Source organism: Adiantum capillus-veneris, chromosome 4, assembly GCF_014529385.1.
Source record: "Adiantum capillus-veneris isolate H3 chromosome 4, ASM1452938v2, whole genome shotgun sequence".
Lineage (NCBI taxonomy): Eukaryota > Viridiplantae > Streptophyta > Polypodiopsida > Polypodiales > Pteridaceae > Adiantum > Adiantum capillus-veneris.
Genome location: NC_140934.1, coordinates 63,854,114 through 63,926,202, shown reverse-complemented (window position 1 = coordinate 63,926,202; position 72,089 = coordinate 63,854,114).

The following is a 72,089-nucleotide window of genomic DNA, read 5'->3' as shown; positions in this document are numbered from 1 at the left end:
ACCAAAGTCAAATGTCCTTCTAGTGGGGTCTAAGTCTCCCATCTAGATAGGCTCACAAAGTACTATACCTCCCCTAGAGGTATAGTACCAGTAGGGTGTAGGTGGGTCAAATATCCTCCTTGCAGAATTATCAACCAGGTTGAGGACGTCAAAGTTTCCTCCCCTTGAGAATAGTGGTCAACAAGGTGGTAGGAAAAAGCAAAGCTTATTTGGTGGATAAAAATACAAAAGTCAAAATGTGGTGTTTGGAGAACATCTTTAGTAGAAAATGCTAGTGTATTTGTGCTTTATGCTGTTGTTTTCTCTCCATCTTCAAAGTGGTCTTCATGCTTGTAGCTTTATGGTCTCTCAGATTCTCTCTGCTCACTCAAGAAAATTATGTCCAATGCATAGGGTGGTCTTACCTACCCCTTCTAAACTACATGAATATTTACATCCTAAGGAAAAACCACAAAGGGAAAAAAAACCTTAGGTTTATTTATGCATGATAAAGAAGCAATCAAGGGATAAGTCTTGAAGGCAGTGTGCCTTCGTCTTCACCATCTTTGAATGAAGTTGGGTGGTGTGTCACTTTCCTCTAGGGCTTCATCATGGAGCTTGGATGCCCAAAAAATCTGGTATGCATGTTGAGCTTGTTCCGGGTTGAGCTTGTGATTGCTACATCTTGTTGATACAGTTGAGTTTTTTTATGAAGCCATGCTTGAAGGGTTACCTGTGAGTAGCCTCTTTGACACAAAGTTGGAAAACATCAATCAATGGTTTGAAGAAAGTGGCAACGAGGATATGCTGCAAAATGTCATGCACTTTCTACGTTGTACGTAGGTCGGCACTTTCAACGCCATCGAAAAACCGGGTAGTGGCAAGATCTTGAGGCTGGATGACCAAACCTTCAAAATAACCTACCCAAAATTTCCTATCAGTTGTGGAGTATTGCAGTTGGCTATGAGAAAGAAGGGCCAGTAGCACAGAGGTGAGTGGTTGAGCAGCACAGTGGTGTGAGCTTGATGGTGGGGGAGTGGAGTATGTGGTTTCAGTCCGGCTCTCTTGACTATAGTGCACACGAGGGAAGCATCTGAATCAAACACATCAGCAATAGTGACATTCTATAAGCTGAGGGAGAACGCCAACATAGAGTCATGGAGATTATATAGGCTCGTGAACTTACTCACTACCAAGAGGTGGCATGCTACAAATTGAACCTTGTAGCCAAGTGTTGGCTTGGCAGATCTTGAGAACACTAACAAGCAGGAGATGGCAAGTAGATGACAATGTCTTCAGCATAGCAATGCATGGCTTGCAATTAATTTGGTGTTGTTGATGCTACTTGAGGGCGAGATGCTTTCCACATACACACACTTATTATTGTCCACCCACCCACACACACACACACACAAAGACTTGATTTGAAAATCAAAGCAATTGCAATCAACTATTAATGCAATTTAGGCTAATTAAGTGCAAGATGCAAGAGAATACTAAATAGAACAATCTAATGCTAATTGAGCTATTAGTGATGTTTAAATCAGTGGATTGATAGGGCTGAGAGTGAACCATCGGCTTTGATACCACATTTTGAGTAAGTGAAAATAATGATTAAGGTGGAAAAATTGACGAGGCAATGATAAATGCAATTAGCAACACACTATTCAAGACAATGAGCACTCAATGGACAAGAAGATGATTGTAATACATAAATGATAGAATGCATTATAGAGCTTGTACATTTGAGCTCTTATATAGCCTTGTGGTAGAGTGTTCTATTGACCTCATCAATGATGTATCTAGTGTGTAGGCATCTTCCAAATATGGCAAATCATACTAGTCACTAGGTTCAATGTACCTAGCTAAACTATGTGTAAGAGATGACTCCCATGAGGAGGTGTGATCAAGGCACAAATCTTAATAGCAGCAAAAGAAGAAAAATGGTGTGCTCACATTTCACACTAAAAATTATAGGGTCATCGGATCCAATGCTTGCATCTAGGGATCTGTTCATGAGTGTGATTATGACTTTCTCAATCTTCAATTCTTTTAAAAGCTTGCACTAATCTAGCATTATGAAAACCTTTAAGACATTGTTGCACTCTTTGAGAATAAAATCAACCAACTACACAATGTATGTTTGTAGGGTGATCAAATCATAAAATTATAGTTATACTTGTCATATTCCGCTTCCTCTGGTTTTGGCAATTCATATGGTGATTATATTGTAAAAGGGACTTCCCCATGTTTGAAGAACCTCCTTGTTCACTTCCCGTATTGTTTTTTGAACAAAAAAAGTTTTGGAAGTAGACTATGATTGATGTGAGTCTTTCTTACTTTTTTGCATAGACTTGAGTAGGAGGAGTTAGAAATCCAAACCCTTTCCTAGTGTGAAATAGCACTACAAATGAGATTACATACTTGTAAATGGAAGCATATCCTTTTTTGATATTGAGCTTTGTAGAGGTTCACCCTCTACATGTTTACACAAAGATGAGGAGGAAGAAGGTTGTGAGAGAGAAAGATAGAGATACACATAATGATTCTATTGATCATTCCATTATTGAGTTAGAAGCATCTGGAAACAATTCAAGCCCAAACTGTCTGAGTGAATGGCAAGAATGCATCAAGAAAGTCCAAGGTCTCAATTTATTTGCCTTCCTTTTACCATTCTCATTCCCATACAAAAAAATTTCAAAGTTTGAGGCTCTTTCCATGACGATACAATTAGTTTTTCCATGCAGGTCTAGACCCAAAATCCAAGATCCTTGTCTTAACATATGAATACTTTATAAACAAATTTGAAAACCGATTTTCATCCTTCAAGACTCCAAAGCCAACCCGGCCCTTGTCATCATAAACACCCTCATGAATACTCTTAGTGACATAATCTTCATCAAGATACATAAAAAACTGATCAACTACATTCTTTGCATTATCAGCATAGAACATGTCTTTTTTATCATGCTCCAAAAGAAAACTTATTTGTTGAAAAACAAGCATCACTTAAAAAAGATTCATTAGAACAAAAGAACCTATCTCCTTGGTTTCTTGAAGAATGTTGGCTATTTGCAAAGTTGTGAGTCTCTTCGATGTGCGATTTAGGGATAGTTGGCAATCCTCTTAGCTCTCTTCGCTCTTGAGTTTCTCCTAGCTTCCTTCTTCTTCCATCATGGATGGATGCATTCAAGTTGATCTCCATCTTCAAAAACATGAAAATCAGCTTCAAAAATTTAAAGTGCTAAAAAATCAGGTTTAGGCTTTGAAATTTAAGGTTTTGAAAGGGCAAGTGCCTAAAAAGCTGTTGGTAGTTGAAAATTGACAAGTTGTGATTGTTTCGAGTTGAAAACAACATTGAGAATCATCATCATTGAGGTAATCATAAAACTCATTTTTCATATTGCTTTGAATTACCTTTCATTGCTTCTTGAAACCTTGACGTTCATTGTGTTGTAGAGCATGAATTACTCTTCTTACTCACTTGACTATTATGAAACTTGTGTGCAATCATCAAGAACATTGGAGTTCCAATCTATATCCTCTTGAGAATCACACATGTCTTGATGACATGATGCATCATAAAAACATAGTATATCCAATACAACTCATTGGACAACTTTGGCATGCAATACCTGACACAAACCTCCTCTTTTTAGAAAGGGACAAAGCATGTATTGGTGGTCCAAAAAGCAAGTGTCTTGGACACCATGTTTTTTATGACAAAACACATGATACAATGTATGTCCATCATTTTTTGCTTCTTCATGATAGTTGGCTTTAGGATTAGGGATACCAACTCAAATTCCATTGGGTATGGTCAGATGGTTGTGTAGCTCAGTCCAAGGCATGGCACCCTTTGTGGATATATTTTGAAGCATTAATGGGCCCAAAATTCTTTGATTTTTTCCATGTTTGTGGCACAAAAATGGAGAACATAGGTGTGGTGATACAATGAGACCTAGTGCATGAGCAGTTAAAGCCAAATAGGTACACCTGTAAATGTGTACCTGATTGTGTTATTGTCGTGAGGGGTAGGTCCTCTTTGAATGATGTGTAGAGAGTTTTATGGGAGATCAAGGAAGGGGAATGTTCAAAGACAACCCATGGAACTAGGAGAAAATACTCAAGTAACAGGCAATGCATTAGATAATGGTTACTCTACCAGCGACACGCTTGCCATACGATGTTGCTCATTTTTGTGCTTTTGTCCTAAATGCATTAGTGGGGAGATGGAAAAGATGTAATACTAAGCTAGGAGTATTGCAATATTGTTTCTTTGGCTGAAGTTGCAAAATCTAGATGTCCTAAGTGATGTGTTGTCTGTGGGAGAGAATATTGCTGTCAATGGAGAAGAAGATGCATACTTCTACATCATCAAATGTAGTGTAATTGGAAGGGTACAATATAATAATTCGGGTGATGTTTTGGCTACTTATGCAATGTTTGTTGCTAGATACTTCTATGAGAGAGTGCAGGATAATTTTTGGTGGTTGTTGGTTGTTGGGCTACTTGTATTGATATATTGGCACCTTCTACAGGCCATCAAGCTTGATCTAGATCCAATACCAAGTCAAGACAATGTGTACATGATAGATGAGGAGGTCCAAGATAATATTTATGTCTACATGCCTTTTGATATGTAGCAACTTAGACAAAAAATAAAGTGTGTTCATTTTTACATATCTTGGCTATGTATCCATAAGTAGTTTGTTGAGTCATTACTGAAGTGGACAATGTCCACAAACACATAAATACATGTCGTGTTGAAAAAATCGGGAAGCAAAAGAATCTTGTACAAGGTAATACAACCAATAGCTGACTGACAAAAGATTAAAAGTGGAATACAACACCTAGAATTTTCTCCTAGTATAATATTTAATTATTTATTGTTGCTGTTTGTAGTTAGGTTGCTTGTAGTTATTCTAGTTTGTTATGCCACTCTCTCCAACTAAGTTCTCTCCCATTGGTTGTTAATCATTGCCTCTAATAACCACATGTTTCACAACTACCCTAGATCATTCTAAATTTTCTATTTGTTAATTTGCATACACTCTCTAGGCTTTATGTAATTTAGCCATTTAAAAAACAAAATGTCAAAATCCCCAAACAAGAACATTTTCAATTGGTCCTCATCAGCTCTATCATAGAAGGAACTATAATAAAGGTTCCCGTATGATTTCTTGATATCTTTCACAAGAGGTTATCCACAAGAAATGATTTATCTACATTGAACTAGGCTTGTAGCTCCCAAAAGTGCCTCAAATTCTTGAAGAAAATGGGCTTTCCTGATTAGAAGGGCCCGATTGGAAATAATACACCTCTCCTGCCTAATACAGCCCTTCATCCACCAGTACTTGGCTAAGGGAAATGCAACATTAATACACTATCGGATGTCCTCTAGCAAATTTCTTGACCCAATAGACACATATGCATACATAGCAACCATCAACAAGAACTATTATATGTCTTTTTTGATGTAGGGCACTCTTTCTGTATCTTGCTTCTTGGTAATAGATCCAAGTGAAAATATATAGAGATGCCCTATCCATCACGCCACATGACCAATAACACCTCATTCAAAAAAAATATAATAGTAGTCTAGCCTACAAGAGAGTCCTCATTGAACACGGGTGTCCAGGTGTCATCTTACACACTAGTGGTTTTTGTTCTATCTCCTTCACTTTGATCTCTTCATCATTCTTAGTCCCTATACAAGGCATTATGGGTCAAATCATTAAAGATAATCTTATAGAATAAAAATTCATTGTAGTAAAAAGGTAGCTTCAAGAGCTTGAACATTAGTACAAATAGAAGACAAATATATTTAGAAAGAGACACGCTACAAGAGCATGCAACACAAGGATTTAAAAAGGAAACTCTTGCATTGTTAGTGTAAAAATAAAATATAAGACAACACTAAATTTTACTCTTTTTTTACATGCCCTTGCTTTGGGTAGGGCCTTCCTTTCCTTTCTTTGTAGGGGTCTTGATGCCATTTTTTTTCCACCTTGTCACCAACTCATGAAGAATTTTGTGGATTATATCATCCTCGCCAAACACTATGTGGCTTAGCTTCACTTCATTAATAATGGTTTGCTCCCCCCGTTGGTGTTTGCCTTTTTTGGCTATTCTATCGACACTTGCAGAGTTCTCTCCTCCACCAACACTAATGTGTCCCTAGCTAAAATTTGTTGGCCTTCTTGTATCACATGTGGAGTATCAAGCTTCAACCCCCCGATAGCTTGCAACATTCCTAGATATCTTCTCATTCTCTAAGCCTTGCTTTGTAGTCTACCCTTGGCACATTTTGGTCTCTTGCTTGAAATGGGAAGACTTGGCTCGTATAAGCCAAAAAGAAGACTATCACTAAGAACAAACAAATGTACATGCCTAGCTTGTAGGATCAAGTACACAATTAAAGTTACATTTTCTCTCTGCATGTCCCATGTCCACTTAGGACTTTGCAAGATCATGCATCAGTTGTTTCCCCCTCTGTTTCATGCATGTCTTCCTCATAGCGTACATAGACACAAATCAATAGGGATGGTAATGATGAGATCAAGCCAGTTGCACGTACATACAACTACTCTTTGTACCTCCAAGGGCAAGCCACAATTGGCACATTGGTCGCTAATATCAATTGCATTAAGCAACACTACTGGAATATATGATTTTGGGATAATGGTGTGCACAAGCCCCTTTTGAGGTCCTCAATAAGGCTTTCTATAAAAGAAACAATGCATGATTTCCTCCTTCCCTTCTACCAAAGAGATCTCATGGTGATTCTACAAACAAAATCATGGAAGGAGTTAGACACCAAAAAATTCTTGTTATAAGCTTAGAGTGTTCTCTAGTCACCCATAAGTAATCTATGGTTAAACAAAGTGGTTTTTGACCATAGAAAAGTGTTATAGTAGTGCATAAAAAACATATAAATTGTCTCAAATAAAGATCTTCTGGCTTAGATCAAGGCTTCTTGTAATGATTTATTTGGTATGAATTACTTTAGACCTAGACAAAGTGTTATGGCTAAGTTCAACTTATTTGTGTTGTGGACAAAGCGCTAATGTCCCAATGCAAGTACATTTTGCACACCAAAATGTATTTTTTGTCTGGAGAAAATGGTTTTCCTTTGCAAAAAGTGTGTCTCAAAACTTGAAAAGCTTCCAAACTGTAGAGATTTTCTTTTTTGAACAATACAAAAATCTTCTGGCCTAGTATAAGCTCTTGGGAGTCTAGAAAGTTCTTTCCTTCCTAGAGAAAAGACTATGCTCAATACAAAGTGCTTCTTGCCATGAAAATACCTTGAAAATATATAAAAAGTACTTTCTTTGTGCAAATATCTTTGTGAACCAAAGGAATAATTATGGCCATAAATATATTCCTTCATGCTAAGTTGCATTATACGTTAGATGTTAAATGTATTATATGCGTTTAATACGTTTCACCAAATAAAATGGTTTTATTATACAATGACACATCACTAATGGCCCTCCATATTATTTCTCTACACTTTGATCGAAGATTTCTTCAATTGAAGTGCAGAATTTATATATGTGACCACTTCTGCCTCTCAGTAGCATTTCACACAATCAAATATCGAATCGTTAGAAAAAGTTATCCTCTTTCTCCAAAAAAAAGGAGAAAATTTGTAAAAATGAAAATGGGAAAGATTTTAAATATTTATTAAATTTAATTTTAATGATATAATTAAATTTTAATTATTATAATTTGTTTTTTTATTTTTGAATTAAATATTTTTGAATAAATTTAAAAATTAGAATTGCGCTTTTTCTATGTTGGAGTTTATTCACACTTAAAAAGGAGAAGATTAGGTTTTGAAACCATATATCATTGTGTTGGAGTATATACTCGTTGAAATTCCTGCTTTTCTACCAAAGAGAAAAAGCTAAGAAATGGAGATTTGCAGTAGTTATCAAGTAAAGAAGGTAACCAAATGAGTGCTTCTTTGAAAGGCTAAGATAAAGTTGGCATTAAGATCCCAAATATCTTTTGAAAGAGATCAAACATTGTTAAACAATGGATGTCTATGAGTACATGTTGTTGAATATAATTTTTGTTCGTGGAGGTTTATGGATGAGAAACTGCATGCATGTTCAGGTTAATCTTTCTTACACTACTAGAGGTTCTTCATATTAGCAACGCTAACACTGCGCCACGATGCTCAACTGTGAAAATCCACGGCTTCACTATACTATTTGTTGCATAGCAACATGCATAACGACGCCGACAGGGTTAAAAAATAAACTGAGAGCGCCAAAAGCTCAGATCTCATATCTGAGTTTCGACGCTCTAGCAAAAAAGGTATCTCTCTCTCTCTCTCTCTCTCTCTCTCTCTCTCTCTCTCTCTCTCCCCCCCCCCCCCCCCCCCCCCACACACACACACACACACACACGAGGAGAGGAAGGAGAGCCAGGTATGCCTCCTCCCCTCTCCTCCCCCTCATGTTCCCTTCCCCTCTTTCTCTCTCTCTCCCTCTCTTTCTCTCTCTCTCTCACACATTGTGTGTGTGTGTGTGTGTGTGAGAGAGAGAGAGAGAGAGAGAGAGAGAGAAAGGAGAGACAGAGTGTACACACATGCATAAACAAAACACACACACACACACACACACACATTGAATGTACAAAGAATGTACACACCCATGCATAAACAAGGAACGCATATACATACACATTGAGAGAGAGAGAGAGAGAGAGAGAGAGAGAGAGAGAGAGAGAGAGAGAGTCGACATAGGTTTAAGATTCAATTTTTATATTTAAGTTAGATTTGAGATTAGGCTAGATTTAAGATAAGATTAGATTTAGGTTTAGGTTAGATTTAAGATTAGGTTAAGATTAAGATTAGGTTAAAGTTAAGATTAGGTTAGAGTTAAGATTAGATTAGATTTAGGTTTATGTTAGATTTAAGATTAGGTTAAGATTAAGATTAGATTAGAGTTAAGATTAGATCAGAATTAGATTTATGTTAGACTTAAGATTAGGTTAGACTTAATATTATGTTAGAATTAAGATTAGGTTAAGATTAGATTATGTTAGACTTAAGATTATGTTAGATTTAAGATTAGGTTAGACTTAAGATTAGGGTAGATTTAAGATTAGACTAGATTTAGATTTAGGTTAGATCTAAGATTAGGTTAGATTTAAGAATAGATTTTGGAATTGGTTTTTATATTAAAGTTTACCTTCAGGATTACGGTTTAGAGTTAGAGTTAGGTTTTCCTCTCCATGGATGCAGCATTAAGTTGGAAAGCTCTCAACGGCATGATACTCATAATGGAGGCAGATATGTAATGTGCACAATAGTCCCTCGAACAAGGAGCTACTCTGAAGAGATGTTAAGCTGTTGTGAATTGCTATAACTAAACAAGAGGCAAAGGGGTTTTGTCCACTACATGCATTGTCATGTAGACGTAGGTGTGTAGATTTCTCATACCCATAAATATAGGCATTGACCAATAAAGAAGAGATTATAACCCAGTGGTTCTGATCTCACGGTGCACCTCTAGACCAAGTTGTGCAGAGATCGGACATGGCTAGAGAATTTGAGATAGTTTCCAGTATGATCTATGGTTTCTTAATTGTGAGGGAGATTAAGAGAGAGAGATAGAAATAAGAGACAAGAGATGCCAATAGAAGATTAAACTTATGTTCAGGTTATAAGGTTTTTACTTTATTATGAGTAGTGACAACGATGTGGGGCCGTCCAACCGAGACGCCTATCTCTCAACAAGGATCTTATGTCCTTGTAATCAATGCAAACGTGTTGTGCGACGAACAAGACGAGTTTCTTTGCAGCATGTTGTCGTGCGATGGCATGTTCATAATGTGAAATTAAAGTATCTACCTCACTCTTAATGTTTACGATGTGTGGGACCAAATGCTACAATGTACATAGTGTGATATATGCTACAATGTACATAGTGTGATATATACGAAAATGAATGCCATAGTTGTAGTCGTGTACATACCTTGCTGGGCGGGCGAGGCCCTACACGTGGCACCATGGAATGCTTTTACACATAAATATATGCCTAATTTTCTTTGGTAATGTACAAATGTCAAGTGTTTCGAAGTGGCACACTCGTTTTGCCTAGAAAGTTCAATGCGGGCAATCTCGGCCAAATAGCAGGTTCGTGCGCTGGCGTGAAAGACGTGTCCAAAGTGCTTACCAAGTTGGAAAATGAGGTTCAACATGAAATTTGAGCCCAATGGGATTTTCCCACAATATTAGGGATTTTTCCTAGCTCGTTTGGGCTTTTTACGGACAAAAAGTGACATTTTTGGGCTTTAAAAAATGGCCTAAAAATGGTCAACAATAGCCTAAAATATGCTCAAAATGCCACATCAACGATGCTGGCGTTGTTTCTCAAGTTGAGTGGGAATTTTTAGAGCCAAGAATGAGCTCATTTTGGTATATGAGCAAGGAGATACAGCCATTCCTCTACAGGGTGCTAGTGAAGTCTTGTGCTGCTTCGACTACATGGTTGAGGCTGTCACGCCTCCAATTAGGGTTTCCCCTCCTCAAATAAATACTTGGGCTTCTCCAATGAAGTACTGAAGCTTCCATGAAATGGTCACGACGAAGAATCGAAGCGTAAATTTAGGGTTTTTAACAAGTCGAATGAGCACTGCATCTATGCAATTGGGAGCGAGGCTACACCTAATCTTCACACACACAAGAGTTTTGAGTTAGTATTGGTTCTTTTTCAAAGTGTATCTTTCATGGCTGGAGTTTGTTTCTTTTTTAGTGTGTTTTTGTCTTCAAATAGTCTACGCCTTGCTTAATTTTGCTACGAATCCTCACAGTCAGACGCCCCTAGTCGCACTGCGCACTTCTTGACACGTTTTTGGTGAACCCGACACGAAGTAGGCTAGGATGAGGGTTCAAAAGCTTCATTGAAGGTCTCAAAAAAAAAAAATTAAAGCTATGGAGCAACAAGAGCAACAGGGGGTTCGGTTTGATCCAATCACAATACAAATGTTTCAAGCTTTTGCACTGTTTATGCAGCAGCAGCAAGCTGCAAAAAGGAGGGAGCTCTCCTCAACCAATTTAAAGGTAAACATGTAACAAAGTATCTTTGTGGATATGTAAAGGAGATGGAGCTTCATTGAGTGCCCAAAGCAGAGATGGTGCAAAGTTTTGAACTTGCTGTGGTTCCCAAGATTAGAGAGCATGTAAGGGGAATTAGAAATGAGCATGGGGCAACTTGGGAAGCATTCAAATTAGCCTTGAAAGAAGAGTATTTCATGGAGGACTCCGAAAGGGTAACAAAGAGGACTTTCTTAGAGTGGGTAGTTCGGCCAAAAGAGAGGCTCTCGCCTACCGAACTGCTAAGGGAATCCGAACACCGTTATGATCAACTTTCAAGAACTGAAAAGTACACCCTAAACTCGAAGAAGACAGAGCTCTTTTTGCAAGCCGCAGGTAAAGAGATTCAAGAGAAGTTAGAGCTTCTACTTGAGGATAAGGATGCGGAACAGGGTTTGAAGACTGATTGGAATGAGGTCGAAGACGCCATTTCACTGCTACCTAAGCGACAACGACGAAGAGACAAGATGATAGTCAACCCTACTCAATCCCCAAGTGTTTCCGAGAGTCCTATAAAGCTTGTGATTGTGGTTCCAAAGAGTGACAAATCCATCCTAGATGATATTGTCAAAGGAATGCAAGAGCTCAAGTTAAAGCTTACAAGGCTAGAAGAAAAGAGGCAACCATGAGGTCAATCTATAGGGCAACGACCGCATAACAGAGAAGGCGTTGTCAACAGATGCATATGGTGTGATAGCCATGGAAGGAGGGATTGTGAAATTTTTAAAGACGCTTTGACAAAGGAGCTTGTTTTCTTTAAAGATGGAAAAATTCACTTAAGTGAACTAGGTAAGCTCTTGGGAACAAACTTTGGCAAAGGTGGGATGAAGAAGCTAGTTGAGGACATGGCTACTAGCCATGCCATCTCAATGGTTGAGGCAGCCGCCTATGGGTTGAAGGTGGATCCTATTAGAATAAAAGGATCAATCAAGGTTGGAGAAGAGGAATCTAATGGTATTGGAGAGCTATGGCCATGCGCTATAGAGTCTGCTATGAAGGGTAAAATGACTACAGAGGTTTTACATGAAGAGGGAGATTGCATTCGGCTTGAAACAGGTTGGAATGACCCTGTGGACTCTTTGTCAGTGCATGCATATATTGCCAAATGTCAAGCAAATGAGGCCATTGTTGAAGAGAAACGTAGGCGCGAGAATGGGGATGAAGGGCCTTCAAAGCGGGCAACGAGGAGTGGAGGTAGAAATGACACAGTGCCTCCTAGATCACCTTCCCCACAAAAAATGCATGTCCCTGAAGTGCCTATGCAAGAAGCCTCTAAAGACAAGAAGAAGGATGCAACAAAATCCAAAGCAAAGGGTCCAGCCTACAAACTCCAATCCGATATAGAGGCAGCAACGGATCTCAAAAAGGTTTTGGAAGAGAGGATTCTAAACAGTAAGGTGGAATTTACCTTGGGTGAGGTCCTTGGTATAGCAAAGCGGGAATTCTACGAAGAAATAATTGATATCATAAAGAGGAAGCGGCAGTCTCTTACTGAATCTATCCATGTACAGGGTGAAGAAGAGACTTTAAAAGCACTGGGTGTACACGTCTATGGCAAACAAGGTGATGAAACTATTGTTGGATGTTACAACTCTAGGGGAGGAGTAAAACACGTTCGCTGCTTGGATGATGAAGATGAAGTGGAGACCACTCACAAGAGCTACTACTTGAATAGTCACTGGGAAAGAGCAACTACTGAGATGCTGGTAAAAGTGGCAGACTTGGAAGATCCATACATTGCGTTGATAGATCATGAGTCAGAAATTAACCTCATGTCAAAGAGTCTTTATGAAAAAGGAAAATGGCCAATTGATATAAATCATGGATGGATGATTCGTGCAGCAAACAACTCATCAAGGGAGCTGTACAGAGCTTGTCCAAATGTAAAGGTAACTATTGGGGATGTGAAAGATGACCAGAATTTCTTTGTACAGGAGATGTCTACATATCCTCTCATCCTTGGGCAGCCATGCATCACTGCTACTCGCATGGAAACCAAGGTGATGGATGATGGGTCAGCTTATGCAAGAATAAGGAGTAGGGATGGGAAGCGTGCAGTACAATTCCTTATTGTTTGTGTGGACCATGAAAGGAACCGTGAAAGTCTTAGAGAGCAACCCTTGCCAAAAACAAATAAAGAATTCAAGGACTACAGGGATATGAGGGGTTCTGGCCATGTATCATTGTAGAGCGGGATTACAGTGGTGGAAGAAGAGAAAGGTTCTCGCATGATGTATATGCAAAGGATACATTTTCTACAGGTTTTCTAGGATTATGAGACTATGGATCTATTGCTTTTACAGAGTGTGAGGACTTAAAGCGGGGTGAACGACAACATGTAAATAGTGTACAAAGACGTTTGAAGATAAATGGTTTGCTAGAAGATGAAGAATGCATTGTAGGTGTGTTTGATGAGTGTTCTTTTGTGGATACTATGCAAGATTTGGAGTCTTTAATAGATTCTAATTTGCATATGGGAAGTGAGGTTGTGAAAGTATGCTCAATAGAAATGTATAAGGCCATTGAGGATTTGAAAAATACTCAAAGTACAGATGTACGAGTGGAGACTAAGTATAAGTCCATGGCAAAGAAAGTGAAACCAGTGGCATTACCTCTACCAAAAAACTGCACAAATAAGATGGAGCAAGCTGCTTTGCAACCTAGCCTTCGTAACCCAAGAAATATTGGACACATGTTCACAAAGTATTCTTTGAAAGAGTAAGGTTGGTTGCAAGGACAGTTTGACAAAAGCTGAAAAGATATGCTTTGAAGACATGCTTGCCAAACACGGAAAAGCTTTTGCATTTGAGCCTTATGAGATAAGGTGTGTTGATCCATCCATTGTTGCTCCTATGGTGATCTTCACTATCCCTCATGTACCTTGGAACTTGAGACCTATTCCTGTTCCAAAGGCTCATTTGCCAAAACTCATTGAGTTGCTTAATGAAAAGATCAAGATGGGTATCTTGGAGCCTTCTTGTGCTCCATATTCAAACAGGTGGTTCACTGTTCCGAAGAAAAATGGTTCTTTATGCTTTATTCAGGATATGCAACCTGTAAATAAGGTGGCAATAATAAATGTGGGTATAGGGCCAATTGTCGATGAATTTGTAGAGGCATTTGCAGGAAGGGCAAGATATTCTACGGGAGATTTTTACTCAGGGTATGATCAGTTCCAACTAGCAATGGAAATCAGGGACTTGACTACCATGAGGACACCCTTGGGTTTAGTAAGGATGTGCACCTTACCTCAGGGGGGCAACGAATTTAGTTGCACACATGATGAATGGTATGAACAAAGTCCTACGTGACTTCATACCGCAAACTACAATGCCTTTCCTTGATGATGTGCCAATCAAAGGATGTGATGTAAGTGATAAAGATGTAGCTCTAGAGTCGAGGGGGTGCTGAAAGTATGTGGCAAACCATATCAATGATTGTGATAATATCTTGTCAAGGTTGGAAGAGGTGAAACTTACCTTGTCTGGCCAAAAGTCAGTGTTGGTGTGAATGAAGTTCTTATCGTGGGACATATGTATGGGCCATATGGTAGAAGGCCTTGTCGTGCAAAGATTGATGTAATCCAGAGAATGAAAGAGAAATGTATAAATGTCACTGAGGTTCGAAGGTTCTTGGGTGCATGCGTGTTTTATGTTATCTGGATTCCACATTATGCACATGTAGTAGAGCCTTTGTATCAACTTTTGAGAAAGAACCAAAAGTTTCAATGGGAAGAAGTGCATACACATGCCATGAGGAAATTAAAGAAGTTACTACCTATGTCTCCAACTTTGAGGAAAGCAAACTATGAATGTAGAAGGTATGTAATTGTGACAGTGGATACTAGCCCCACAGGAATTGGATGGGCGATTGGGCAAGATGATAATGATGGCATGCGATATGTGGTGAGGTTTGGAGAAAAAGTCCTAAGTGCTCGTCAACGTAACTATCCATAGGTAAAAAGAGAGTTATGGGGAGTAGTCACGGCTTTGAAATGTGACAAAGAGTATTTGATAGGAGCAAATGTAATAGTGGAGACTTATTGTCTACCCCTTCTTGGAATGATAACAAGTTGCTCAACTCCCGACATTGCTATGTTGAGATGGATTGCCTACATAAAGTACTTGAACCTAGAATTTAAGCATATTGCAGGGAAAGATAATCCAGTTGCAAATATGCTTTCAAGAGCAAGGTATGAAAAAGAAAAAGACATGGTTGTCAAGGGCGATGATGTAGGCACACAATTCTATAGTATCTCTCATGCCAAGGGTGATCATGTTTGTCTGTCAAATGCACTTGAGTCATTTACATAGGACCTATATCAAGGTGACTGGTTGCTCATTGGACGCTATCTGAGCACTTTGACAAGGCAAGAAGGGGTGACTGATCAAGAGTTCAAAAGAATACGAAGAAATTCCTATGGATACTTTTTGAAAGATGGGTACTTATGGAAGCGTCCAAAACAAAGAAATGGAATGCCTATGAGAGTCGTGAATGATCGATAAGGACGCTCAAAATGAGCTTATGAAAAAGTTTCATGAGAGTCTTTATGCTGGACATAGAGGTGTATGGGCCACCTTTACTAAAATGAAAGAGAGGTATTGGTGGAAAGGTATGTATAAAGATGTATCTCACTTTGTGGAGTCCTGTGAAACCTGTCAAATGTACGTCAATGTGATGGGTTGCACCCTACTTACCCATTGGCTGTGCATTACAAGTGGGTGGTAGATCTGGTTATGATGCCATTGGGCTTATGGAAAATGAGATACATAGTGCTTGCACGAGAAGACTTAACCAATCAAGTTGAAGGTCGTGCTCTAAGAACAAAAAGCACAGAAATGGTATGTAAGTTCCTCTTGGATGATGTAATTAGCCGTTATGGTTGTGTTGGGAAAATAACAATGGATAGGGGTGAGTTGGATGCTGACGAAGCAAGGGAGTTTTTCTCTAGGTTGGGCATTAAACTTGCTCTCACTACTGCATATAATCCTGAGGGAAATGGTAAATCGGAGCGTGGGCATCCTCCTATCATTAAAGCTTTAGCTAAGGCCTGCAAAGGTAAAATGGGAGAGTGGCCTAGGTTGTTGCCTTATGCTTTATGGGCTGATCGTACAACTCATAGCTCGGTTACTGGTTATATGCCTTTTGAATTGATGTATGGTCAGAAACCTATAATGCCAATTGAGGATGTAATTCCCACATGGAATGTATTACCTTGGGAAGATGGAATGAGTAGGGAAGACCTTCTTGCTTTGCACATACAATAGTTAGAAAGAAGGCCCCAAGATATTGAGATTGCAGTAGCACGATTAAAAGATGCAAGGTTAAAGAATAAGGACAGATTTGACAAGAGGCATAGGCTCAGACCTAAAGCTATTGAGGAAGGTGATTGGGTGTTGGTTTATGACAGTAGTCTTGAAAACCAACATTCAACAATAAGAAAGCTTTCAAAGAGATGGTTTGTTCCTTATGTGGTTCAACATGTACATGGGAATGTGACTTATACCTTACATGAATTAGATGGGACAAAAATGAAGATTCCCATTGCAGGGAAAAGAATCAAGTTATTCAAAAGAAGAGGTGATACAGAACCCTTTGATTCATAGGAAGGTCAAAATGAAGGCTCTGATGAAAATGCTATGGATGTGGATGAAGAAAAAGAGTATGATGCATTAGATTTCGTTGCAAGTGATGATGAAATTGATATGTATGTTGACTTAAATGAAGACTGAACCTGCAAAAGATATGTGTGGCACATGCCGGAGGATGTGTAGGTTTAGAGGGGGTGGATGTCGTGCGATAGCATGTTCATAATGTGAAATTATAGTATCTACCTCACTTTTAATGTTTATGATGTGTGGGACCAAATGCTACAATGTACATAGTGTGATATATGCGAAAATGAATGTCACGGTTGCAGTCGTGTACATACCTTGCTGGGCGGGCGAGGCCCTACACGTGGCACCATGGAATGCTTTTACACATAAATATATGCCTAATTTGCTTTGGGAATGTACAAATGTCAAGTATTTCGAAGTGGCACGCTCGTTTTGCCTAGAAAGTTCAATGCGGGCAATCTCGGCCAAAAATAGCAAGTTTCGTGCGCTGGCGTGAAAAACGTGTCCAAAGTGCTTACCAAGTGTTAAACTGAGGTTCAACATGAAATTTGAGCCCAATGGGATTTTTCCACAATTTTAGGGATTTTTCCCAGCTCGTTTGGGCGTTTTACGGACAAAAGGTGACATTTTTGGGCTAAAAATGGTCAACAATAGCCTAAAAAATGCTCAAAATAGCTCAAAATACCACATCAACGATGCTGGCATTGTTTCTCAAGTTGTGTGGGACTTTTAGAGCCAATAATGAGCTCATTTGGGTACATGAGCAAGGAGATACAACCATTCCTCTACATGGTGCTAGTGCAGTCCCCTACTGCTTCCACTACATGGTTGAGGCTGTGAGGGCTCCAATTAGGGTTTCCCCTCCTCAAATAACTACTTGGGCTTCTCCAATGAAGTACTGAAGCTTCCATGAAATGGTCACGACGAAGAATCGAAGCGTAAATTTAGGGTTTTTAACAGGTCTAATGAGCACGGCATCTGTGCAATTGGGAGCGAGGCTACACCTAATCTTCACACACACAAGAGTTTTGAGTTAGTATTGGTTAATTTTCAAAGTGGAGCTTTCATGGCTGGAGTTTGTTTCTTTTTCAGTGTGTTTTTGGCTTCAAATCGTCTACGCCTTGCTTAATTTTTCTACGAATCCTCACAGTCAGAGGCCCGACGATTTCCTAGTCGCACTGCGCACTTCTTGACAACGTTCGTGAATTTGACGAGTTTGATCCATCTATTATAGATCGAGTTGTTGCCAATTACATTTGTCCGACTCTGATACTAGCGAACAGACAACAATCTTGCAACCCAATAGACGTGTTCGTAGGCACTTCGATCAAGCAGCATACGTGAGGCCACACGCAGATGTAGCTTCTGACATCTCGGAGGGTGATCATGCAAACCACATCCCCACCGAGGCTATGTTTGAGCCCGATATCGAGGAAATGTTTGAGACGATCATAGATTCAAAAAGGCTTATCTATGATGACATGAAAAGTGAAGCCGATACGCAATTGTATGGTGGAGTACGTGTGTCTAGATTGAAGGCGCTCCTCTCAACACACATGAAAAGTTTGGATGGAGTGACACTACCGTCACAACACTTTTCACGTGATCTATTTCAATGTGTCTACTTCAATAAAAAACTCTAAATGTATAATGATCAGATAGATTACTTACACATGTACCACATTTTTTTTGTTGTGTAGATTGCTGAAAGAGCACATACTGCCAATTGATAATGTGATGCTAGATTATAGAGAGGAAGCAAGAAAATATTGCAAAACTTGGGGATGGATTACAATTTTATTCACGCTTACCATAACGACTGCATTCTTTTCAGAGGGGAATACATAAACATGGAGAAGTGTCCAAAATGTGATTCCGAGAGATTGAGTAGATCTCCACGACACAAAATATTACAGAAAGTTTTGCGACACTTTCCTATGCTGCGTCGCCTCAAACATTTCTTCGAATGTAAGTCCATGGCCGCCCTATCATCATGGCATGAGGAGAATAGATCTTCAGCTGGTGTTCTACGGATTCCTACAGATTCTGCGGCTTGGAAGCATATAGACAACACATGGCCGGATTTTGCCAAGGAAGTTTGAAATTTGCACCTCGGCCTAGCTATGGATGGCTTAAATCCATTTGCTTAGAGGTCAACATCTTACAGTGTATGGCCAGTTATCATCGTCAACTACAACATTCCCCCGTGGTTGACTACCAAGAAGGGGCCCCTGTTTCTAAGCTTGATTGTGCCGGGGTGGTATAAAGTGAAGAATATGGATGTGTATCTTTGTCCACTATTGAAAGATCTATAACAAATGTGGATAGGCATAGAAGTGGTAGCTATGAGCTGACACATAGGTCGACGCAATGCTTTGATCAGAGGCATTCTAATGTGGAGCATGCATGACTATCCCGAACTAACAGAATGCTCAGGTGATATCTACTCAAACTCAAACACTATAAACCTTGGTTTTTCTCAAGCTTATCTATTGTCATGTGTATACATGCACGGATTCAAACAAGCGGATATAGAGCATGTGTCACATGTGGACCTAGACTTAATGCACGACGGGTGCCCTCACTGAAGAAGCAAATCTATGAAGGTCATCAAGTGCATCTTCCAGAGAATCACGAGTTACGTGATAATTTTTTGGGAAGAGAGCCACCGAGGATTTTTGTTTGAGCATGGTTAGAGCAAAAGGAGATGTGTGATGACGGTTTGCCCTTAGGGATGAAGAGACTCTCTCTATAATATGAGTTACCATATTGGCCCAGACTCATTATCAATCACTTGCTCAATCCAATGCACATATTAAGGAATGTGGGTAATTTGTTGTGGGACCATATCATCGGCAAGAAAGATACTTTGGGGGCCAGAATTGACCTTAGAAATGTGGATCGTATGGAGCAATATTGGCCACAGACAGTACCCGATGGATTGATAAACTCCCTAAAGCGCCATGGATTTTGACAGGAGACCAAGAATGCAAAGTAAAAGAGATCATTTAATCTGTGCGGGCGCCCACTAGCGTAATGCACTCGCTCCAAACATGTTTCCCTAAAGAAGGGAAGCTTATCGGATTGAAGTGACACAGTTGGCATAAAATGTGTCAGGTATGTTTGAAGTGGAATATATCAAAGTGGGAATGTGTAACATATCCGTGTGTGTACTTTAATATCATTGCTAGACGTGTTTTGCAGTTTATATTACGAGTGGCCATTCAGGGATGTTTGTCTCCTGATGCCCGTACCACAATCTACAAACTTGCAAAGTTTGTGGAATGGATCTCACAAAAGGAGATCCATTTAGATTCCATACCATTCGCCAAACTAAACGCTGTGGAGGTTGTATTCATGTTCGAGAAACACTTTCCTACTAACATGCTAACCATTCAAGTGCATCTTCTTGTTCACATAATTGATGAGGTGGAAATAGCTGGCACAATGCATTCCAGATAGACGTTCTTTTTAGAACGTTTCATGAAAATTCTCAAGGGATATATGCATCAGAAGGCACGTCCGGAGGATAGAATGGAAGAAGGTTGGCTTATTTCAAAGCCCTAGTTTACATTGGAGAGTGACAAGACGGATTTCATAAAGCCCGAGACACGCTATGGTGAACCATAGATGATGAGCATATATCTGGGATTGTCATGTGCAAGCTCGGTATTGAGAAAAAAATTGATGAAGATCTAGACGCTAAAATCAATTGATTTTGCATACTTTACGATCCAGTGATGCAAAAGTGGATTTCACAATACAAGGATGCAAAGAAAGAGCGACAAAGGGTACGAATCGAGTGGAGATGGGAAAGACAACCACCGATGCATTATCCAGTGGGTCTTGAGAGACTAACAACATTCATGAGCTTAAAATGGTTGCACAACCAATTGAAAAGCGCACAACAGTGCGGCGAAAAAGTGACTGAGGAGGATTGGGGGTACTCTCAGAGTTGCGAGACAAGGGTAAGTTTGCAATGTACGACTCATGGCTTTCGAGATGTTTGGACGGCCCCTCATAATCTTTGTTTGTTGTAGTATAAGTCATACACAGCAACATGGTGTAAAGGTCAACATTTTAGGGTGGAGCGAATCGATGAAAAGCATTTTACACAAGATTGTGGAATCATGGCAAAATTTGAACGGTCTAATCGACGATGGTCCTCTGATGCAGATCCTGTGGTGGCGGAACTCACTTACTTCGGCACGCTACAAGAGATTTTGAGGATCGATTATAAAGGATTTTTTGTGGATTTGTTCAAGGTGCAATGGTTCAAGGTAAACATGGAGGGTCGCAACGCTACGGTGCGCAGAGGAGAGTCAGGTTTCCTTGTGGTGGATTCAACTAAAAAATGGACCGACCTAAGAGACACTATTATACTGCCCAAGCATTGTGAACAAGTAAGTCTGAAAATATGTGACATCCAATTTTAGAGGACTGGTGGTCTTCAAGCACTCATGTACTAGTTATGTGGCTCTTGCAGGTGGTATTTGATACTACAAAGTCTACATCAAACTAATGGTATGTCATAGAGGTAGCCCCTTGTAGTGCAAGGACGTATGAGGGCTACCATGTGCCAACCACAGTGGCATCAGTGAAGGAGATCCGAGAGGATACTGAGTCGAAAGCCGCTGAGGTGGTGTCAGAAGATGAGTGTGGCACTGCTACTCTCTATGGGATGCATGCAAAGGATCTACAAAATAAAACGGAGGATATCTGCCTAAACGGAGAACTCTATATAGACATAGGGAGCTATGTTGAGTTATGCGAGGATGAGACAGAGACCTCTTAAAGCCATAAACATTGTATTTGAGCAATTTTTCTCCTTTTTATAATATATATTGTATTCATGTGGAGTTTTGTCCATTCTTGTGTATATGCTATACTTGAGAAATTTAAATTCTGTTTAATCCTACTATAACTTGTTCAGATTTTCTTCTCTATTCATCATTAAGATTTAATGTTCGTGTGTTTAATGTAGGTATGGATGATGATGAGTTTATTTCTTCATTGTCACCCGAGCAAAGGAGGTAGTACGAGGAGCGTCATCGCTCTAGAGCACCGTCGCGTCATTCCACTCTTTCAACGTCTCCCTTTGTGATGGAATGATCAATGCACTCCAAGATTTCGGTGTCGACTAACGATATACACACTCTTCTAGGCATCAACTCTCTAGTGGTGGTGGTGGCGGTTACTGTGGAGGTGGCGACGACGATCCGCTGATGCTTCTATGTCACCTCGTAGTCAACGAGGCTCCTTACCTTGCCCTTCTTTGCCTGCCCCCACACCAGCCACGGCATTGCCATCTACTCTAGGTTTTGTGCAACTATCATCCGTTCCTGGCTACACACCACTTGCTACTCCTCCGAGAGTCACCCCAGTTGACACTCCTCACTTCAGGGCCTAGACTCAAGTGGAGACACCTCTCGTCCGTATCCCCCGGGGAGGTCACCTAATAAAAATGTAACCTATCATGTGAGTTCAACAGAAGGGTATTTAAAGTTCTTGAAACTTATTGAAATATATATACAGAACGGAATTATTTTCTCAAATTTGAAAAAAACTTACAGATTTTAAAAGAGAAGGGTATATTATATTCCTAACAAAGTACACAGATACGGGGTTTTACAAACATGTTTTGAACGCACGTGATATGGTAGTTTTACACATAGTGAACCCCCCAAGCCGTATCCCCATCGAGATGCCACTTGAGACGCCACTTGAGACCCCTTTGGAGACACCCAGGTTCACGCATCACAGGCGAGAGGGCTTATCGTACTCGGTCGACATCAGCGGCGACATCATCTTGGATGCATGACGACGGCAAGAAGGTGATCTCGTGCATGTGCGGCCTTTGCTCTCAGGTGTTTCGGCACTACATAATAAACACCTGGAGTGAAGTGCCAAATGAATTAAAAGACAGATTCATTAGCATGCTCCATGAAGAGTTTCATGTGTCAAGTCGGGATGAGCACTTCCACTATAAGACGAGTTGTCTATAACCGCTAGCATTGCCGTGGAAAAACAAAGAAAAAAAGAGGGGGGAAAAAATGCAGGAGCGGCAATAACCGCGGCTATGGACACGGTAGTGGTTTCTCAACAATAAGCACAGTAATAGTTATGGCAACATACCTGATGCTATTACCACGACAGTTGCCGCTCCTATTACCGCACTTATTACCGCTACACGCCCATTCAAAAATAAAGGTCGTCATTTGGGCCACCCAAAATTGGGTGGTCCAAATGAGCACCTTTATTTTTTACCTGCATAAAACAATGAAACATCAAATTTTTTTTGGAAGAGTATAAAAAACACCAAAGAATTGAAATTGAATTTACTTTACCTTGACAATTTAATATGCAGAAGATCAACTATTTAAAAAAGTTACAATAAAAAGTAAATAGCTGTATATACATTGTGTCACATTGGGACTTTATGAAAGTTTGGATAAAATATTATTCTATCTAATCCTCCTCTATCTCGTCGTCGTCCATAGGCACGTACGTTTGATCCGCTTGAATCTAAATAAACCCAAACCAAATTAAACAGTTATCAATAGTTTAAAACAATTGATACAAAATTACTTGTTAAAATTACCACTTGTAGTGATCCAACCGTTGAGTAGAACTACTCGCAAGAGATGTGGTTGTTTTCGAACAACCATCACTAAGTATCAAATTTTGTATGTCGCTCCTTATACTTGACTATCTCTCTAGTTGGTCGAGAAAGAGTGATATTTTTCCAAGTCAGCAATAACAAAAACAAATCATCAACTAAAATCCTAATAATCACCGATTGACGTTATAATTTAATCAATCTTACATATTTTTCCTTCCAAGCTCCCTTGCCTCCTTAGCCATAGTGCATGGAAGTTTGTCTGGCGTGAGCCTCGTGTTGTTGTCTGTATGATGAGCCCGTCGCAGCTTGATCGCTCTTTTCTTGAATTTCCCACTCCCACTCCGTGTCTTCCATGTTACCACTGAGGTAGCTCCTGACTAGATCTCTGACCTGGTTGGTTGTTGCGTGCCGCACACTGGACTGCTTGTTTTTCAAAAATGTCTTTATGTAGCCCTCCAAGCACTGTTGTGAAAAACGTTGATCGGGGACATTTGGAAGTCTAGCTAATAGCACGTTCTCAATGTACCATGCATTCAAGGGCACTTGGTCTCTAGTCTTTATAAAATAGTTCTTGTACGTTGAATGTATAAGAATCTGTAGATGGCGTCGAAATGCACTGCCCTCTCCTATGCCAAAGTCCACCTCTCCGCCATATTTAACCCTGTAGTAGCGCCCATGTGTGTATGGCACAGGTGCGTCAGTATCCTCCTCCTCTGTGTCAGGGATGGTACGCTCTAAAAGTGGGGACTCTGCTCCCCCGTCACTACCAAAAAAGGTGAAACCGCTAGATCTGTCGTCGCTTCGTCTCTGATGACACTCGCTGCCCTGAGATGAGCGTCGACGGGCGCTGCTAGAGGAAGTTCGTCGACGGTGTTCTGGCAAAGCAGGAGTGGGATGGAGTGGCATAGGACCCTGTGATGTGATGGGAGTGGGACCCTACGATGGAAGGGGAGTAGGACGATAAGAGGTGTCGTAGACTGAGGTGACGTCGGTGCGAGGCTATGTACGTAAGGAGTCCGTCCCTGACTCCCCCATGGTGTAGTCTGCGGAGAAAGACCGTAGGTCGCAAGCTGTTGCGGAGTGTAGCGACCAAATAATTCCTCTATCAAACGGAGGTACTGGTCTCATAAAGAGAGAGCCCGCTGTAGGTGTGAATCTACAACCGGTGGAGAAACCTGAGAAGGGTAGCTATAGGATGGCCATGCCTGCAAATAACACTCACGATTTAGGATTAACTAGCCAAAAAAAATCTTTTTTTCTTTACTTTTTCTCACCATCTCAAGACTTGGGTCCACTAGAGGCGATGTCCACCCCGAGTGGGAGCCCACGTGGGATGTGAACCAACCAAAAGAAGAGCCAACTCGCTGCTCCCCATTAGGTGGTCTCTCATCTGACATCTACATTACAAAGACCAATATAAGATTTAGCTAGCTTTCCCCCTTACTCACTCTTCTATAAATACGTACACAAGTATATTAGCACACAAACACGTAGATACATATACATACTAGTAGACCTAAGTAGAGGCTAGTAGTACCAAAGGTCAAGTGGCACCTCTTTAGATATCATCACTGTTTCAATAGTGGAAAAACCAAAGGTATGTTGCGGTAACCCATGCAGGAGTGGACCAATGACCACAATGCCATGATTAAAAAGGGACTATACACAAGAGGAAGTGTCTAACCTTCCGGTGCTATGCTCCCTTACTTAGTACCTATATACATGCATAAATAAATATATATGTACACACAAATATATTTACATATATAATGTAGCCATAGTTTTGAGTGGAGATAAAGAGTTATGGTTGTAAATGTAGCCATCATTTTGTGTTTTGTGGAGTACGAGAGTGCTCGCTGCTCTGTAGAGTGCTATGAAGAAGAGCTTCTTTTTATTGTGCTTCTTATGCAACATCTCTTCACAACACCTGCTTATTCGAGGGATTACTTTGCCTCCATTCTGCACGCATGTCTGCCTCCATTCTGAGGTACGGTATCGTTAAAAGCTGTCCAACCTAATGCGTATTCAGTGGGGAGAAAAAGATAGAAAGAGAGATAGAGAGAAATATAGAGAAGTAGAGTAGAAAGTAATTTTTGAGGGCCTGTCGACATCACGTAAAGAAGGTCTTTTTCATAGCACTCTAAGAAGTAGGAGCATACCCGCACTCCACATACCACAAAATGGTTGCTCCGCCTACAACTATTGCTCTTTATCTCCCTATCTCTTTATCTTCCTCTCTCTACCTACAACGATTTCTCTTTATCTTCCTCTCTCTACCTATCTCTTTCTATCGGTGTATATCTTTATTTCTCTCTCTCCCTCTTTCTCCCTCTTTCCCTATCTCTCTCTCTCTCTCTCTCTCTCTCTCTCTCACATACACACACACACTATATATATATAGTGTGTGTGTGTGTGTATATGTATATATATATCTTTCTCCTCTCTCTGTCTCTCTCTCTCTCTCTCTCTCTCTCTCTCTCTCTCTCTCTCTCTCTCTCTCTCTCTCTCTGTGTGTGTTTCTTTCTCTTTCTCTATCCCTATCTCTTTATCTCTGTCTTCTCTCTCCCTCTCCCTCTCTCTCTATTTTTTTATGGAAATCCTTTTGTTACATATTTACATTTTCTGTAGTATCATGAGAAAGAGGGATAGATAGAGAGAGAGAGAGAGAGAGGGAGAGAGTCTGCTATTGATTCCTCTCTCTCTCTCTCTCTCTCTCTATATATATATATATATATATATATATATATATATATATATCTTTCTCTCCCTCTCTATCTATTTCCCTTCCCCTCTCCATTTATCTCTCTCTCTACTTATCCCTCTCTCTCTCTCTCTCTCTCTCTCTCTCTTTCTCTCCCTCTCCCTCTCTATCTATTTCCCTTCCCCTCTCCATTTATCTCTCTCTCTCTCTCTCTCTCTCTCTCTCTCTCTCTCTCTCTCTCTCTCTCTCTCTCTCTCTCTCTCTCTCTCTCTATTTCTCCTTTTCCCTCTCTATTTCTATGTACCATTTCTATCTAGCAAACTTAACATTTCTATCTAACATTCACTATCTCTATCTCTATCTAGCATTCAATATCTTTAACAAACCTAACATTTTTAACATTTGCAAATCTAACAAGCCGAGAAACGCAACCATTTCCAAACAAGCGTCTCTTCTCTACCACGCACTAAGAGACATTTCATCAATGCAACCATTTGGGAAATGAAAGAGGTATGGATTTGGATTTGGACAAGGATTGATGCTTGTAAGAGACTGTGTGGTGTCCATGCTCTTGGATTTGGATTTGGACAAGGATTGATGCTTGTAAGATACTGTGTGGTGTTTTTTGGGCTCCAAAAGTGTATCTTGAAGGTGTTGGGGGTCAAAAATGATTAGAATGGCTTCAAAATTGATATATGATCTCTTGATGATGATGGGATTGGATCTGGACTGAACAGCCATCCTCTGCAAGCCAAAAAAGTCAAATAGACATCCTACGCGTAGGATGTCTACTTCACCAATTTTTGCTTCTGACCATACAGATTGGTTGTTGATGTGTTGGTGAATGTGTTGTGCAAGTTTCATTGTATTTGGACAAGATTTGGTAGGTCTATGGTCCATTATTGCCTCTATGCCCTAACTTTGCGTTTTTTCATGCATATGAGGTCAATTTCTGTCCAAATGTGATGAGACTTGGTGGATAGCTTGTAATTGTCATTCAGAAAATGTGCATGATGAAATTTTTTGGAGATTGTGTCCAGAATTGCCCCTGAGACATCCTACGCTGTCGTGCTGTGACACGTACATAGTGGGAACGCATGCTACAAGATTTATCTTGTAACTTTTTAGATACATAATTATCTTTCCTATAACGTACATATGCATATTTAAGTATAATAATAAGCCTTCTATCTCATCCTATTATTTTTCTCAAGGGTAACCTATCCTTTTTTTACCATCAAAAAATACTATGGGAAAAGCATCAATAGCTCTGCCTCTTTAACTTGGGACAAAAAGCATTGATTCTTTATTTCTACTATTTCATTATCATCTCACACCCTAGCTAGATCCTATATCTAGGGTAAACTCCAATATATATATATTCTATGTATTTTTTATACTTTTCTTATATTTCTTTTTAAATAGCTACTAGGAGGGAATCAAATCCTAGTGGGACACTAGGTGGCATGATTTCAAAGATACACTTATTTTAATGCATTATTGCAAGCATGATTACAAAACTTTGTCAAGGATCAATGTCATGCTTTCATATGGCATGAGGTGTCCTTTGGAATTAAATGAAAGTCTAGGCTAAGGGGACCACGGTAAGACTTTTGCTGCTAGAAATGGACCCTATTTTGATGAATTTTTTACACAAGGTTCCAATCCGAATTCGAAAATGATTTTAAAATGAAAATCGTAGCTAATGAGCTGAAGTTTTTGTCCATATTTTTACTTTTTTATTTGGAGCCACGGTTGAGGAGATATGATCAAAATACTGGACTCCAGTCTGCCCACATCATGCAGGGACAGCTCATTTCCAACTTTTCCAATTCCTATTCACATTGGCTCCTCTCTACTTGTGTAAACCCTTGGGGGTTCCCTTCACCTATAAAAGGGGACCTCTTCTTCCTTGAAAAGGAACTCAAGAATTCAAGCCATTGATGAGAGGAATTCTTGAGGGAGTGAGTAGTAATGCCTAATTGTACTTAGCCCCATTAACATAAGCCCAAGCCTACACTTTCTCCTAGAGGAAGACTAGCCATTCTTGTACGCTATCCTTGGAAGATCAAATCTAATCAAAGAAGGTGTTGTACTTGGCGTATCAATCAACGTTGAATTCTCCCCTCTTCTTCTCTCTCCCATCAATAATGGTGCCGAGGGGTTTCAAGTAAGATGTGTTCTACATTGATGTTTTCTTGATTTCTTGTTGTTATCATTTTCATCTCTAATCCAACATATATATATGTATCTAATCTCATCTCCTTAACCAAACCTATCTCTCTCATTCTTAGTAATTCATCCTCTAGGTTCTCTTTGCTACAGGTACATCTCTCCCCGCAGTATCCTTATTGCCTACGGGCAAGAATAGGGCTTGGGAGGGAAACTTCTCATCTCTTCACTTCTCTCATATCTACATTTCTCACATACTATCCTAGATGAATAACCCACATGATGATCATTTCTATCGCTTTCACTCTGTACGATCTAGTAGAATTAACGTATGGATTAGCCGAAAAATACACTTTCAACAACGTATAGTGTTTCTCTTTGGCCCAGAAAGGCTTAATGAAATACTTCTATCACCGGATCCCATCATACTACCTCTCATAGACGATAACTTTTCTTTTGACGTAAGCGTAGTTATCTTGCTATGAACCAAGAGAATTTGTACACACAATTAATCCCAATCACTAGACAAAATATATATACATTATGGTAAGCACAAAACTACGATTCCAAAGAACAATTCGTAGCTTATTTGGTCAGCCAAGATTGAATGCCATTAATTCATCTATTAACACTTTCATATTACCTATGATACGATATGACCATAGCCTTGATGTTTTCATTTTCGTATTGTTTTGACATTCTCTTTTGTGTTCTTTCTTTGTGTGTGTGTGTGAGTGCAAGAGAGAAAGGGTGAGTCTTCTTTGATTGCACTTCTTTCCAAACCCTAATCTTCATGGCATCTATGGTTTAACTCCTTCATATAGTTTTTGTTGAGTTCTCTCACAAACTCTCACAGCCATAAGCCCGGTGCTTTCCTGGCAAGACCGAAAATTTCTCGACAACGTACGTGTGTGTTTGTGTGTGTGTATGTGTTGATGTTGTGCTTGAGATGCAGAAGGGAGAGAAGGTGTAGGGAGAGGGGGGGGGGGTAGGTGGCGGGGAAGCTTGGAGAGGGACTGATGGCAAAGAGGAAGGAGAGTAGAGTATGCAGCAAAAAAGCGGCATACTCTGCCTCCTTGCCTATTTTAGATGCCAAGCATTGCTGAGGATATTGTCGGGCTTATTACCGCACATGTTATCGCTCCTATTATCGTGACTTGTCATTTCAAACGGATACATACAAATCTGAAATTGCAATAGGGGGGGGCGGGGAGGGGTACAGACCACCCCCTCTACCCTTAGCTATCCATTATTCCATTTTTTTGCCTTTTGAGTTTTTTAATGAAGATATTTAATTTTTTATGGATACTTTATTTTGTAGTACTTTTAAATGTTTATTAATTGCATATTTTAAGTTCTCTTTTAGTTAAAAATAAATTTAGCATTCATTGTCATTTATTCTCTTTGAACTTAACTTCATGTAATTTTTTTAATGGAATTTAGGGCTTTTCTGATTATTTATTTTTTAGGACACATGACTAAATAAACAACATTTCGGGTGTGCACGACATCGACTGGGATGATCGTGGTCCCCCTGGAAGCCCTGAGCGCTATCGCTGGCTCAAGAAAAAACTCCCTTGTCCTTGCGTCAAGTGCAAAAGGGCAATCCCTCGCTTGAGGCGCATTGCCTTGGAGCACGTGGAGAACGAAGGGCTTTGGCATCCTCAAAAAAGCGCTCAGAGAGATGAGAGCACGACTCACCCGTCGTTTGAGGAGGTGTCCCATTGGTTTGTGTTCAGTGGTGGTGCGTCGATGCGCAAGGCCGAACGGCAGAGAACAGCGACTGGGCGATTTGAATGCACCACATGGTGATCCTCCCATTGGCATTACTTCGGCAGCACCTATGGCATCTCCGTTGCACTTTGAGGCAGAGGATGGGCACATGTTCGACATGTGTGATGAGTTACTAGCTCATGAGCACGGCGTGTGCGAGAAGGATTGTCAGCCCTGCACTAAACGGGCTGCCGAAATGGAGAATGGATAGATGGAGAGTGACCGAACACATCTTTACGATGGTGCACAGTACTCAGTGCTCCGAGCATCATTGGAAGTCCTCAACTTGCATGCAAAATTTGGTTGGAGTAATGCAAGTATGGAATGTGGCTTTTATATACTCTCCACTCGCTTTATGGTGTCGTCTTCTAACAATTATACTAATACGCTTGTTTGTTGTAGTTTAATGGGCAAAATGTTTCCAGAAGATAACCACATGCCTCCAGATCGTTGTTGAGCTAGATCATATGTCACTGCACTTGGAATGGAGTATGAGCGCATCCATGCATGCATCAACAATTACATGCTATACTGCAATGAGCAAGCACATGCTACCTCATGTCCTGTGTGCGGGGAGGCACAATACAAGATCAGAGTGAGTGGGGTGCAACTACCTCGCAAGGTATTGAGATATTTTCCATTAATTCCTCACATCCAACACATGTTTAAAAGCAGGTCTATCGTGGAGCTTCTCATGTGGCACACCAACCACCGCTCAAATGATGGAATGATGCGTGTCCCTACCGATCGACCTGCATAGAGGCACATTGAAACTCAATGGCAAGAGTTTGAATTGGAGCCTTGACACTTGAGGCTTGAGTTAGCAGGTGATGGTGTCAACCCCTTTCGCACTAAGTCTACTTCATGGAGCACTTGGCGTGTGGTTCATCAACTACAATATTCCACCATGGGAGACAACCAAGAAGGGAAATATACTTCTCTTCTTTCTTGTGCCAGGGAAGTACAAAGTGTCAAATATTGACGTCTACCTTGAGCCCCTCATCGAGGAGTTGGAGGAGTTATGGAGAGGCATTCCTGTTGTTAATGTCTCACTTGCAAAGGGGGGGAAAGACAACATTGTGAGGGGAATCCTTATGTAGACTATGCACAACTATCCTGGCCTTGGAGAGATTTCTAGTAACCCCCTTTTCTCTATCTCTCTCTCTATCTTTCCCTCTCTTCCTAACGATATGGTATGTATACAGGGTTGTCCACATCAGGGCACAATGCATGTCCTACTTGCGGGCCATCGTTGGTGACGGAGAGGCCCGATTCCTTGCACAAGGTAATCTATCCAAACAACCATCATTTCTTACCCCAAGGGCATAACAAGGTAAAGCTCACGATGGTAGATTGGGCAACCATTTGGGAAGAACACCACAACAACAACCGGCTCCATGTCCTCCACCAAAAGGTATGTCAAGGTATTCCATATTCGAAGGACTTAAAATTTCAACACCTCTTGGATCCCATGCACATATTCAAGAATGTAGCCCAAACACTATGGGACCACATTATTGGCAAGAAGGACTCTTTGGGTGTGAGGGAGGATTTGAGGCGTTTAAAACTTCTCCCCGCATCTACTACTCCACGTCGTACCCCAAATGGAAAGATTGTGCTTCCTAAAGCACCATGGATGCTAGCCAAAGAACAATTAGACAAGGTTAAGGGTACCATTATCTCTATTTGCACACCAACAGGATACAAGATGTCGCTAAAGGGAGCTTTCACAAAAGGGAAGAAGAGTGGAAGCGTTCAATTATATGGGTTGAAGTCCCATGATTGGCACAAGATGCTTCAGGTAATCTTCATACTCCCTATTCTATCTATATTTTGTGTGTATGACTTTCACTCACTTTCCCTTCCCCTGATTTACATTGTAGTTCATTCTGTCGGTGAGTACGTGTATATGTCCGGATAGGAAATTCACGGACGCTATTTTCAAACTAGGAGATCTAGTAAGGTACACCTCAAGACTCCACTCAACTATACCTTTTTTATGTACACAATAATTTCAACTAGCACTTAGTGTATCCTTGTGTGTTTTCTTGCAGATTTATGAGCTCCAAGGAAATCGATATAGATGCTATCCCTGCTACTCAAACACTTGCAACAGAAACTGTGTGTGCCATTGAAGATGCATTTCCTCGATCGGTCCTTCTTAGTCAAATTCACCTCTTGGTTCACGTGGTGGAGGAGATCGCTATATGTGGAGTAATGCAGCTCAATGGATGTTCTTCTTAGAGAGGTTTTTAAAGACTCTCAAAGATTGTGTGCAGCTACGGTCTCAACCAGAGGCATGTATGGCCAAAGGGTGGATCGTTCAAGAGGCATTTATTTACATATCAAAGTATTTGACACAAGTTGATCCTTCAATGCCTCGCATGTGGTCAGATGAGGAAGATGCAAAGATGACTTCACACTTGCCAAGAAGAAAGGGAAAACTACTTAACATGGATATGAATCTATCCCGAGTGGTCAATAACTTTTGTATTCTCAATGCAAAGATTATGACCAAGTGGGTGGACTTGTGGACAGTGGCACAGGCAAGGCGTTTGCAAGAGAGAGAAGCATGGAAACAAGAACATGGAGGAACGAGGGCACCCCCAGTGCCTAGACACCTTCCATATTTCCCAGATCTCATTAGTGTAGCGTGGATTCATGAGAGAACGACCGAGGTAAAAGCGTGCGGAGAAGCCATCACCATCAAAGAATGGGAGTATGCATGAAGCTGTGTACCAAAGGTAGAGTACTCATAGACCTAAACCATATTGTAAATTTTGTCTTGAAATTATCTTTAACATGTATCTGACAAAAGATATTTTTCTATTTTGTAGTGCCTTTCCTTTAACTCTATGTGGTCAAAGGATTGTCACTTTTGTACGCACCACATTGATGAGAGTAGAACCACCATGGATTGTGCCATAATGGGAAACTTTGACACAGGCGGTGATGAAGCCAGGTAATGTGGAACTATTGAAAGGATACTAAAGGTTAATTTTAGAACCTTTCATATCTTCATCTTTGAATGCAAGTGGTCGTGGAATGGGCCGTGTGATAGCTCGAAACGAGCGTATCGCTAGGAGGGACGCGTTGTGCTTTACAACCCACCGTTTGGTTCTATTTTGTTCCAGAAAAGCCCGAAACAGTCTTTTCTTAGCTGGGGAACTAGGCTCCAAATAGCAAGTCTAAAGGTGCAAGTGGGAAGAGAAGGGAGGAGAGTGGAGGACTTGTCCCACATGTTCTCATTCCCTCTTGAGGAGGTAGGGTATATATATAAGAGTGAGTTTAGTATATATTATAAGACTGAGGACTGAGGCCTGGGCTTGGGCTTGGGCTTGGGGAAATGATCCCGATCTAACTTTTATACAACCCAACCCGTCCGTTTTTGTAACTCATGTTTTTTATTTTCGAAAATCTAACCTCCCCCTCGCTCACGTTTTTATTTTTTGATTTTTTTTTTCAAATTTGAGATATTATTTGGTACGCGTTTTGGTGAGCGTTGACCTCACCTAACTATTTACTGTCCTACCTACCTACTGACCTGCTAATCAGTGGTTCACCTAATTACTAACCTACTTAATTAACTAACTGTGCGCCTAACTGTGCACAAACCAGAAAACACAGAAAACACAGAAAATGCAGAAATTGAAACTTGACAGAACTATGTAGTGAAAACACAGAAAATGCAAAAAACAGCAAGAAATGCTAACTGTGTGTAAACAGAAAAACAGAATTTTGCTAACTGTCTAACTAAAACTAAATGTACGCAGAAGAAAACACAGAAAATGCAAACTGTGCGCAACAGAAAAACAGAATTAACAACTTGCAGAAAAAATGCGCCTTCCTATCCCTCTTCTTTCCTACTGCAAACCACTCATACAAGAAGCACTAAGTGCCTCTTGGGCTTAGTGCAGGGCTATTCCCCGGCAGCGGCGCCAAAAATGTGCGCTCCTTGCCGCACTATCGAAGCAAGGGACTTGCCGATACACCGTGTACGAGCCGCAGACGGCTCCAAGCACACAACTAGTTTAACTAGTAAGCTCAAAGAGGACAATGGTGTGTCACTCACTGCCTTATGCTCCTTCTGTAGAGGATTCCTCGCCGCGAAGAAGAGGGAGACGCCGCTACGCCGCGCTCAACCGCCTCGCTGCCGTCGTGCCGCCGCAACGCTCGATCGCACACACACTCTCACACTCTCTCTCTCTCTCTCTCTCTCTCTCTCACGCACACACACAAGGAGATGGTGAAGGAGAAGGTGGAGATGGAGCAAGAGCAGCTTCTATTGCACAATGAGAGAATGACTCAATTTAAGGTTTAATTGGCTTTTATGTGAGCTCACCCCATTCACACTTGGGCGCCCATGCTTAGCCAAGTAACCCTAGCATGTTCGTGTTAGAGTACGCCTCTCATCGGCGATCACTCTACCTTTCCCTATCGGACCGACAAGCCCGGTGCCTAACTCTACCTAAATAAATAATACGGTTACAGTGTCCGTCGTAGGCGATAGGGTGTCCGTGAGCCACGAAGGTTAACACTGTTTTACTGCGTTTTGTAGAGAGAAGGTGCAAACTCAGGTAGAGAAAGAAGAGAGAGGAGGCCCGGGGTTTTTTTGTGTTAAAAATATTGCCACGATAGTCTCCGCATTTATTATCGTGTTTATTATTGTTGTTATTACGGCATTTATTTTTTACTACAAAATTGAGCGCCTAAACTTTCGAATTCTAGCTTAAACATCCCCCCCCCCCCCCCCCCCCCCTCTCAACTTTTGGTGTTTCTCTCCTCTCAATAAAAATTAAAGAATATTGTATAAAATTTTTAAATTTTAAAAAGAAGAGAGAGAGAGAGAGAGAGAGAGAGAGGGGGGGGGGGGGGGGGGGGGAGGGATAATAAGATTACACTTGGTTACAACTAAAATAATCACTATCAATTGATTAACATAATTGAGCATGTTCCCAAATCTAGAGAGAGGAAGAGGGGGGAGAGAGATGCAAATGGATTACACGACCAAAAAACTTTATAACTGCAAAATATCTATGAATCATCTTCCAAAAGATCTCTACATGAGGCATCACCCAATTTTAAGCCCATGGCTCCTAAATCAATAAAGAGAGAAACCGAATTGTCGTTTGTGGATGCATTGGCTTCATCATCTTCGAGTTCGTCATCCTCCATCTCATCATCTTCATCATCATGACAATCATCCTCTCTAAGACTTGCTGCCGCCGGACTTGATTCTTTGACCTCCCTCTCCTCTGTTTCCACCTCATCCAAAGTCGGAGGTGGAAGAGGTTCGAAGATGGTCTCCAATTCATTAGTGGAAAAAACGGTTCTCCCCCGAGGTGTTATGAGAATTACGAACCAAAGTTTTGGTTGGTGGATTGCTGGGATATAGATGACCTATAAAAGAGAAGCTCAAAGTGAGTAACATTGGTATAATCAATGCTACAAGCAAATAAGAATAAAAAAGATACATGTCACACACCTGCTGACAATTGCACGGTAAAACTAAATTGTCATACCTCCCTATGTGATGCACACTAGAGTCCACCATGTAGAGGCCATTCTCGAGAGAGAGAGAGAGTGTGTGAGAGTGTGTGTGCGATCGAGCGTTGCAGCGGCACGACGGCGGCGAGGCGGTTGAGCGAGGCGTAGCGGCGTCTCCCTCTTCTTCGCGGCGAGGAATCCTCTACGGAAGGAGCATAAGGCGGTGAGTGACACACCATTGCCCTCTTTGAGCTTACTAGTTAAACTAGTTGTGTGCTTGGAGCCGTCTGCGGCTCGTACACGGTGTATCGGCAAGTCCCTTGCTTCGACAGTGCGGCAAGGAGCACACAAACAGCGCGGTAAACACTTGGAGATTTTCATAGTATTCAATGAAGACCTGATGAAGGTGCAGATGCACCAATACTACAAGCACAAGAGTTTTGAAGTACAAAAAGCAATAAAGCATAGGTGAAACAGGCCAGATTGGCTGGCCAAAGAAGATTGGAAGAATGCAAAGCGAATAGGGCACGAGAATCCTAACAAGTGGAAGCAACAAAAGTAGGCAGTCAAAGCGCGAGTAGAGACAGGGAGCTCACATCACTTGGGGAGCGCGGTGCGTGGGCATCATTTGAGGCCAATTTTGTAAGTGTTTTTGCATTGCCCTTCAGGTTTTGTAGTTATGGATAATTGTACTTTTAAATTCTAACATAAGGTATTCTTTGTATGTTTTGAATAGTGGTCAATGACAGGACGTGACCCTACACCGTACGAGCACGAGTATGCACGCAGAAAGGACTTAAACGTCCTTATAGACATTCTCAATTCATGCGTCGGCGTGGTTAATATTTCACTTTACTCTCTTACATTTATTGTATTTTAATGATAAGCTAACAAAATAGATTGTTTTATAATTATATGTTTATACTTACAAAAAGTCTTAATGTTTTTTTCTACAGAATCCGACAAAAGCACCACTTAGACGCGATGAGATATCTGATTAGACGATGTCAATCTAGCTGTAGCCAGATAGCACTAGTTTTCTTTTATCATAGCATGTATAATGAGATGACGTGTGTACGTCTTTTTTGTAACCATTAGTCAACGATGTATTTTCTTAATAATGACAGTTGTGTTCTAACTATTACATTTTGGTCAAAGCTTAACAATCAAATGATTTTGCCTATGATGTGTATATATAATTTTGTCATTGTATTACTTTCGGCAATTCACTTTTGTCGAAATACTTTTGTCAGTTTTGCATCTTTATTTTGGAAACAATGTTCAAAATGGTTGATGTGTGGTAGGGAAATCAATGCTCTGTCACCCAAAAAAAATTATTCTCGGGCCTCGCTATAGACGTCTTTATATAAGGTTCTACAACGTCGCTATTTGCATCGCTAAATTAGGACTATATTATGCGTCGCTATGAGTGTCGTTACTTAGAGATGCATATAGCGACGTCCCCATTGCGACACTTTTAGCGACGTCGAGGGGTGAAAAAACCCATTGTAGTTTCGTTGCTTTAGGCATCTCAAGTGCACATAAACTCTTGTAGTGTTACTCCGACAATTGGGAAACCTCTTCTCTCGTTTCCTACTTAAGTTAGTTATAAGGCTTTACTCAACTCCTACATTTTGAGCTCAAAACCATCTATCTAGGGGATAAAAACTAGCTATTCACTCCAAAAGATAAGCAAGACATCAATCTAGGGTAAACTAGGGGTAAACGCTAGCTATTCACTCCAAAAGGTAATCAAGCTTTACTCAACTCCTACATTTGAGCTCAAAACCATCTATCTAGGGGATAAAACTAGTGCTCGAGAAAACCTTTTTTCAAAAAACTTGGCAAACCTACATATAGGAAATACTAGAGGTAAATTAACTATTGAATCTAAAATGTAGAGGTAAATCTCCAAATTTGTTGGTAGGATCAAGCTAAAGCTATGTTTTCTTTTGGGTACCAGATAAAATCTAGCCATTCACTCCAAAAGGAAATCAAGCCATCAGTTTAGGTTATCTAAATACTTAGAGCTCATGTAGTCGATCTTGTTAATTAGGGAACTTATGTTTTCTTTATCTTTGCATCATTGTTTCCCATTATGCACACAATCAACATGAATTAAAGTTACCATAATATCCTGTCCAATGAAAAGAGCCCTATTGAAGTCCCCTAGGTGCTCCCAACACTAAAGGAGTCTAGAGTCTTTGTGGTTGAGGGTTTTGATCTCAATGTTAAAGGATGCACCTATTGATTCATTTTTTGAAAACAACTATTTAATGCTATAATGCCTTCTCAAGTGGAAATTTCTTTAAGTTGTTTGATGTCTAGGGCTTTCACCATTGCATTTATTACCTTTGAAAAGATTATGACAATTGGGATTCTCTTAATCTCTTTTCTTCGACAAAAATTGATGTGGCCAAAATAAAATGATTGCCAAACCCCCCCCCCACCCCCACCCCCCATTTTCTTTAACTCCACTCTTGTGTAACAAATGACTTGGACCAAGGAGAGAATTTTTGCATCATGACTATGCTAAATATGCTACAAAAACCACTCTCTTACAAATGTTGTGCGGCACAACATTTGTACAAATGGAGGACTTTTCATCTCGATGCTCCTTTGGCCAACAACATTTTCACCCAATGGCTTTCTTTCCACTTAGGCACCATATTTCCTTGCTTAGACTTGCACCCTAAGATGGTCAATACAAAGCCTTCTAAAAAGCTTATTATGAGCAAGGGATGTTGCTTTTCCCGTAGACAAAGAATTCCCATGCCTCGCTCTTTTTTCTTAGTACATCTTGAACATTTCTTTGTGGATATGATTGGGAGAGAGGAATTGCCACACAAAGACATAAAGCACTTGTGGAAAGTGTTTACCCCCTTTAGACAATGGGATTTTCAATAGCTCAATCTCTTTCTTGTTCCAAAGAGACCAATGGATATGTGTTTAGAAAAAGCACATATATATACATTGGAGATACTGCTTTAGACTGTTAGAGCAGGGAGCCTTCATGATGCAAAAACCACAAAGATGAGCTTGACATTCCATCAACACTAGGCAACCTTTTGTTTAGCACGGTTAGCCTTCATTAAAAACATGATCTTGTGTGATTAAGCCTATTCTTGAGTTGATATCGTACATACGAAGCTTAAACCATCCGCTTGATAGGTGGCAGTCTCACATTGCAAGTTAGTCCCATCACAAGAAAATATTATGACTCCCATCTTGAACTGGCTTGCACTTGATCCTGCCCCCCACCCCACCCCACCCCACCCCACCCGCCCCCCCGCCCCCAAAAACAACAAAAAAAAAACCGCCATTACCACCAAAATGGCATGCACACTAAAGAATGCTTTGCATATCTATCAACATGATCTCTTAGAATTGATGGAGGTTATCGAAATTGCATCCATGGAAACACACCCTTAGGATGGTGTATTTCCTTTGTGGGTGGGGAGGTAACACCTGTGTGTCTCACAAACGCCAATTCTAGAAGCGTAGCAAAGATAAAGTGGCCTAAGAATGTAAACGTGTGTGCCTACTCTAGATAGAGACCATTGCTCCTAGTGCCCACCGTGCATGAGACATGACATGAGGGGGGCACTGACATCACTAGTCATGAATATGGAAAGGCTTTCCTTGCAAGTGGGAATCACATGTGGGGATGATAAAAAGGGCACGATGAAATGTTTGCTGTGGCCTGTGGGTGGCTGAGATTTTTAAGAGAGGGGAAGCAAATAATGCAGGGGAGGGCGAAATGATGTCGGCTACTGAGAAGGGGGTTTGATTTTAGAGTAAGGTCTCAACCTTAGGAAAGGAAGACGATAATTTTTACTCGAATTTCGAAATGACAAAATGGGGGTTGAGCAGTATTAGTAGGCTAGCTGTGCAGGGGCCAGAGTCTCAGTGCAGAACACTGCAACACGTGGGTGGGATGCGAAGCTCGAGGGTCAGGTGTGTTTACCAGTGGAGGCCTGTCGCTTTCGCGGGGCCCGCGGCACCGGCAGAGGCCTGGTAGGGTCCGCCTGCTTGGGAGCGGGCAGAACGCACGCGGCGCAGCTGCCCGTCGGTCTCACTCCCTCTCTCTCTCTCTCTCTCTCTCGTCGCCCGTCTCTCTCTTGACTCCCTCAGGCCCCGCTGTACAGAATTCGACATTATCCACAAAAACAAAACGACTCACGTAATGAGTAAATCTTCCATCATCCAACTTTGCCATATAAGTTTGAACTGCAAGGCCTGCCCATTGATTGCCCAAGGGCCAAAGCCTCTATGTGCTGAGGCACGGGTTAGGACTCGGAAAGATGCCTACAAGGATGGATCATGCCATCCTGGAGCCTTCTTGTCCAAAAAAACAGCTGTCAACTAAATTTGACCTTAATTTTTTATGTTTGAATCTTATTCTCTCCAAGGCGCTGCAATAGTGTGTTACGGTGAGGGCCCTTTTCTCAATCGCAGGGTGGCGCCCCTGTCAGTCGGTGTAACTATGGTCTGCTAAAGATATTATGGCTCGGCACGAGCATGGCAAAAATTGTAACTTTTTTGATTCTAGTAACATAATCCACTCACCATTGTGAGTTTTGCCAAAAAAAAAACTACAATTGAATCAAAAGAGAGATGATGAGCAGCTTCTTTTCAAGCAAACCAGTCTGCATGTCTTCCAATCCATAACAAATAATTTTTTTTAAAAGGAAGCATCTCATGTCAAAGCTCAATAACATGTGAGGTAAACTTGAGCCACAAACAATGAGTATACAGATTGAAGACAATTTGGGCTTTTCCTCTTCAAGTCAAACGAACACTACAACATAACATCAAGATATCGACGCAGTATATATCGACAGTCGTACCTTTTCACGCAGTTATCGACATACTTGCAACCCATCGATATGCGCGTGGAAATATGTGTGGCAAGGCATACTTTACCATGCGTATATCGACGGATATTACCACGAGTATATCGATGCAAAAATTTGGGGGGAAAAAAAGGGAAATCCGCGCACAGGCGACCATTTTCGCCTGCGACGCCTCAGATCTCTTGGTCGAAACCTACTGCGCAGGTATTATGAAACTCCCCCCCCCCCCCCCCCCACAACCCTCTCTCTCTCTCTCTCTCTCTCTCTCTCTCTCTCTCTCTCCTACACACACACACACACACACACAAGATGTAGAGAGAGAGAGAGAGGTGTGTGTGTGTGTAGGAAAGAGAGAGAGAGAGAGAGAGAGAGAGAGAGAGCGGTGTGTGTGTGTGTGTGTAGGAGAGAGAGAGAGAGAGAGTGGTGTGTGTGTGTAGGAAAGAGAGAGAGAGAGAGAGAAATGTGTGTGTGTGTAGGAAAGAGAGAGAGAGAGAGAGAGAGAGAGAGAGAGAGAGAGAAATGTGTGTGTGTGTGTAGGTAATCAAAGAGAGAGAGAGAAACGTGTGTGTGTGTGTGTGTGTGTGTGTGTAAGAAACTAGAGAGAGAGAGAGAGAGAGAGAGAGAGAGAGAGAGAGATGTGTGTGTGCATGTAGGAAATTAAAGAGAGAGAGAGAGATGTATGCGTACGAAATTAAAATTAGAGAGAGAGAGAGAGAATGTATGCGTAGGAAATTAAAATTAAAGAAAGAGAAATTAAAGAGAGAAATGAAAATGAAATGAAATGAAATGTTATATTAACGTCTTCAAAAGGCCAAAGTGACCTATGAGACCAGAAAGTTACAATGTGGTGGATCTGATACAAAGTCAGAGTAACAAGATGACAAAATGACAAAATAAAATATTATGGAATCCTAAACTGCTGGGTGTGGACTAAGTAGCTAAAACAACTAGCTGGGATAGGTAGATCATAGGAGATCCAGCATCGGTCGCTGGCGGATCTCATCAATCTCCTCCATGGTCAGTAGTGTGACCGGACGTTGTGCATGTCGAGCCAAAGTGACCTCAATCCTCTAATGCAGCCTCTGTCGATGTTGTGTAGTCCTCCGCAGTCGTGGGCGTTTGGATCTCCCTAGCTCAGTCGCTCGTTCGATCAGTATGCCTCTGGTGTAAAGCGATGAGCTCTGCTGTGGTAGAGAGAGAGAGAGAGAGAGAGAGAGAGAGAGAGAGAGAGAGAGAAATAAAGAGTGATATATATATATATATATATATATATATATATATATATATAGATAGATAGAGAGAGAGAGAGATAGGGAAATAGAGAGAGAGAGAGAGAGAGATAGATAGGAAAATAGAGAGAGAGAGAGAGAGAGAGAGAGAGAAAGAGAGTGATATATATATATATATATATATATATATAGAGAGAGAGAGAGAGAGAGAGAGAGAGAGAACGAGAGATAGGGTACGTAGAGAGAGAGAGAGAAATAGAGAGATAGAGAGTGATATATATATATATATATATATAGAGAGAGAGAGAGAGAGAGAGAGAGAGAGAGAGAGAATTAACTAGAGATAGCTACAGAGGTAGAGAGAGAGAGAGAGAGAGAGAGAGAGAGAGATAGATAGTAGATAGAGAAAGTTGGCGTGAAAGAGTTAGGTTGGCTGACCAATTGTGTGAAAAGGACATAAACTCTCTATATATCTCTCTCTCTCCCTCTAGAAGAAACTATGGAACTAAAAAAGGCAAAGGGGTTTTGCCCGCTACATACATTGCCATGTACACCTGGGAGTGCACGTATGTGTCTACCCATATAGGATTTGACCAATAAAGATGAGATTTTGACCCGGTGGTCCTGATCTCTGTACACCTCTGGACCGAGGTTTACGGAGATCGGGCAAGACTAGAGAATGCGAGGTAGTTTACATTGTGAGAAGTATATATATTAAAACAACATTCATAATCATTGTAGATGGCAACATCATCAACTAACATGGAGGATAAGATTGCATGCTCGTGCACGCTCTAGAAGTATCAAATCCTACGCATGCGTAGGATATGTAATGAGCATGTGCACAAGTACGGAGAGTTTGCTACAGAAATCGTACAGAATCTACGATACAACTCCTATGGAACGGGCATTGATTTTCGCGACATAACACCTACATGAGAGAGAGAGAGAGAGAGAGAGAGAGAGAGAGAGAGAGAGAGAGAGAGAGAGAGAGAGAGAGAGAGAGAGAGAGAGAGAGAGAAAGGATTATGCATGAAGGTCCGATCAATATAGAGCCAAGGATGGAAGCAAAAAAGGGCTTACAGACAGAAGACGACGGCATGGAGGAGAACGCTAACGAAGCAGCACCAGAAGCCGTGCGCCTATCTCCTGAAGACATGTTGAGGAAGTTGGCACGTCAACCAATCTATGAAGGCACCAAAACATCTGTGCTTCGTACTTGTCTGGCGTTTTTGAATCTTCAGTCAGTGTACGGGTGGTCAGATGCAAGCGTCATTGCTTTGTTTAGGTACGTAATTTACAAAAGAGATTTTCCGATTGCAACGGTGACGTGCTTGGGGAGCTTTTTAATTTTAAGTGGCTTAAACAGGTTATTGCAGGAGCAACTTCTCTCGGCTGGCAATGAAATGCCCCCCTCAAGGCCAGACGCAAAGCAACTATTGACCTCAGTTGGCTTGGACTACAACAAGATTCATGCATGTCCAAATGATTGCATTCTTTTTCGCAATGAATTCGCAGATTGTCTATCGTGTCCTAAGTACGGAGCAATGCGCTACAAACAAGATGCGGTTGGCGAGACAGTGTCAACTAAAGTGTTGTGGCATTTCCCTATTATTCATAGGATAAAAAGCATGTTTCGTTGTGGTTCCATTGCAAAGTTGATGCGGTGGCATTCTACGAATAGATCCATTGATGCAACATTTAGGGTGATTGCTGATTCAAAGGCTTGGAGGCACATTGAAGATACATGGCCACATTTTAAGAGTGAACCACGCAATTTGCGTTTTGGCATGGCAATGGATGGAGTCAATCCATTTGGCTTGAGAAGCTCGTCATGGAGTACTTGGCCTGTGTGCCTTATCAATTACAACCTCCCGCCATGGCTTGCCATCAAGAAGGGTCTCCATACGTTGTCGTATTGGGGTGATCTACTAATTAGCCATTTGCTGGATCCAATGCATATATTCAAGAATGTGGGAGAGCTCCTCTGAAAGACAATCGAGCTTCACGAAATGATTTGCAGTCAGTTGGAAAGATGCCAAAGCTGTGGCCTTTCACCAATGCAGCTGGCCAAACAAAGCTTCCAAGAGCGCCATGGGTATTGCTAAAAAGCCAGGAGAGACAAGTTAAAAGGGTGATTTCAGAGTTCAGGACGCCAACAGGATATATGTTATGTCTCAAGACAGCATTCACCCGTGACGATCAACTGTCAGGACTGAAATCGCACGACTGGCATAAGTTCTTGCAATTCATTCTTCCAATTGCGATCAAGGGGTGTTTAATGGAGGAAGTGCGGACCTGCATATACAAGATTTTAGAGCTAGTGCGGTGGATCTCTTCCAAGGAGATACAAGAGGAATCTATTGTAATCGCAAGGGCTAAATCCATTGAGGCAGTTTGTATGATTGAGAAGTATCTACCCACGAGCTGCCTAACTATCCAAATGCACTTGCTCGTCCATGTAGTAAATGAGGTTGCAGTGGCAGGTACAGTCCACAACCGTTGGATGTTCTTTCTAAAGAGGTTCATGAAAACACTTAAGGGTTTTGTTCGCCAAAAAGCACGTCCAGAGGGGAGCATGGCAGAAGGATGGCTGGTGCAAGAGTCTTTTGTCTTGACAACCGAATTTCTATCCATTTTTGACCCAGAAATGCCTCGAGTGTGGAGCGATGAGGAGGATGCAAGACTGGTGGGAGAGGAGCCGTAGGGGCAAGGGGTGCCGAAGAAAATGAACAACGCCATGCGAGAAAAGATCATGAAGTTTTGTATACTAAATTCAGAGCCGATGAAAAAATGGCTTGAAAGGTACGAAGAAGAGAAAGAGAGACGCAATAGGGAGCGACACGATTTCAAGAGAAGCCGAACGACTAGAGGCTTACCCTGCTATCTCGCTCCTCTACCTGAATTCTCTACAATGGCATGGTTGGACAAGGCAGTGAGAGCAACTCGACAGATCGGAGAACCCATATCTATAGAAGAGGAAGAGCTAGATATTGGATGTGACTGGAGGTATCATACATACATGGCACCGTGGTTGCATGGAAAGCATTTCAGAACACAACAAATTGACAGCAGAAGAAACACGTTTGACAGTGGGGTAATGGTTAGTTTCATGCAAAAGAGAAGGGCCAGTGCTAGAGACACGAATGAGAGCACTAGCAACCTGGATTACAGTGGTCTGGTGTTAGATATCCTGAAAGTCAACTTCAGGCGGTTTGAGATGTTTTTGTTGAATGTGAAGTGGTTCAAGGTGATTACTTCTGGTCGAAATGCAACGGTACGTAGAGATGGAAACAAGCTTGTGCAAATAGATTCTAAAAATGTTTAGACAGATGCGAGCGACACATTTGCTCTCCCCGAACATTGCGAGCAAGTGGTCTTTGTACCGGACCCTCGAGAGCGACAATGGTGGTTTGTGGTTCAGGTTGCTCCAAGAAATAAACAAGTATTTGAAGGGCAAGAGCTCCTGGAGGAAAGTCGGTCAGACGACGCATATACTACTGTGACATTAGATGAGATGGACGAAGGTATGGCAGAGGAAGCTGACAGATATACGAGGGATGACGCAGACGAGGCAGATATGACACTTGTGGATGAAGATGCAATGGATGAAGACAATCTGCCAGAATGATTTGGGGCAGAGTTATGTCTGCAATTAGAGATAGACGATGATACAGTGCAAGATCCTATCGATAATGCCTCACTCGTCGAGGCCTAGGCCTGTAAGTGTTTGTGTGAAGATGTTGATTTAAAATTAAGCTTAAAGTTAATTTAAACAAAGGTTTTAAGTTATGGTTTTAAGTTGGTTACGGTTTTGCACAAAGTTCATTTCATTTCTTTCATTTGCCTTAAATCTCATGTGAGATTCTACATGGATAGCATGTAGGAGGCGTATACATATGGTTTTTTTTTTTAAGTTTATGTTAAAACGAAGGGAACTCTACCAAAATTTCTACGGGAGCACGGTTGATTTTGGTGTTGCTCGCTTTCTTGGGCAGAGGACAGGCAGTCTAGCTGTGACTGTGTCCATCTTTTCACTGGGCACAAGCCAGGCTGCCTATCCTCTGCCCAAGGAAAAAAACAATTGTTATGGTCATCGCAATCTGCGTCGCTAGGCACGTCGAAATAAGCGTCGATAACAGTGCCTTTTGATGCATATATCGACGCATATTGGGACGTTTTTGTAGGGACGCGTATTTCGATGGTTTTTTCGATGGAGAGCGTCGAAACCTGCGTCGAAGGCCCCATTTTTTGTTGTAGTGAAATCCATTTACTCTGAGTCTTGCACCAAAGTGTGTGGTGAGAATCAAAAACTTGATAGGAAATGGGTGGTGTCCTAGATGCCATTCATAGGTAGAAACCATCAATCATTTGTTCTTCTCCTGTAAATCCAACAAGTCTATTTTGTCTTGGAGTCTTAAACTTTTCTCATCTCTACACCCCCATCAATTTACCCGACAAGAATTACTGATTGATGAATGCAAGGGGATAGACGTGGCTCTCTAGCATTCTTTCAAAGCTTGTCTACTTTGGGTAATATGGTGCTATATGAACTCATGTATGTTTGGTTGATGCCCTATCTATTCAATTGCACTGTTGAAAGATGAGTTGATCCGCATTTACTTGTTTTATGCCAAGTGCTCCATGTATTCACAAGATGGAAAGCAGGTGTGGCTCAGAAAGATGGCATCACAATATACCCCAAAAAGAGTTCCATCACTTCATAGTTGGAAGGATTTTCTCAACATCAAATAGAGTCATATGATGGTTGCTAGAGCTCGCAGGAGTCCTTGTATTGCATCGTACTATTTGTTAGTCTACTGGCTATTTTAATCTCCTATCCTCATGTTGGTTTAGTTCCAACTTGCCCCTTTGATGGTCTTCACCTTGTACTCTCACGTATTTCACTTTCCCTACCTTTGGGGCTCAATGTAATTCTTTTTACCTTTTAATCTAAACTTCTCTTATCTCTCTAAAAAGAAAATCCTTTTTCCACTTTGCAGTGATGTGTTATTGTTTAGTGAGAGAGACAGGGAGCGAGAAAATGTACAATGATTTGGTCTACAAGACTTGTGCAACAAACATGCCCCTCATTAACCTCTTTCGTGCATCCCTATGAGCATTGATATCCCTGTTAGGGTTTAATATGAGCAAGAAGATGTGCAAACCCTAGAAAGGGTGGTAGCATGCCTTTATCGACTTGGATGCAAGAAGCCTAAGCAACTCACCCCTCCCACTCCTACCAATCTCTCCCCCTCATGTTTCCTTCATCAAGCTTGCCCCCTTCTTCATGGAGATAAGCAAGAACCTTGGTCTCTCCCAGGGGCCCCAAGAATCCCCTGCTATTGACTCCCCTTCTCTCAATTCCTCTTTGATGACCTCGAAAACTCTAGGAGCTTCTTTGGACATCTTCTCAAGGTATGACTCATGGGATTATTCTTTCCTCTTTTGTTATAAAGAAACATGCAAAGGACCATGCTTCAAGACCTAGCATTGGGTATTTTTTGGTCCATGCTACTCCCAAAGGTATGGAGGTGTGTGTCACATAGGCATTACCCAACAAATGACCATGGAAAGACCTAACATGCAAAGGACCATGCTTCAAGACCTAACATTGGGTATTTTTTGGTCCACACTACTAGAGGAACTACAAGCATGTAAAAGGGCTCATTAGGCTCCCAAAGGTATGGAGGTGTGTGTCACATAGGCATTACCCAGCAACCTCTACATGTCTTTGCTCAAAGGTGAGAGCACGTCCACTAAACGTCCTTGGAGTAGGTTAGTGTTCTGCAACTCCCCAGTCTACTTAGTAAGATGTCCACCAAACTTCTCCTTGGACATCAACACTTCTTTCTTTGTAGTAAAGGTGGAGTTGCCTATCTAGCCTCTCCACTATCACCCATTCATCAAGGCTATTATCAGTCCCTTAGGCAATGTCTTTGGTGTCAAATCTCAACAAGAATTCAACCCTAGATGGAATCATGTAGTTCTAATGGCGCTTGATATCTTGAAATACATACATGAGCACGTTCTCATTCAAAGGGGTGATGATGTCAACTTCCTACAATGAATTTTTTCCAAGCATAAGCCCAATGCTACCTTCCATTGTGGTTTACAAGGCCATATTATAAAAAAATGTGTGAGTAAGAAAGGGGCTAAAGAACCTTCACCCTCTCAAGCGTCCCCCAAACGAGAACAAGAATCATCTTCTCAAGATCACAAGGCTTCTAACACTCAATATTTGAAGGTCGATTAAACTTTTCATACTAGATGGCCTCCTACCAGATCATTCTCCTCTAACAAAGGAAAGAACATGGATAGTTCTCTCACCCTCCTCACCCCTTGGAGGAAGCAAGTTTGGAAGTGGAAGAATTAGTTATTTCTCTTGCATTGGAGACACAAGTAGATGCCTTGTAAGAGCTACTTCAATAGAGAGATGCACAAGGCCCTTCTAGCAAGAATTGGCCCACTCCAAATATGGCACAAATCAACAAAAAAATATCCCTTGAGCAATTTCAACCTAAGGGTGGAAAATTTAGATTAAAAAAAAGTCCATGGAAACAGGCTTGGCTGCCCCTTGGCCCCCCACTAGTTTCGTTTTTTGTATCCAATGCTTTTTAGCGTTTTCTTGTAAAAGCTTCTTTCTTTAATACAATTTCTTGCACTTTCATTGGTTGAAAAATGCAACACTTAACCATAGATGCAAACACACTCAACCAAACACAGAGGCTCATGTGCAATATTGAGCTCAACTAAATTGAATGTGAAAGAGGGGTAGAGTCTCATTGTGCGGTAAAGATATTTAACCCTTGCTACCGTATTGGTGACAAATTTCAATAGTTTGAGTGGTATCACCATAGAATATTGGATGGAGAACTTGAGTGATGGGTAGATATTCACACCCACAAAGAGATGAGTCCTTGCCATCACCTTCTCGGTCTCAAAATTGGCCGTCATAAAATGTTTGCAAGCAAGCTCCAAAATTTGGAGAGTTTGGAGGTTTAGATTCTACTCGTCAAGAGTTGTCTGTTGTATGAGTGGGACTTGGATTTTATGTGGAAGCTTCTATTTTGACCAATAAAGCCAAACGTTTTGAGGGGAGGTTATGACATGCTTAGAGGGATCTTTTGAGACCCCAAAATTCCCTAATGCAAACAGTTATAATTTCTTAATACTATATTATATTGAGCAATTGAATGAATTAATTTCTTGTCCTCGGTATGCAAAAGTTAAAATGAACCTATTGATGCTCTCAATGAGTTTACACGAATCTATGCCATTTTGTGATGCCTCTATACATAAGCAGTGACATACGATTGTGAATAATGGGCTTTTGACGAGTACTTGAGGCTTGTGGCTCTGTCTCCAATTTATGGTACATGCAAAGTTTAACCAAGTGCTAAATTGGAACTATGGTTTTATAATTGGCAAGAGCAATAATTTGTTAAATACTCTTCTTTACATTGTAGACCAAGCCTACTCTATATGGTTTTTTAGTCATATCATCGGCCTCGTATTGTGTATGACACACTGATGTTGATGTATATCAATGGGCAGTTTGCATCAAATCTTGATATTGATGATTGATGTGTTGTATGGTAATTGATGTCGATGTATGTCAATGGGTAGTTTATTTGTATCAAACCTTGATATCTATGATTGATGTGTTGTATTGTCGCTACGTCAGTTTATGGTTTCCATATTGTGTATTATATCTTGAGTGTCAATCTGCTATTGTGTTGATTTATGGTTTTGAGCATCTTTTATGCACTTTTTCACTACTGACTGTTGAGGAATCTTATGCTTGATTGGGGTAGATTTTTATTAAGGTGGGAGTTTTCCTCAATATACTAATAGATCTTTAATATTTTTGAACTGCTTTTTTGCTTTGGTGCTTCTTTGTGTATTCTATCAACTACAATTATCATTTTTTTTCACTTTATCTCCCATTTCTAAATGACTTTTGTGGGTACACCTCTATTACTATGAAAATTTGAAATGTTTCTCGTGGCTTTTTGCCACAATTTGTAGAGAAAGAGTCCAAAATGGATTGGCCAAAGAAGAGAGAAGGGAGAACTGAGGAGTTTTTCTATCCTAGTTTAGATATTACTATGGAGATCATCATGTAAATTTTTGAGATTATTCTCTGGAATATTATCGCCATTATTATCGACCACAGATTTGGTGCTTAATCATTCAAATTTGGGTATTTCCCTCTGTTTTGATTAGATTGTGCAAGACTGAGTGACATGTTACCGCTCAGACACAAATATTGGACCGCAAGGAAAACATGGATCATGTACAAAGTAGAAGATGCTCGCACTCTCCCTCCAAATACTACGCATGCATTTTAGGCAAGCGACTACCACTACAAGAGGTTCTTCATAGTAGTGACACTAGCAATGTGACACTCAAATGTGAAAATTAACGGCGTCGCTCTTCTCTGTCTTGTGGCAAGTTGGCATCCCTATTACAAGGCCCCGTAGGCTACAAAGGTGGACTGAAAGAAACTCCTTCCCGTAATTGCAAACGCTAATAGCAGATTTTAAGTTTTGTTGCACTGGCTTTAGAGCGTTGTACCTAGTAGTTAGTCTTATAATGTATGTTCGTCGCTATCATCGCTATATTATTTTTTGCATAGCAACGATGATAGCCACATAGACTAGGTAAAAAAATAATCCGCGAGCGCCAAAAACTCAAATCTCAGATCTGAGTATCGACGCTCTTGCGAAACATGTATACCTCTGCCGCTAGAGCTAGGTATGCTCCTCCCTCTCATGTTCCTTTCCCCTCTCTCTCTCTCCCCCTCTCTCCCACACACACAGACACACACTCACACACATTGTATATGTGTGTGTGTGTGTGTGTGTGTGTGTGTGTGTGTGTGTGTGTGTGTGTGTGTGTGAGAGAGAGAGAGAGAGAGAGAGAGAGAGGGAGAGAGACAGAGAGAGAGAGAGATTAAAAAATAGAGAAAGAGAGAGAATATGAAAGGAAATGTTATATTAAACGTCTTCAAAATTTCAAAATGATTTATGCGACCAATCTGATAAACTCCTTGTGGATCTAATATAATGTCTGGGTTGTCCAAGAAAATAGTGCATTGGTTGGTGAAGAGCTTCGTCAATGTATGTCTTTGTAAATAGACGTACTATAACATATATAGATAAAGAGAGATAGAGTGACAAAGTCGACATAGGTTTAGGATTTAGTTTTTATATTTAAGTTAGAGTTTAGGTTTAGATTTAATATTAGAGCTTTGGGGTTAGGTTCATGATTTAACTCAAGATTTAAGGTTTAGAGCTGAAGAAAAGGCCCAACCATCTCTCTCTTTTTTGTAGAGCTTAAAGGTGTTTGAAGCTAGTTAGTTTTGGAATGTTGAAAGGGTAGGCATCAACACTAGCTGCTAAAAGCGTCTCCTTCTGTTGAGCTTGAGTGAATAACTCAACAATTTCACAATGTATCAAGTTTACTTGTGTGCATGTGTGTGCGTGTGTGTGTGTGTGTGTGTGTGTGTGTGTGTGTGTGTGTGTGTGTTGTGTGTGTGTGTGTGTGTGTGTGTGTGTGTGTGAGAGAGAGAGAGAGAGAGAGAGAGAGAGAGAGAGAGAGAGAGAGAGAGAGAGAGAATGGAGCTATAGCAAACATCTCCCCCTTAGGATTTCTGTGGCACGCCCGATCCTGCTCTACCTCAGCTTGCTCGTCCTCCTCCAGATTCTTATGAACTTGGCAAACCAACACTATTTACCCCGACGTGGAGCTTCAACCTTGCCTCGACCTCCACCTTCTGCATAAACAAGTCCTTCATTTGTTTTCTGCTATGGCCTCTAGTTCTGCATTACCTAATTCGGCCTTTAGAGTAGACCCTAGGGAAGAAGTCCAGAGCGTAGTTCATGAGCCACTGGATAATACCCCCTCCTATGATGCATCGGCCTTGTCTGTCATACTACAAGATTCCATCACTAATGACCCTCCGCTTCAAGGGGACCATCAAGTATCTCTGAATTTCGAAATGATCTGGCAACAAATTTCTGTCTTCAAAGCCAGAGCCGTTGTTATTTCTTCAAATTAATGATATTGGATAGGCCATAGATAAGGGCTTTGGTGCTCATGTTATAAAAAAAGTTATGCGGGGCAGGGACTTTTTGAGTTTTTGTTTCTTAAGCCCCAAGATCAGGCTGCATTCTTGTCGAAACCCACTGTTACACTGTTTGGGGCGGTTGTGCATGTGTTTGAATGGAAATCTTTAAAAATGATTAAGGATGCCCTGCTCTCTCAGTGTCCTGTGTGGGTAGCGCACATCGACTTACCTATCTTTATGTGGCCATGCATTAAAGATATCACTGCCACTTTGGGTCAAGTCTTGTATGCCCCCCACAATTAATTCCCCCAACCGAAACAAAGCATGCCTACTATAGAACACCAAAAACCCCTTTCCACAAACTATAGACATCAACATCCCTTCTGTAGGAAGGACGATGCTGTATCTTAGATGGGGCTCTCTAGCAGGAGCATGTTTTCACTGTAACAAGCTGGGACACTTCTCTAGAAACTGCCCCATGGTGTCTCAGTCCTTAGGTGATCTCATTCCCTCTTATCCAGGCAGTAAGAACTTGGTTCCAAGGGAACAAATCTTTAGGAAATCTGCTAGTACACTTCAATTAGTCAATGGCAATAGTCCTATGGTGGATGAGACATCTCTAAATGTCTCTCCTACTTACGTGCATGTTCCTGGTACCACAATTAGTCATGCAAAAGGGGTCTCGAGACCTCTATTCAACCCTAGTCATGTAGGGAACCATGCCGAATCTGGTAGTGGGCACCAAGGCCCTGCCTCGTCTACTAACCCTCATGGAATTAGTAAAACCACGGATAAGGGGAAGAGGGCTATTGACACTGAGGGGTTCCAAGAAGTTTATGCCGGGAAATCCTTTAAACCTCGTCATCAATCCTCAGGGCACATTAGCCCAAATGTCTTTGATATTCTACATGACATGCCTTCACCTGACACCTTGGCTGCTATTGAGGCAGCTTGTAATACCGTTGAAAAAGTACCTCCTAATCGGGAGGAGCCTGCTGTTAATCTTGAGGTCAACATGGTGGACAATGATGATAGCTCTAATGAGGGGGGAACACTTAAGTGGTCATGAACACTCCCTCATGAAATTTGCAACCTTCAATGCTAAGGGTCTTAATGAACCCACTAGGTTGGCTATGCTCAACATATTGATTTTGCAAAAAGATCTTGATGTAGTGCTTATACAAGAACATAAATGGCATAAAAGAGCTGGAGAAACTTATCACTTCAAAGGGTACTCTTGCTTTCATGGGGGGGGGGGGTACTTTGGGGTGCTAACCTTTATGAAAAATTCTCTCAACCCCTAATGGGTGCTTGATCACCCTTCTGGCCGTTGCTCTATTTTTACAATGGACTTGGCATGGGCACCTCTGCATATTGTCAACGTGTATGCTGCCAACATATGGATTCATAGAATGGAAATTTGGTCTTGGCTGAAAATGATGAAGCTAGGAAATGGTATTTTTGGCGGTGACCTCAACATGGTAACTAAACTGGTGGACACCACTTCCAAGGGCACGGTCATGTCAAAGGAAGAGGCTGCCTTTTGGGATGAGCTGGAATCCTTGCATCAATTGTCAGCAGATGCCTGGTTAAATGGGTTCACTTTCCATTCTAAGTCTTAATATGTCATCTTGGTCCAGGCAGGATAGATTCTATTTTATGCAGGATGATTGGCTACCTGCTAATTGCCAAATGCAAGTTCAGATTGATTTTTGTATGTCTGATCACTTTCCTCTTGTTTTGAGTCTTTTTGATGCTAATGCTATGTCGGTTAAAACTAGTAAAGTAAGACCTCTGATGGTGAATAACTTGATGTTACACAATAAACACTTCCAAGAATATGTACTAAATTGTGCTAGTCATGCTAAAAGGTTAAATGATGATCCTGTTAATGCTTGGATTTTTTTCTTCTCTGAAATTCGAAAATGCATAAGACATCATCGTAAGTTGGGAGCTGCAAAAAAAAAGACAGAAGCTGGCCAATGTGAGTGATAAACTCAAACCCTTGCTAGATCAGGTGCATAAAGGCCAGGTGACCATACAATTATGTAAAGAAATTGAGGATACAAGGGGTGCCCTTCTCTCTATAGCTGAGGCTGAGGTTTCTAGATACAGGTTCAAATGTAGAGTGAGAGAGTTATCAGATGTGAATGACACTTCTAACGGAATTTTCACAAACTTAAAGCTAAACATAATCGAGAAGCTATCACTAAAATTATAACAGAAGATGGGTCTGAGGTCACTGACAGTCAGAACCTTATGCGACTTGTGTGCATCACTTTAATGCCATCCTAAATAAACTAGTGGATACTTCCAAGGAAAGGTAGTAGGCAATTGATATGACGCTAGCTTCTGTGGACTCTTGCATTAATAATTGTCATGCCCAAAGGCTTGAGGGTTGCTTTGATGAAGGAGAACTAAACTATGTTTTCACTAAGTTGGGAAATGATAAAATCCTTGGAGCCTGTGGGATTTTTAAGGTATCCCTGATGCATTTTTGACCCCATGGTTATGCAAGCAATCAATGCTATTTGGGCATCACAGTCTATGGACCCTCATCTCAAAGAGGGAAATGTAAAACTCATCCCCAAACAAAAGTTCTGCTCAACTCTCTCATATTGGAGACCGATAACCATGATGGGTTTGATGTATAAGGTTCTAGCTAAGTTAGTGGCTATAAGACTGTCCCCTCTATTAAAGAAACATATTCACATAAACCAGACTGGGTTCATCGGGGGTAGATCTATCCTGGATAACATTCTGGCCATACAATTGGGGGATGAATATGCTGTCAAAACCAACCAGAACACTGTAATGCTACAATTAGATTATGAGAAGTCCTTTGACACTATAGCTTGGGACTTCATTCATGCTATTATGCACAAGCTAGGGTTTGGGGTCAAAATGAGTGCCTGCATCTTCTTACTAGGTCAACACGCTACTTCGAGGATCCTAGTAAATGGCAGACTTTCAAACCCTGTTCATATTCACCAAATGTATGTCTTACCTCAATCTATTTTCTCTGGCTGCTGGTATGAATTTGAATTTACAAAAATTTGTGCATATTGACATAAATGCTTATCAGTTTGACAATCTTATTTGGGCTAGCAAGATAGTTCAAAGAGGCCATATTGTCAGGTATTTGGGATAACCTATCGGGATGCACACACATAATAACCAGTTGGTTCAGTGGGTTCTATCTAGAGTCCAAACCAAATTGGTTGCACGGTACTATGATGAGTGGACATTGCATGTAAGGCTCAGAATTATATAGTCCATTCTTGTTCCTTCAAATGGGACTTTGTTATCTATTACGAACCAAGGGGGATTGGGAGTCCTAAACTTGCATGCACACACCCATGCTCGAAGAGCTACTATGGTTAAACATATGTTCAAAAGGGATACTATCTGGTCCAGATGTACGTGGGATATTATATCTCTATCAGTGGTATACTTTCACGGGACGTGGAATATGTCTGATTGGGACAAATTGTTTTCACATGCCCCTCTTAATACAGGTTGTCTTATAGCTGAGTTGATGATCATACCTTAGAAACATACATACTCTCACTTGATATAGCAAGGTCGACTTAGGTATACAAGCAACTCTCTTGGCCAAGAAAATGTCTTTTGGAGCTCTGTTTTTAAAACCCCTCTTGCTTTGATTATTAAAAAACCATCCATTAGGTTGTTCAGAAAAGGTATCACCTGCATTGAATAAATGTTGTACTCTCAGGGGTTGTGTGTTCCTTTTCTTGCAGCCAGGAGACAGTTCAAACTTTCCAATGCCTTCAGAACAAGTTGGACAGATTTATGTATTCAGAGTTTCAGGCTACAAGTCCACATTACAGAGATCTTATGGGAAAGATTCAGAGACTGGCACCTTCCAAGGAATGCACGTGATTGGTGGAAGTCTCTACTGCTCAATTCTACAGTTTTCTTATTCCAACTATGGATATATCTATTAGATGCAATAGATACTGGAGGTTTATTAGATCACAAGACTCGTGGATAGAGTGACTAGCTGCCTTATGGAGCCTCCCTTGCTTGAACAAGTACAAACTTTTTATGTGGAGATTTCTCACAAGTTCCCTCCCCTGTGGTGAACTATTACTTAAAAAATGTATTGCAGATGGGAAATGTCCTAATTGTAAGACTATGGAGGCTCATAAACATCTGTTTTGGAATTGCAAAAATGTAAGGCAAGGTGGTTGTGGATTCTTCAGCATGTGCAGAACTGGGTCCCTGTTAAACTGCATATTTTTTCTATGACATTTGGGTCGTGCAAATTTCAAGATGATTCTATGCAGTTTTGTATGCAATCTTTGAGAGTATGGTTACTGTTCTTTATTTGGATTTCCAGGAATTATGCATCTTTCAAGAAAATATCTCTTTGCAAACTCACTATTCCATGCGAGATCATATAAAAAAAGATGATGGAGGATTGCCCGTGTGTCCTTGATGTGAAGATGAGAGGGAGATGTTTACAGTTCATGGGGCAGATGTGACATAGCTCTTAAAAGAGATGATGTGATTAATGTAAATAATAAATTCCAAAGAGAGAGAGAGAGAGAGAGAGGGAGGGAGGGGGGAGAGAGAGAGAGAAAGAGAGAGAGAGAGAGAGAGAGAGAGAGAGAGAGAGAGAGAGAGAGAGAGAGAGAGAGAGAGAGAGAGAGAGAGAGAGAGAGAGAGGAGAGAGAGAGAGAGAGAGAGAGAGGGAGCACTCGCAGTGCTGAGTATGGATTAGAGCAGCTGAAGCAGACGACACAACAGGAGCAGTTTTCATTTGGAAAATCCTGCATTTTTGTTTTGTGTATGTGCATGCATGTTTGAGAGAGAGAGAGAGAGAGAGAGAGAGAGAGAGAGAGAGAGAGAGAGAGAGAGAGAGAGAGAGAGAGAGAGAGAGAGAGAGAGAGAGAGAGAGAGAGAGAGAGAGAGAGAGATTAGGTTAGATTTTGGATTTAGATTTTATATTAAAGTTTAGCTTCACAATTACGGTTTAATCTAGAGTTAGGTTTATGGTTATGTTTGCAGTAGTTTGCATGTAGCTCACATGAGTTCAGGTATGTAGTTGTTTTGCAAGCTCACAAGTGCAAACATATCTCTCTCTTTCTCCCTCTCTTTCTCTCCAAACTAAATGCTGCACAGGCTGTATGCAAGCTCACAAGTGCAAACATCTCTCTCTCTTTCTCCCTCTCTTTCTCCCCACAAATGCGGAATTAGGTTGGAAAGCTTTCAACGGCATGATACTTAGAATGGAGGCAAACATGTAATGTTCACAATAATCCCTTGAACAAGGAGCTGCTCAAAAGAGATGTTAAGCTGCTATAAATTGCTACAATTGAGCAAGAGGCAAAAGGGTTTTGTGTGCTACATGAATTGTCATGTAGACGTGGGTGTGTAGATTTCTTGTACCCACAAATATAGGCATTTTCCAATAAATACGAGATTATAACCCGGTGGTTCTGATCTTTGTGCACCTCTAGATCGAGATGTGTGGGGATCGAACATGGCTAGAGAATTTGAGGTAGTTTACAATGTGATCTATGGTTTCTTAATCGTGAGGGAGATTAAGAGAGAAAGAGATAAGAGATGGAGGATGTCAATAGAAGATATTTATGTTCAGGGTATAAGGTTTTTACATTCATTATGAGTAGTGACGATGATGTGGGGCCGTCCAACCGAAATGCCTATCTCTCAACAAGGATCTTATGTCCTCATGATCAATGAAAACATGTTGCACGATGGACAAGACATGTTTCTTTGTAGCACGTTCGTGAATTTGGTGAGTTTGACCCATTTATTTTGATCGATTTGTTGTCAATTAAAACTTGTCGGATTGTTCCTGGCCAACGGGCAGCAATCTTGCAACCCAATAGATGTGTTTGTAGGCGCTTTACTCAAGTAGCATACATGAGGCCACAAGATGTAGCCTTTGACAGCTCAGAGGGTGATCATGTATACCACATTCCCAACGAGGCTATATTTGAGCCTGAGATCAATGAAATAATTGAGACAATTATGGATTCAAAAAGGTTTATCTATGATGACATGAAAAGTGAAGCCGATATGCCATTGTATGGTGAAGCACGTGTGTGTAGATTGAAGGTACTCGTGGTTCTTCTCAACATGCATGCAAAGTTTAAATGGAGTGACACTAGTGTCACAACACTTTTCAGGTGATCTATTACAATGTGTTTACTTCAATTAAAAAATCCAAACAAGTGTGCCGTGTTTTTTTCGTTGTGTAGATTGCTCAAAGAGCACATACTGACAGCTGAATAATGTGATGCCAGATTCCAGAGAGGAAGCAAGAAAGATCTTGCAAAACTTGGGGATGGATTACATTTCTATTCATGCTTGTCCTAACGACTACATTCTTTTCAAAGTGGAATACATAGACATGGAGAATTGTCCGAAATGTGATTTCGAGAGATATCGAGGAGATCTCCACGGGCAAAAGATTCCGCAAAAGGTTTTGCGACACTTTCCTCTACTGCCTCATATTAAGCATTTCTTCAAATGTAAGTCCATGGACGCCCTAGCATCATGGCATGAGGAGAATAGATCTCCGGATGGTGTGCTGCGGATTCTTGCAGATTGCACGGCCTGGAAGCATATAGACAACACATGGCCGGATTTTGCTAGGAAAGCTCAAAATTTGCACCGCTGGCAATAAATGGCATAAATCCATTTGGTCAAAGGTCAACATCTTAGAGTGTATGGCCAGTTTTCATTGTCAACTACAACATTCCCTCGTGGTTGACTACTAAGAAGGGGTACCTGTTTCTACGCTTGATTGTGCCGGGGTAGTATAAAGTAAAGAATCTGGATGTGTATCTTCCTCCACTATTACAAGAGCTACAACAATTGTGGCCTGGCATAGAAGTGGTGGATATGAGTCGACACATAGGTCGACACAATGCTTTGATCAGAGGCATTCTAATGTGGACAATGCATGACTATCCGGGACTAACACAATGCTTAGGTGATATATACTCAAACTCAAACACTATAAACCTTTGTTTTTCTCAAGATTATCCATATGGATGTTCTTTTTAGAACGTTTCATGAAACCGCTCAAGGCATATGTGCATCAAAAGTCACGTCCGGAGGGTAGCATGGCAAACGGTCCGTTGGTATCAGAGTCCCTAGTTTACATTGAAGAGTGGCTATACAGATTTGATCATGCCTGAGATACGCTATGCCAAACCATATATGATGAGCGCATATCTGGGATTGTCATGTGCAATCTCGGTGTTGAAAATAAAATGACGGAAGATCTAGAGGCTAAGATCAATCGATCTTGCATGCTTCACAATCCAATGATGCAAAAGTGGATTTCATAGTACAAGGATGCAAAGCAAGAGTGACAAAGGGTACGAATAGAGTCGAGATGGAGAAGACGACCATCGATGCATTATGTAGTGGGTATTGAGAGCCTACCAACATTCATGAGCTTAATATGGTTACAAAACGAGTTGAAAAGCGCACAATAGTGCGGCCAAAAAGCGATTGAATAGGAGTGGGAGTACTCTCACGGTTGCATGACCAAGGTATGTTTGCAATGTACAATTCGTGGCTTTCTAGTTGTTTTGATGGCCACTCGTAATCTTTCCTGGTTGTAGTATAAGTCACACACAATAGCATGGTGTAAAGGTCAACATTTTAGGGTGGAACGGATTGAAAAAAATCATTTTACACAAGATTTTAGAATCATGACAAAATTCAAACAATCTAGTCAACGATGGTTCATTGACGCAGATCTTGTGGTGGAAGAACTCACTTACTTTGGCACGCTACAAGAGATTTTGAGGATCGATTATAGAGGGTTTTTTGTGGATTTGTTCGACATGCAATGATTCAAGGGTCGCAACGCTACAATGCGCAGAGGAGAGTCAGGTTTCCTTGAGGTGGACTCAACCAAAAAATGGACCGACTTTTGAGACCCTTTTGTACTACCCGAGCATTGTGAACAAGTAAGTCTGTAAATATTTAACATCCAACTTTAGAGGACTGGTGGTCTATAAGCACTCATGTAAGTTATGTGGCTCTGCAAGTGGTATTCCATCCTATAAAGTCTACACCAAATTGGTGGTATGTCATAGAGATAGTCCCTCGTAGTGCACGGACATATGAGGGCTACAATGTGCCAATCGTAGGCGCATCAGTGGAGGAGATCGGAGAGGATGCTGATTTGAAAACCGTTGAGGTGGTGCCTGACAAGCCTAGTGCTTTCACTCTCTATGGGATGCATGCGGAGGACCTAAAAAATGAAATGGAGGACATCTACCTAAACGGAGAGCTCTATATAGACATAGGGAGTTATGCTGAGTTATGCGAGGATGAGAGAGAGACCTCTTAAAGCCATAGACATTGTATTTGAGAAATTTTTCTCCTTTTTATAATATATATTGTATTCACGTGGAGTTTTGTCCATTCTTGTCTCTATGCTATACTTGTGAAATTTAAATTGTGATTAATCAAGCTATAGCTTGTTCAAATTTTCTTCTCCGTTCACCATTAAGATTTAATGTTAGTGTATTTAATGCAGGTATGGATGATGATCGATTTCTTTCTTCCTTGGACCCCAAGAAGAGGAGGCGATATGAGGACCGCCATTGCTCTGGAGCAACGTCACGTCGTTCCACTCATTCGACGTCTCCCTCTGCTTCAAAGCGATCAGCGCACTCCAAGAGTTTGGTGTCGACTAGATGATCTACACACTCTTCTAGGCACCGATGCTGTAGTGGTGGTGGCGGTGATTGCTGTGGAGTAGCCTCCATTGATTCTTTGACACTGTCTCATAGTCATAGAGGATCCTTACCTCCCCCTTCTTTGCTCACTTGCACACGAGCCACGTCATCGTCCTCTACTCCAGGTTTTGCACGACTATCGATGGTTCCTGGCTACAGACCACTCGCTACTCCTCTGGGAGTCACCCCAGTCGACACTCCTTGCTTCTTCGGGGCTCAGACTCCAGTGGAGACACCTAGGATCCGTACCTAATTTCATGTGTCAAAGGCGAGAGGGCTTGCCATACCTGGTTGACATCAGCGATAGCATCATCTTGGATGAAGACGACAAGAAGGTGATCTCGCACATGTGCGACCTTTGCTCTCATGTGTTTCAAAACTACATACTAAACACCTAGAGTGAAGTGCCAAATTAATTAGAAGACATAGTCATCACCACATTGTTGCATGATAAGTTTCTCATGTCAAATCAGGATGAGCGCTTCAATGAAGACCTGATGAGGTGCGGATGCGCAAATACTGCAAGCACAAGAGTTCTAAAGTGCAAGAAACAATAAATCATGGGTGAAATAGGCCAGATTGGCTGGCCAAAGAAAACTAGAAGAATGCAAAGCGAGCACCGCGCGAGAATCTTCACAACTGGAAGCGAGGCAACCAAAGCGTGAGAGGCAGGGAGCTAGCACCACTTGGGGAGCGGCGGGTGGAGATCATTTCAGGCCGACTTTGTAAGTGTTTTTGCATTGGCCTTAAGGTTTGGTAGTTATGGGTAATTGTACTTTTAAATTCTAACATAACGTATTCTTTGTGTGTTTTGAACAGTGGTCGATGATCGGATGTGACGAGTGCAAGTATCCGGGAAGAAAGGGCTTAAATGCTCTTATGGACATTCTCAATTCTCGCTCCGTCTTGGTTAGTATTTATCTTTACTTTCTTACATTTGTTGTATTTTAATGCTAAGCTTAAAAATAGATAGTTTTGGAATTATATGTTTATACTTACAAAAAGTCTTATTGTTTTTTTTTGCAGAATCCAACAGATATGCCACTTGGACACGATGAGACATCGGATTAGACAACGTCAATCTAGCCATAGCAAGATAGCACTAGTTTTCTTTTGACATAGCCTGAATAGTGATATGACCTGTCTACTCCATTTTTGTAACTATAGGTTAACGATGTGTTTTCTCAATAATGACAATTTTGTTGTAACTATTACATTTTGGTCAAAGTTACAATGTAATTTTTCCTATGATCAAGTGATTTTTGCATGTGATGTGTATAATTTTGTTATTGTATTACTTTTGTCAATTTACTTTCATCGAGATACTTTTGTCAGTTTTGCATCTTTATTCTGGAAAATTTTTGCTCAATATGGTTGATGGGTGGCAGGGCATTCATTACCCTTCCACCCAAAAAAAATTATACTCGAGTGTCGCTATAGGCGTCTTTACTTTAGGTTCTGCAGCGTCTCTATGAGCGTTGCTGAATTAGAAACTATATGTATCGCTATACGTTCGCTATGTAGCGAGGCATATAGCCACGCTTATAGTAGCAATGATCTCTTCATTGTGACATTTTTAGCGACGTCGGAGAAAAAAATAACCTAGTGTATTTTGTCGCTATAGCCATCACAAGTACATGTGACTTCTTGTATTGTACATTCATGCACTCATCACATATTTTGAAAGGCTTTACACAGTGGTGAGGACGAGCTCTCTTGCTGGGAAGAGATGTTGAGCAAGGAGCACAATACTTATGGGTTGATGGATATATTTACCCTAACGATCCAATGACCAATGCATCACCGCCCTTCTGTAATGTTACTAAGATACTGCATTTTATTAATGATGGGAGAGACAGATTGTTTGGCTACTGATGGAGATCATATAGAGCTTTTGTCAATGAAAGGAAAGCAAAAAAACATCTCTGTGGTGCCTATTCATCATTGCAAGAGAAGTATGTGAAAGACATTCAACAAGTCAGAGAGGAAGCCAGCGAGAAGATGAAGCAGCTAAACGACAAGATGTCAAAGCTTAATTAAAAAAGAAGAGCATCAAAAATTGGAGCAAGAGCATCGTCTAGACAATTATGTTCATCTACAACACATTGCGCGTAATATGCACCGGTGGATCGATCATCTCACACACATTCCGTTGGGCTACCACATTCGCAAGCGCAAGAGACATGCGATTTCTATGCTATCTTCAAGTGGTGGATCTCAAAAGAAATGTATCCATCAAACTAGGTAGGAATACAAATGCAAGCTCTAAGTTCTTACATTTTTTACAGGTTTCTATAATATTATTTCAATATGCAAGAACTTGGCTCAGATGATGATGGGAATCAATTCCGATGCTCAAATGATTGGACATACTCTGTTGCAGCATATCATCAAGCCAAAGAAGTTGGTGGAGTTATTAGATGATCCATCCAATGTTGGCATTGCTAATGTTTTGCACCAAAAGTATTTTAGTGAGCTAAAGAGCATTGTGTTGCATGAGGAGATGATGGAGGTGTGTGACAGTGCATGAATAAGTTTCAAGGCCTACAAAGCTTTGTATAGAATTGTCACACTAGGTGTCATGGATGCTTGAGAGTCACTCGTTGCCTACATCATCGCCTGTGTCATTGCCTACATCATTACAAGAAGGATCTAGAAGATTCTAGAAGATTCTAAAAGGTTCTAAAAGTATCAAGGAGATTCTAGAAATCTCTAGAAGCTTGGAGAAGATTACGAAAGAATCTAGAAGTTTCTAGAAAGCTCTAGAAAGTTGAAGAAGGTTCTAGAAGAACTAGAAGGATCAAGAAGTTTCTAGAATCTTGGAGTAGATTCTGAAAGGATCTAGAAGTTTCTCGAAAGCTCTAGAAAGTTGAAGAAGGATCCAGAAGGTTCTAGAAGGACTAGAAGGATCAAGAAGGTTCTAGAAGATTCTAACCTCCTCAAGAAGAACCTAGAAAGTACTAACCTCCTCAAACACTAGTATAAATAGGGGTCTTGGGCCACAAGCTCCTCAATCTTGCTAACCCCAGTTGTGAGGTTCCTATGAGGAAATCCCTCTGCTAGTTCTTATGTTCAAGTCTTGTCCTTGCAATCAAGCCTTGTCTTGTACTCAAGTCATGTAATCCAAGTCTTGTATCTAGCTCTCTTAATTATAAAGTATTAAGTCTTGTAATCAATATTAAGCTTATAATCAAGTCCAAGTTTTTGTACATTGTGAGTGCCTCCTCTTGCTTTCCTCTAGCTCTATACACGCTCATAAAAGTTTTGCAAGACTACCATCTCTTAATCTTCTCAAGCCATCCTGGAGCCGACGATGGAAGGTGTCATCAATGCATTGCAAAGCATCCAAGCTCGGCTACAAGAACTTCACGAGAGCAACGCTCAACTTCAAGCAGGTCAACCCCTAATGTTGGGACCAACGTTACAAGATCTTCAACGTCAAATTCAAGAGCTTCAAGAGACAAACACACATCAAACACAAGTTGCAAGATCCAGCTATTCTCAACAACATAAGGAGGAGCGGAAGGTCAGCATTCCTGAAAAATGACTAGATGAAAGTTTAGAGGTGTTCTCCAACAAGTGTGTCTTTTCATTCGAATGCCACGAGAGAATTATCCAGATGATGCCTCTCAAGTGGGCCTTATTGGGACCCTCCTCTTGGGTAGGTCTCTCTCTTGGTTTGCTCCCTTACTTGAAAAAGAATCTCCTCTCCTTCATGACTTTGAAGCTTTTGTGCGGGAAGTTCTATGCAACCTTTGGGGATATTGATAGATCAAGGGTTGCTAAAACCAAACTTAGAAATCTCCACCAAGGATCAAGACCTGCATCTGTCTATGCATCCAAATTTCAACAGCTCACTTGTGATTTTTCTTGGCATGAGGAATATTTCATTAGCCAATTTCGGTGGGGATTAAAGGATGACGTAAAAGATCTTTTATTGACTATGCCAAAGGTTCACACACTAAGCGAGTTCATATCTCAAGCACTAGAATGTGATGACTATTTGAGAGGAGACAAGAGAGGCGTCTTGGGGAACCATTGCGACCCCAAACAGAAGTGACACATAATGGATACACACCTCAACAGGGCCATGAATCAAGCATTGAGCCCATGCAAATTGATTCATCACGGTTTCAACATCTCTCAGCCTAGGAGAAGCAAAGGCGACGCATTAATGGCTTATGTATGTACTGCGGAGAGCAGGGGCACATTGTTCTACAGTGTCCAAGCAAGAGAAGGATGAAGGTTGATGGTGCAATGGCCTCAACTTGTTCGGAAAACATGGACGTCCAATCCCAATAGAGACCAACCGATTGGACAAAAGACAAGCGAAAGAAGGTCTCTTTATTCCCGCTGACTCCACTTCAAGTTTTATGCTACCAGTCAAGATCCATATGCCGATTAGGCACATTGATTGTGAAGCATTACTAGATTCAGGTGCAACGGCGTGCTTCATGGACAAAGAATTTGCAAAAGAACAAGGTATACCACTTGTGGAGAAGTCTAATCCATCAACTGTAGAAGTCATTGATGGTCGTCCCATCGCTTCAGGGGATGTCAGGTATGAAACTCTCCCCATAGAAGTAACATTGAAGGAGCATGTTTCAAGAATAGCGTTCAATATTATACAAAGCCCAAGCAGTCCAATTGTTATTGGGCTATCGTGGCTTGAATTACGTAATCCTGACATCAATTGGAGGGCTCGAAAAATTGAACCACGAAAAGTCCAAAAGAAGAAAGGAAGGCATAATAGGCCTAGATATATCTTGGAGCCAAGATCTTCATGCGTGCAGCCAAAAAGTATCCAACTTTCCTGATATTTGCACACCAACCGACACGTCGACAACAAAAGTCATGGAGGCATTGCCACGTCAATATCAAGATTACAATGATGTTTTTGAGAGGAAGAATGCAAACTTCTTACCGGAGCATCAACCCTATGATTGTGCTATAGAGCTTCCGGAAGGAACCCAACCCCCTTTTGGCCCAATATACAAGCTATCTCAAGATGAATTGGTAGAATTACAAAAAAATATTGATGAGAATCTTTCTAAGGGGTTCATATGGCATTCAAAGTCCCCAGCAGGAGCTCCAATACTCTTTGTAAAAAAGAAGGACGGAACTCTGTGGATGTGAGTGGATTATAGGGGCCTGAACAAGATTACCGTCAAGAATCGCTATCTCCTTCCCTTGATCCCAGTGCTTCTTGAGCGACTTGGCAAGGCAAGAATATTTACAAAAAGTAGACCTTCGTGGTGCTTACAACCTAGTCAAAATCAAAGAAGGTGATGAATGGAAGACAACCTTTCGGAGAAGGTATGGCCACTTTGAATATACCGTCATGCCATTTGGTCTCACAAATGCCCCAACAGTTTTTCAACATTCAATGAATGATATCTTTTGAGATTATTTGGATTATTTAGTGGTAATATACTTGGATGATATCTTGATATTGTCCAAGATCAAGAAGAGCATGAGCACCATGTACGATTAGTGCTTGAAAAGCTACGTGCATCAGGGTTATATGCAAAGTTGGAGAGGTGCTCTTTTCATTAAATTAAGGTGGAATTTCTTGGTTATGTTATCTCTGAAAAGGGAATCTCCATGGATCCAAATAAGGTTCAAACCATCCTTGGTTGGGAGAGACCCACCTCGGTAAGAGATGTTCAATGTCTCCTCGGATTTGCAAATTTATATCGTATCTTTATACACGGATACTCCAAGGTGGTTACATCACTCACAAGGTTGACAGGCCATAATAAGTTTGTCTGGGACTCTAAGGCTGCGAAAGTTTTTGAGGCTCTCAAGCAAGCTTTCACGACCGCACCCATTCTAATTCACGCAAATCCTACAAAGCCTTTCAACCTAGAAACAGACGCTTCAGATTTTTCCCTTGGCGCTATTCTATCCCAAGTAGGAGAGGATGGTTGAGTACATCTAGTGGCTTTTCATTCCCGCAAGTACTCAGCTGCCGAAATCATTTATGAAATTCATGACAAAGAGCTCTTAGCAATCATTGACTCCTTCAACACTTAGCGTCACCTACTTGAAGGAGCTCCTCATAAGATCACTATCTATACAGATCACAAGAATTTGGAATACTTTATGGCATCTCACGTCTTGAATCATCACTAAGCCAGGTGGAGTGGTATCCTATCAAGGTTTGATTTTCTTATCTCTTATAGACCTAGTCGTCAACAAGGTAAGCCAGATGCCTTATCAAGAAGATCCTACCTTGCACCTAGAAAAGGCGATGCAACATTTGATCAACAATAGTCAGTGATTTTGAAACCTGAGCAGCTTAAGCTAAACGCCACCATGAGCCAAGCTCCTTAAGATTCTGCTTTTCTTTCTAAGGTGAAGACGTAAATTGCCAAAGACCCACTTGCTCATAATATTAGACAACAACTACAAGGACAAGAGGTTAATGAGGACTTTCAAGAAATTGATGGACTAATTTACAATAAGGGTCTTCTCTATATTCTATTAGGACCAACACGCTTCGAGGTACTTCAGCAACTGCATGATCTTCCATCAGTAGGGAATTTTGGGGTTAATAAGACAATTGAGCTTCTCTCCCGTGACTTTCAGTGGCCTCAAATGTGGAATCTTGTCAAGGAGTATGTAGGCACTTATGACACTTGCAATAGATCAAAGGCCCCTCGTCATCATCCACATGGATTACTCCATCCCTTACCCATTCCAAGCAAACCATGGTCATCCATCTCCATGGATTTCATTGTAGAGCTACCCTTGTCACAAGGATTTGACTCCATTTTAGTAGTTGTGGATCTGTTTACAAAAATGGCACACTTCATTCCAACCCCTAAAACCATCACCAGTGAAGGTACGGCCAAACTCTTTCTACAGCATATCTATCGGACGACATAGTTTCTGATCGAGGCCCACAATTCATCTCTAGTTTTTGGAAAAGCTTATTCAAGCTACTCGGAGTACAAATCAACCTCTCCTCAGCCAATCACCCACAAAATGATGGACAAATAGAGAGATTAAATCAAGTTTTGGAAGAGTATCTCCTTTGTACTATCAATTATCACCATGATAATTGGGTCGAGCTCCTACTTTTAGAAAAATTCTCTTATAATAACAGTTTTCATGCCTCCACCCATCACACTCCATTCTTTGCTAATTATGGTCAACATCCCAAATAGGATATCCACAGACACCATCAAGTCAAGAATCCAGTTTCTATTCATCTTACACAACAATTATCTGCAATTCATATCAAAGAAGCTCAATCCAAGTATAAGGAAAGTGCAGATCTCTGTCCCATGCAGCATCCAAAATACAAAGAAGGGGATAAAATGTGGCTCCTCCGACGTGATTTGCGTTCATCTTGTCCCTATCAAAATCTTGATTATCAAAGGCTTGGCCCGTTTAAAATTATTTGTCAAGTCAATCGGCCAGTCACTATCGACTCGAGTTGCCCTCATCCATGAAAATCCATCCGGTCTTTCATGTGTCAGTCCTAGAACCTTGTCACACATCTAAGATCTCCCAAAAAGCCCTACATCCACCTCCTCCGGTTGGGATTCAAGGACATGACGAATATGAGGTCTAGAAAGTCCTAGATTCGCGAGTTTCTCATGGCAGGTTATAGTACTCGGTGCATTGGAAAGGCTATGATGTCAGTGAACGAACCTGGGAACCAGCACACAATCTTCAGCATGCATCTCTCAAAGTCCAAGAGTTCCATGGATGCTACATTATCACTAGAAGGCTCTAGAAGAATCCAGAAGATCTAAAAGATTCTAGAAGGTTCTAAAAGTATCAAGGAGATTCTAGAAGTTTTTAGAAGCTTGGAGAAGATTCCCAAAGAATCTAGAAGTTTCTGGAAAGCTTTCGAAAGTTGAAGAAAGATCTAGAAGGTTCTAGAAGAACTAGAAGGATCAAGAAGTTTCTAGAAGCTTGGAGTAGATTCTGGAAGGATCTAGAAGTTTCTAGAAAGCTCTAGAAAGTTGAAGAAGGATCAAGAAGGTTCTAGAAGATTCTACCCTCCTCAAGAAGAACCTAGAAATTCCTCCTCAAGGAACCTCCTCAAGCACTAGTATAAATAGGGGTCTTGGGCCACAAGCCCCTCAGTCTTGCCAACCCCAGTTGTGAGGCTCCTATGAGGAAATCCCTCTGCTAGTTCTTATGTTCAAGTCTTGTCCTTGCAATCAAGCCTTGTCTTGTACTCAAGTCATGTAATCCAAGTCTTGTATCTAGTTCTCTTAATAAAGTATTAAGTCTTGTAATCAATATTAAGCTTATCATCAAGTCTAAGTTCTTGTACATTGTGAGTGCCTCCTCTTGCTCTCCTCTAGCTCTATACATGCTCATAACACTAGGTCACAGAGCAAAAGGTTTGTTTAAGTTGATGCCAACACCTTACAGTGTCAACGTTGCAAAAAGGTGCGCCAATAATGATGTTGCAAGATTGTTAGGTGAATTTCAATATGTGGAGGATTCTGTGCCATTAGAAGAGAGCAAATACTTTTGTTATAGAACGAGTTCAATAATGTCTATGTTGACTTGTTGAAGCTCCAAGAGTCAATGATCAGATTCTATGGGTTGACATAGGAAGAGTGTGATGGCTTTTCGGGAGATTAGAAAATATCAAAAGAGCAATGAGCCAATCATACCCAAAGCGGCCTTCTCCTGGCTAGTAAGAGAGATATTACTAGCCCTACACGATGCCACCAAAGACATTTTGGTGCAGCCTCAACTTCCTAATCAAGGGAGTAATGGAGTCTTACTGTCCCTTGAAAGATGCATCGACAGTTACAATATCTCCCATCTTGAAATCTTGAATGCCCAACTTAGCGGCCAACTCCATTGATATGAAGTTGTGAGTAGAGCCAGGGTTAAACAAGATGAAGGCATCATGCTCCCCTTTCCCCAAGCATAGGAGAGAGATGAGCCTTTGCAAGGAGTATCCTCTTTTGGAGCTTCAACCATGGAAGCTCTAGGAGTGTCATTGAGTACATTTCTTTTGGGGCAAGAACGATAACCATGTCCTTGCTCCCCACACTTAAAACATTTATGGTCTTTATGAAAAGCCTCTAATTCTTTGGGAGAGAGCTTATTTTTACCTCTGTAAGCTCCTTTCTTCTTGGCCTTCTTGTTGTTGGTGTTGGTGTTGGCTTGGGAAGAGTTTTGAGTATTGCTCTTTCCTTTAGCTTCATTTTGATCCTTGTTTTCCATGGGCTTGAAATTTCTTCTCGCCCCTTGTTGAAAATTGATCCTTGAAGCAACCATAGTGTGGTGGATGACTTCGGTGATAGTGCTAGGCCGTTGTGAGTTGACATACTAGGCCATTTCTTTAGGTAATCCCGCACAATTGCTGCTTTTGTTCGACAAAGTCTATCCCTTGAAAGGCTGTAGCTTTGAGATGTAAGTCCCAAAACTTGTCTACATATTTGTGGATAGATCATTCAAGAGAAGCTTCAAGCTCCGCCATTCGGTAAGCACTTTGTCCTTTGCATCACTTGTAAGGAATTGCTTCATGATGGAAACTCTTAGAGTTTTTCATGGGTTTGGGGCCTTGCCATTGCTACGAAGGCTACCCCACCATTGACGAGCAGATTTTTGGAAGTGCATAGCTACATGGTGTAGCTTGAAGGACTTCGTGAAGCCCTCGTCTCCAAAGGCCGCATCAAATTGTTAGATGAAGTCCAATACTTTGTCTGTGGCACCAAAGGTTCCATCATAGGTGAGAAAAGTGACACTCTTTCCTTCCTCTTTGAACTTCTTGAGATTTTGTGATCTTCACCATGTAGTGTATGATTTGCGATGTCCTCCCCTCTTGCATTCTCTAGGAGAATAGCCATAGCTTTCGTCGGAAGAGGAGGAAGGTGAAGAAGAAGGAGAAGAGGGTGACCTCTTTCTTGTGTTTTTCTTCCTTTGTTTCCTCTCTTCCCTTTAGGAGTGACAAGGAGAAGGACTATGGGTTGATAGTTTCCTCTTGGGAGGAGTTGGCGATAGTCTAGACCGCCGTCTTCATGGAGCCTACATCTTTCTAGCGGAACATAGGATTTCACTTCTTTCTCATTCTTTAGATTCCTCCTCTTATGGGAGAGAGTCTTCTTTTGGGAGTCTCATCAAGAGGCCTCCTAAACTCTCTCTCCTCTTGGAGAGGAAGGGAAATCCCATAAGCACGAATTTGTTGGGTAACTTCGGCTTGCAAAGTAGGGTTGCCCATGGCTTGATGCAACATAGTAACAAGATATTTGACAAACATAGTGGCATCATCATTAGCACCTTCATGTGCAAAGTTAAAGTTATCAATGTTCATTCTACTCTCTTGGTTATTGTCAGCCATGCTAATTATACTTATGTGTTTACTTAGTGTATTATTTGGCAATTCAAAACCTTAGTTGCTAATCCTCTTAGCCTTTGACAATAAGCACTTAAGTATCTACACCCATGGCTCGAATTGGTTAATTATAGATAGTAGTGGGGTGGGTCTAATTATAGCAAAATTGCCAAGGCTTAATTATAGATCGTAGTGGGGTGGGTCTAACATCGCAAAATTGCCAAGGCATAGCTCCTTGTGGACTTATTATGGCTCATTAATGGTAAAGCCATGGGCAAGTCTAAAGAGACCCCATTATTAAGACCAACACTCCCGAGGTGTGCACCATATCTCACATAGTGGGCTCAAAAAAACCGATAATAGATCCCAATCCCACTTACCCTAATATAATTAAAAAACGTCAACCATTAATAGGCTACTTAAGTACCTCTCTTCTTAAGAAAGAAAAGAGAAACCAAATGCTCTGATACCAATGTCATGGAAATGTCCTATGAACTTTGAGAATAGCGGAATTAAGAGAATTAGAGTGAGCATTTTTGTGAGATCACTTTGAGAACATAGATGGTGAACTTGATTGATGATAGCAACATAAACATAGTACTTAATTAACTTGGCATGAACAATACTTTTGCAAGAGAGAGAGTATTAGAGAACATGAGGAAATTGAGGACTGGATTTACTTGGATCCGGTCCCCCTCCAAAAGGTGTTTGTATTATAGATTCTCCCATCAAGAGAGACTTGGTTCAATACAATCTTTGTGTTCCTTGTGACCTTGGTGATGCTATGAAGATGGAAAGCTTCATGCATCACGAGCATAACATAAACTTTGTAAAAAGCATTAACTATCCCAAGCCTCATTCCCAAGGCCTCAAACACCTTGGAAGGTGGAGAGAGCTAGCGGGGAATGAGGGTAGGAAAGAGGAAGAAGAATCATTCATAGGAGAAAGAAATATTTCCTCAATTATCATCACTCTTCTTGCTTAGTATAGCATAATAGCATAGTAATGAAGATGAAGAAGATGGAAATCTTAAGCATTGAAGCAGGGCTCTTGGTCGAATTTGCATTCCATAGCCAAGATTATAACAATAAGTAAGAAGATTGCATCTATGTCACTAAGCAACCTACACCAAATGAATGAGCTCTCTCTCTCTCTCTCTCTCTCTCTCTCTCTCTCTCTCTCTCTCTCTCTCTCTCTCTCTCTCTCGCTCTCGGTTTGTTTCTAGATTTATGCATGTAAATGTCTGTGTGTGTGCACGCGCGCATGTTTGTGTGTGTGCGTGTTTGTGTGTGTGTGTGTGTGTGTGTGTGTGTGTGTGTGTGTGTGTGTGTGTGTGTGTGTGCATGTTTTTGTTTGTGTGTGTGTGTGTGTGGAGTAGAATACAACAAGG